General features: G+C 37.8%; 3 protein-coding genes across 3 annotated transcripts; all 3 read right to left on the bottom strand.

Annotated features, from left to right (window-relative positions):
• Positions 1-16107: 16107 nt before the first annotated feature.
• On the bottom strand, positions 16108-26491 carry lsm3 (LSM3 homolog, U6 small nuclear RNA and mRNA degradation associated). Its single transcript, XM_067398525.1, has 4 exons — positions 26448-26491; positions 26170-26280; positions 18649-18744; positions 16108-16623 (listed from the first exon to the last, which is right to left on the bottom strand). Exons 1-4 carry the CDS (start codon positions 26466-26468, stop codon positions 16543-16545), a joined length of 309 nt encoding a protein of 102 aa, XP_067254626.1. The 5' UTR covers positions 26469-26491; the 3' UTR covers positions 16108-16542.
• A 23298-nt stretch (positions 26492-49789) lies between these two features.
• Positions 49790-53106, bottom strand: LOC137029024 (uncharacterized). Its single transcript, XM_067398524.1, has 5 exons — positions 52456-53106; positions 52033-52365; positions 51749-51883; positions 51576-51655; positions 49790-51091 (listed from the first exon to the last, which is right to left on the bottom strand). The coding sequence occupies exons 1-5, from the start codon at positions 52478-52480 to the stop codon at positions 50996-50998; spliced, it is 669 nt and encodes a 222-aa protein (XP_067254625.1). The 5' UTR covers positions 52481-53106; the 3' UTR covers positions 49790-50995.
• A 630-nt stretch (positions 53107-53736) lies between these two features.
• wu:fu71h07 (uncharacterized protein LOC570464 homolog) lies at positions 53737-60201 on the bottom strand. Its single transcript, XM_067396849.1, has 4 exons — positions 60143-60201; positions 56270-56310; positions 55842-56162; positions 53737-55709 (listed from the first exon to the last, which is right to left on the bottom strand). The coding sequence occupies exons 1-4, from the start codon at positions 60199-60201 to the stop codon at positions 55597-55599; spliced, it is 534 nt and encodes a 177-aa protein (XP_067252950.1). The 3' UTR covers positions 53737-55596.
• Positions 60202-72089: the final 11888 nt, after the last annotated feature.

Below are 72089 nucleotides of genomic sequence, written 5' to 3'. Positions count from 1 at the left end.
AGTATTCTCGTCGCTTTATAACATTAAGGTTAAACCACTGTAGTCACATGAACTGATTTAATTATCTGTTTAGTAGCTTTCTGGGAATCTGAAAGTGTTAATTATCTTGCTGGAAATAAAGGTCTCACTGAGCCATCGGATTTTATCAAAAATATCTTAATTTGTGTTGCGAAGATGAATGAAGGTCTTACGGGTGAGTATAATTAATGACAGAATTTTCATTTTTGGGTGAACTAACCCTTTAAAGACACTTAATGTAAAGTGGGACCCAAGTTAATAATAAATGAGAGTTTATTTTCTTTAGTTTATCTAGTCTAAAGGACCAAAAGTGTGCAGTAAATAATAATAATATAATGAAAAAAAGATCAGTTCAAAATGTGTTATATTGAAGACAAATTCCCATTACAGTCTAGTTCACTGATTGGCTAACAGGACATCTCCCTGTCATTGGCCGGTTGTTATATAACTGTCGTTTGGTGAGGTATGCTCGAGCTAAATGATCACATAATCATTTGTTCCTGGCTATGCCGCAGAATTCATTTGACCCATTTTCCACAGACAGATCGCATAAAGCTAATCCTCTTGGTGAGAAAACATATGTGCCAACTTAAATGATAATCATTCTGTAAGCTTGGTTGGGGGCTGGGCACTTGAAGAGTTGAGGTAAGATGGGCTTTGACAGTTAAATATGGCACAACAGAGCTCTCCGTTTCAAATCCTAATGAGCTGCTAGGACACACTTGCAGGATTTTTTTATTTGTATTTTTATTTTGAACAGCTTTATTTACACTTTTCTGGTTTTTGATGCCTTGCACTTTAAAATAAACTTCTAAATGTTTGTTCAGTAGTAATTTAACTGTGGTGCTTAAAAAAATCAAGGGATGAAGAGCAATTGCAAAGATGTAACAAAATAGAAATACACGTCTCTGCACCAATAAAATGTGCAACAAAGTTTTATTATTTGCAATATCAAATAAATGTATCTTAAACAGTAAAGTTTTCCTCGAAATCTTGCATGGTAGTCATTCCTGAACATTATGAATGATGGGACTCAAATACGGCACTAGAAAGTGTGGATTTAGTGTGCATTAAGGGCACCGAGCCTCAGACTAGGACAGTCAGTGGCAGTACACTTACTAGGTGTCACATACACATGGCCAAGACCACACATATGGTTATCTGTGCAAACCAAGCACTCCAAACCAATCACTGAATTTCAGTTAGAATGCTGCCTTTTAGAAGGTATGTAGAAAGCAAGGCAGCTTGCTAAAAAAACAAAGCCAATCCAAGGTGCCTAGACTGAAGGTTTTAGTAAGGATAATACATTGAGGGTACTTCTCAGGGACAAATCAAGATGGAGAGCGCCAGACTCTGACAGCTTGCTATAAATACCTTCTTCAACACAAACATCAGTGAAAGCTATTTAAAGATCATAGTTATTTTTTAAAGGAGACTGTAATATCGCCTGGACGGATTTAAGTATATAAAAGATTTATTTTATAAGCAAAATAACCAAGCTGTTAATGAGTGTAACAAGAGGACAAAAATATCCAAGGAATGAGGTTTGCCTTGGGAACAAATTAATACTAAGCGGTACTTCAGCATACATAATACGAACAGAAAACTAATAACACTTTTACTAGTTTCTCCCGCCTGTATAATTCTCAGGTTTTGTGGTCTGATGGCTTTATTGTTGCACGAGCAATTGAGCTGTTGTTTTAATAGAGTTGTTGTTGATAGCAGGAATGACTGGAATGTTTGCGTTTTGGCATTTTTTTACCTCAGTACAAGGGCAAATGGTGGTTGTCCAAAGCAGTATATTATTTTACAAGATTTGGAATTACAATGTGCAGTAAGAAAACCAAACTAGACAGTGCTTACACATGCACAACTTGCCGCCACAATGCAAATGTAGTAGACAGGAGGTTGCTATGCGGTTGCTAAGGTTTTCGTGACGGTCCGTGAGGGAATTCATTTTGAGCAGGCTGATATGTAAATTTGTATCGATCCAAGCAATGAAAGATCATGCTCAAAAACCCAATTTTACCCAAATGGTGCATATCCTAAAGAAGTCTATATAAATAATGACACATTGTCTTCAAACAACAACACTTGTCATCAATAAGGTAGCCTAAATAAATGGGGAAAAATCCAAAAAAAAACAAAAAAAACAGATACCGCCACATACAATTATCAGCGTGTATATATGAATAGAGTGCCAATTCCATCTAACATCTACTCATCTACATCCTCCACTCCTTCATTAAAGGGATAGTTCACCCAAAAATGAAAATTTGATATTTATCTGCTTACCCCCAGCGCATCCAAGATGTAGGTGACTTTGTTTCTTCAGTAGAACACAAATGATGATTTTTAACTTCAACCGTTGCAGTCTGTCAGTCAAATAATGCGAGTTAATGGGAACTTGGATCAATAAGAGTCGAAAAACCTTGCACAGAAAAATCCAAATTAAACCCTGCGCCGAAATGATCGGTTTGTGCGAGAAACCGAACAGTATTTATATAATTTTTTACCTCTAAAACACCACTATGTCCAACTGCGTTCAGCACTCGCTTAGTGGGGTCTGATCACGCTCTGACAACAGAAGTGATGTTTCGCGCTTATACTTCAATGAGTGCCAGACATGAGTGCCATTGTCAGAGCGCGATCAGACCTCACTAAGCGAGTGCTGAAGGTAGTAGTGGTGTTTTACTGGTAAAAAATGCTATAAATACTGTTCGGTTTCTCGCACAAACCGATCGTTTCTTGTCTTAGGAAATCAGTGTGTCGTCACGAGCCGTAGGGTTTAATTTAGATTTGTCTATGCAAGGGTTTTCGACTGTTATTGATCCAAGTTCCCATTCACTCCCATTATTTGACTGAAAGACGGCAACGGTTGGAGTTAAAAATCATCATTTGTGTTCTACTGAAGAAGCAAAGTCACCTACATCTTGGATGCGCTGGGGGTAAGCAGATAAACATCAAATTTTCATTTTTGTGTGAACTATCCCTTTAACTTGTATTTTATCAATAAACAAAATTTATCAAATTTGAAAGTTTTACCTTTTGTCTAAAAGGATTAGTTCACTTTCAAATGAAAATTAGCCCAAGCTTTACTCACCCTCTGCCATCCTAGATGTATATGACTTTTTTCTTTCTGATGAACACAATTGGAGAAATATTAATAAATATCCTGACGCATCTGAGCTTTATAATGCAGTCAGCGATACCAACGAGTATGAACTACAGAATGTGGCTCTTGGGGGTTAATAAAGGCCTTCTGAAGTGAAGCGATGTGTTTGTGTAAAAAAAAAAAAAATATATATATATATATAAATATATATATATATATCATATTTAACAAGTTATGTTTCCACCAGACTGCCTTCCATATTCAACTTACGAAGAAAATGTAAAACTCTTGCAGTTCAAAACACTTATGCTACGCTACGTCCCACGCCTTTCCTATTCAACTTATGGAAAAAGTGTAATTGACGTGACGCCAGCTTACACTTTCTTCGTAAGATGAATATGGAAGGCGGTCTGGCGGAAGCTAGATATTTTACTTTATAACTGGTTAAATATGGATTTTTTTTTTTACACAAATTTATTAACTCTAAAGAAGAGCATTTTGATTAAATCTTAAATATATTCGTAAATCTTAAATATATCTAATATATTTAAATGCATTACATTTTGACTCTTAATTTTTTAAATGTATATTTGTTCAGATGATTGGGGAAGATAAGATGCTTTTGAATGAAGTCTGTTATTCTCACCAATAAAAGTACTAAAATCTCACCGCCCCACACCTTTGAGCATTAGTGCAGCCTACGTTTGAATAAATCTCCTCTAATTCTGCCAAAGAAAAGTATAAAAATGGTAAAAATACACACATAGGGTTAAGGAAATAAGCATGGATAAACAACACCTGATTGGGTAATTCAGATCAGCAGTCTAACAATACACAACAACAATACACTTTAACCAACAAAAGCTCATTGGAGATCATTTGTTATGTACAGGTGCAACAGTTTGTACACCAGTAATACGGTACAATGTTTACCCATTGTTCACAGACAATATGGGTCCACTGCCAGATGCAAAAAACATCCTACAAGGAACAATTAATATTATGTGAACAATTCACTAGAGTAACTGAGCACAAAAGGTGCTGTCCACCGCCATTCACATTCTAATGATTCACACAAAGGCACCAGAAATACATTCAGGGAATTAGTCCAGCGCTGCTCTCAACAAACTCAGAAAAAAAATGGTAGAAAAGCCTTCACTGGGGAGGTACCCTTTCAAAGAGGTATATCTTTGAACCTTATTTACCCCTAAGGGCTGCATATGAGTACCTTAAATGTACATATTAGTACCTTTCAAAACAGCATTTGTACCTTTTTTTCTGAAAGCAAGGTAGACCACGCAGTGTTATGATTTTCATCCCTAAATGTAACAGAAATGTAGTCGTGTCACGTTTCAGCATTTTGAATGGGATCTCTGACGCACGCCTCCATTCAAGGTCACCAAGGCCATTTATTTTTCCCTTGGCTGCAAGCGTGTAGCTTCTGCAGTCCGTCACTGTGACTTTTAAAGGGAAGCGCAGCTGTCCATTGAGTCAGGCGAGAATTCACAGGTGCCTGTATAAGCTCTCTGGACGTGGGCCTATTTCTTCCATTGTGTCGTCACTATAGACAATCGCTTTATAAACTGTCCTGACTGATCTGTGTATAGTGTCAAAGTATCTGATGTATTTATTATGAGCTTTGGAGCTCATTTCTACGTGCCACCTGCGACCGAAATAGGGAATTATATGACGTCCACATTATTTGTGGTCAGAGTTGATGCACCCCAGGCATCAAAACAACGTACAATGGAAAACAACATCAACAACAAAAAAGGCTTCTGTGGTCTAATCTTAATTGTGGTAATTTTATAAGCAGGCAGGACACTTCAAAGTCACCCATTTAAAGTTGTTGAAAACAAAAATTTACTGTAATATTCTCTGAGCAATGTAAATTGCTCTGTTTACGCCAAACATGGCTTCCAAACGACACTGTTGAACCTAAAAACTCCCAGTAGCATGTCTAGGAAAGTCATCAAATAAGAAATCCCTGGCAAACTTCTGCAGTCTCTCCAGACCCAACTGGCAGTTGTATGTAATAAAGTTGTGGAAAGGAGCTGTTTTCAAATTGTAAATTCCTTTCGGGTATTAGCTCAAATATGCCCATTTGAGGGTCAACAAAAATGCTGCTGGTGAATTTTTGAGAACAAAAGGGATGATTGGAATTTTATATAAACAATTTATTTTTTTCCACACAAAAATAAGAAATAATTTATTGTTGGCCCCTTTTTTTTTAAGACCTGAAAAACTAAAGCTGTTGATTTAATGTGTTCATTTAATTAATTAGCTATTGAAATATAATGCATTAAAATGATTAACACACCCGCCCCGCCCCAGACCTACGTAGTTCATTGGAGCCTATAGAATACAGTTATATGCTCCTAAAATTCAAGATATCAGGGCAAAAATGCCATTCCATTTGAAGTTCCAGTAGTGTCAGTTACTTTTCAAACATTTTATGGTCAGATAAAACAAAACAAAAAGAGATTTTTGGCAGCAAACACTCAAGATGGGTTTGGTGCACACAGGAATAAGAAAAGTACACCATGTATAAAATGAAATATACTGTTGGATCTTTAATGCTGTGTGCCGATTCTTTTGGACAACATGTTCAGATACATGGCATCATGGATTCTAGCAAATACCAAAAGATAAAAAAAAAAAAATCAAAACCTGACTGCTTCTGCTAGAATTCTTATAATGGGCCGTGGTTGGATCTCCAATCAGGACAATGATCCGAAACAAACATCAAAATCAAAACAAAAATGGGTCACTGAGCACAAAATGAAGCTTCTGCCATGGCCATCACTGTCCCCCTGACCTGAACCCTAAAGAAAATGAGAGGAGTGAACTGAAGAGAAGAACCAACATGGACCTGGGAATATAACTGCAAGCGTCTGGAGTGATTCTGTGTGAAGGAATGGTCTCTGATCTCTTGTCTTGTGTTCTCCAAACTCATCAGGCATTATAGGTGAAGACTCAGAGCTGTTATCTTGGGAAAAGGAGGTTGCAAAAACTATTGAATAAAAGGGTATGATTAATTATGGGCAATGTGTATTAGAGAAAAACATTTGTGACCAGTGCTGGCAAAATGAGTCGCAATGCGCACAGGCTGATTACGAGCTACAAGCAAAACAAGTAAAAAACGTGGGTCGATTTTGGCCGAATTTGAGGTTCTCACAAAATTGAGTTCATTAAGCCCTCGTCTAGAGATCCAAATGCATAGCAATTAAACATCTAAAAGTATCTTTATTTGTATGTTTTCTGAGAGGAGTACCTTTCCTTTGTCCATGAAAAATGCTGTTTTTCTCTGCTCGCTTCACCACTCGCACTTCCCCTCAGCAACCCTCAAGCTAGGTGTATATGACTTTCTTCTCTCAGGCGAATACAATCTGAGTTATATTAATAATCACCTGGATGCTCCCACCCAGCTTTATAATGGCAGTGGATGGAAACCACCTGTTTGAAGCTCAAAAAAGTGCATCATAATACTCCACATGGCTCCGGGGGATTAATAAAGGCCTACACCCTTGGGTGGCTTGAGGGTGAGTAAATCATTAGGTAATTTTCATTTTAAAGTGAACTAATCCTTTAAATCTACTGTAAGCAATTTCTTCACTATTAGGTTGTACAAAAATAGTGAAAAAAAGATTCATTTAATTTTTAATGTGACTGATGCTTTCTCATGACCTCGCCGCTGTGATGCTAGAGTGTTGTGGCTGGTTGCCAAGGTGTTCTATGTGATTTTTAGTGTGTTGCAACACTGTTAGTATATTCTAAAGCCTCGTTCACACTGTCAGTCCAAATCTACTTATGTGTGTATCCGATTGGAATCTGATCTAAAATTATTAACGTCCACACTGTATCGCAGCTGTTCAGATCCGATTTGTGTGTCCATGGTGCTTTTTTTTTTTTGTTTGTTTTGTTTTCTGGAATATCTGCATTGGTTTCTATGGCAATGACATTGCGTTGGTAGGTATAGGCCATCAACAACCGCAAAACGGAGGGGTTTGCAATGCAGATGTTGGTTTTTTTTACATCATGACAATGTGTAGCCACCGGCGCTGGACTACTGCGTTATGATGAGGCAACAGCAGAAACAGGAGGCAGGTATGAGTGGCTTTATGCCGTTCTGTCGTCTCCGCCGGTCACAAAACATGTCTCATTTATAGCCTATTGCTAATTTCTGCTTGTCTAGCACTTTGCTACAACACAGCCTTGATTCTGCAGCGACTTTCAGCATGTTTCTTATAACAACATCTGACGTTTTACGTTGCTTGAGAAAGTCACATAAGCCACACAAAATCCGATCAGAGCAGTCAGACTGAAACAGATTTCCAGACATGCGATTTGAATTGGATTCCAAACCACATATGATATGATATTTGTAAAAATTACATTTCATGTGATTTTTGGCTATTAAGACTAAGGCTAAATCTGATTGGATTTTAATCGGATATGCACAAAAATCTGATTTGTACTGACAGTCTGAACGAGGCTTAAGTGGCGTTATTAATATACTCATTTATTAATATTTCGATTTATATCGATTATATTTTTGGATTTCATCTTAATTCTGAAGTTTTAGCAATTTTGTTGTGCTACAAAGTATTAGCTTTTAATAAATGTTATTTCAGTTTTAGTAATTTTAGTGCTTAAAGCAGAACTAAGTAACTTTTTTTACCTTCATAAATAGTTTTCTAAGTCCTTACGATGGTTAATTGACTTGTAGTGGTGTGTTTGAGGGGTGCACTAGCCCCCTCTGGCACGTCTATGCCAGAAAACAGCACTTGCAAGTTGAGCTTCGCCGACCTGACCCGACGCAATCTCGCCTCATGTTCACGTTCACGCGAGAGTAACAAAATGCTTCACGGTAATTCAAAAACAATGTATATATTATGACTTTATAAGACAATTTCGAAAATTACCCACCTCCATCGAGATTTCTTGTACTGTATTCGCAAAACTACTGCGCTGGTGAGCGTTGTAGTCGATATTGTAGTCCAGAGCTGCGCTTGGAGTATTTACGACAGTGTGATTCACTGAAGGAACCTCTAGGGGGAGCTTCGCAAATCTTACCGAGTTCCGCTTTAAACGAAACTTAATCTAAAATGAGAAATGTTGTCTTGGCAAAAACCTCATTTAAAATAGGTTTAAGGTTTTTATATTTTTAATTTTATTTCAGTTTTTTGGTTACTATGGTGATCTGGATGGTTGCTAGGGTGTTGCTTAGTGCAATCTTATAAAAGTTGGGATGTGCATATGTTTTCTTTAGGCTTTAAATCACATGTCATGTATTTATAAAGTGCTTTAGTGAGTGAAATATGAGAAGCGTGGCTCTCCAGCAACAGTTCTGTTTCTTGTTTGTAATACCACCATATCTCACTCAACTCAAAGCTGTTTTTCATCAGGATCTTGTCTGAACACTAGCCAAGATGATAAATCTGATTGTAGGCCTGTGTGTTTGTCTATTCTAGCCAAATTAAATCTAAGTTTAAAGATACAGAGCAGCAAAAGAATCATTAAAACAACGGCATGCCATTGTTTATCAGTTTGCCAGACAACTGTTTTCAATAATAGCACAACTCTGATTTTATGTCCACTATTTAAGAAGAAATTAAAGCAAGGAAACGCAAAATGACTATATTTCGAGGAATCTATTTCAATTTGTTTTTATGGCTTTTTTTTGGTGAGTAAAAAACAAGAAGACCACAGAAGCTACTGTTGTTTGACACTGCAGAGATTTAAATCTCTGACTTTATGAGAAAATAATTTGTTTACTACATTTCTTTGGAAGCAATACTGATATAAACACTGTCTGGATACTTTAACGGTTCCACACTGATATTTTATGGACATATTCATACAAATGAGTAACACATGGAAGAAGCAGAACAATCAGAAATGTGTGATAAACTACATGTTTGATGCATATGCACATTAACAAACAATCAAGTGCAACTTTAAAGAAAATATATCTATAAAAACTGCCTTTCAACAAAATCATACTGAACAAAGAGGCTGAAGAAACATAAAGCAAAGATTAGGCTGTGCACTTAGATTATATGGGATAAAAGTATAGGTTCAACTGTTCAATCAGCTTAATATAATCTTAAAAGCTGAAATCAATATTACTACTTTTAGAAGGATTTACTACATCACATTACTATATCAGAAAGACTTAAACACAAAAGAAGATATTTTGAAGAATGTTGGGGTCCAAACAAAATTGTATCCCACTGACCCCAAAACTTTTTTCAAAATAGCTTCTTAGAAGAATGGCGTACAAGTTTGAAATAACAAGAAGGTGAGCAAATGAGGATAGAATTTATATCTGTGGCTGTTATCAAAACTAACCATATAAGGTAACACTATTAAAGAATGTAAGTGAAACCTGTTTCTGAAATATTTTTAAAGAGGGAAATAACAGGGCTAAATCGGAATAGGTGGACAAACACACATAAGAAAGCAGCTAGAAAAGTTATTTTGCTTACACACTTAGCATTAATAATATCTGGAATTATTAAAGTTATGTCAATAAGGCGGCACACTAGAACACAAATGAACAACCACCAATATCCATTTACCAGTAATAAAAACACTTCATTTCCCTTTGTCAGATGATGTACATTGACACACCTGTGCAAATATGTTTCTGAGATCATTATATTAGCCTAAGACAGAAATGGACTTTGCACTGACTCGCCAACATCTTTATTTGCACATTAGTATAACATCTTACAGTCCAAGCGTCTATGTTTAGCACTGCTATTTCCATCTTAGGAGGATTGCTGGACACTCCAGCCAATCTAAGATTAGAGCCGCAGGTCTTTGATGTCATGTCCCTCACGTCCGTAAGCCATTCTCAACAGCCCAAGACTTTTCACATTAGTTAGTAGGAAAAACTGATCCTGAAGGGTGTGGATTCAAAGCCTAGCAGTTCTCAGCCAAAGAGAAAGCTGTGTATTAAAGGAATATTCCAGGTTGTTGAGTACAACAAATCATTCATTTTGACTTGTCACTCCTTTTCTTTCTTTGGGTTACAATGAGGCACTTACAATGGGGCCATTTTGTAAACATTAACCCTTAAATGCATACCTTTGGGTCTTTAGTGACCCGGGACGTCATTCACTACCCTCCTCCTTGTTCATTTTTTAAAGTTAGACATTAACCTTCTTGGTATTCCTCAATCAATTCATTATAAAGAATATAACAAGAAAAAAAAAATCATAAAATTATAAATGAATGCCTATTTTTGTATTCATTTTTTGTAAAAATTGTATAGGGTCGCTAATGACCCGAGGTGTGTATGAGTGTACGTATATTTTTTCTTCACAACAATAATTGAATCTTAGATGACAGAAAAAGTGCAATCCACCTTTATTCCACAAGGTGGCAATGTCTGATACACAATGCTGAAGTGACGACTCATTCAGACAGAAAACAAAATAATAAGAGAAACATGAAATGGCTCAGTGATTTACTGCAGAGCAAGTACTGAACGCAATCAAATATGACTGTAACTGTCACTGGATGGATCTGGTGAAGATGTTAGCGATCGAAATATTGATTTTGAAGATGTTGAAAATTATATAGTTCTGAGAATATGTTTGAGATCGCGAATGGGCTTATATTCGTGACCTCAAACATAAAACTAGCCCATTATTTGCTGAATTTATTGGGAAATTAGCTCTGATGAGGACAGTGATGATGCATAAATCATCTGCTCAAACTGAGCCCTTTCAAGCTCCAAAAGGTAACAAAATAAGCTTTATTTTATTCTTCTGTAATTGTTACTCTAATATCAGAGGAGTTTTATATTGTCGTGACAGGTAGAGATCCTTCCATTTTAGATATAGATCCGGGTCGATAAAGACCCGAATATGAAAGAATGATTGGCGAAACAGTCATGCATTTAAGGGTTAAAATACTCATGCTGCATCTGATATTGAATACTGTAAGCCAGTAGAGTAGTATATTATGCCTTCAATGTGCTTGTAGAACTTGTAACTACAATGTGTCAACTTGTATTTTTCTGAAAGATATGACTTGTACCATGTGCTGCTGTACCACCTGACCACTGCAGATTAAAGGTGTGTTCGACTTGAAGCAACGCTGTGCAAACCGATCGTGTAGTACAGGTTTGGTCAATCTCGTTCCTGGAGGGCCACTGCCCTGCATAGTTTAGCTCCAACCCTGATAAAACTCACCTGCCTGTAATTTTCTAGTAATCCTGAAGACATTGATTAGCTGGTTCAGGTGTGCTTGATTAGGGTTGGAGCTAAACTCTGCAGGGCAGTGGCCCTCCAGGACCGAGTTTGCCCACCCCTGGTGTAGTATGACATCAAAGTACCATGAAAGCGATTCAAAAGCATATGAAGCATTATTTACGGTACTTACAATATGGTGTGAACGCAGCGCAAGTCTGAATTTATAGGCTGCATCTGAAATCGTGTATTTCCCTACTATATAATAGGTGAAAAATGGTATGTGACAAAAGAAGTATGTCTGAATTCACAGTACTCAAGTGTAGGCAAAAAGTCCCTGGTTGATTTACAACTTCTGGTGAGATTCTGAAGTGTGCATTCAATGGACACTTTACTATCCCATGATGATGCAGGAGAGGATTTTTGCATGGCAGTGAACTACACTACACATGGACTACTTTGATGATGTTTTTATTACCTTTCTGGACATGGACAGTATACCGTACAAACATTTTCAATGGAGGGACAGAAAGCTCTCAGACTAAATCTAAAATATCTTAAACTGTGTTCCGAAGATCAACGGAGGTCTTACGGGTTTGGAACGACATGAGGGTGAGTCATTAATGACATAATTTTCATTTTTGGGTGAACTAACCCTTTAAAGGGGCTCCATACAAACGAGCATGATGAGTCGAAATTATTGCTTGTAATACTGCAAAATAGTGTCGACTGAGCTTAGCATCTGCAGCACTAACTTTCACATAGAGAGTATATGGTCAATAATATACACAGCTTTTGTCATTTTTATATGGAATGTATTTTGCCAATTATAAGCATTCATCTGGAGGCCATTCTTTATGAATTATTTCAGGTTCAGCATAACTGAATGAGCAGGGAATAATCACATGGACATGCTCCAGTGTTTCTGTTATGTAATCAGTGCAAAGCCCAGGAACATGTTTGCAGTGTAAAATAACACACAAGAGGCAGAAAACATTCATGCAAACTGTCAGACTTTCTTTCTCACAGTAATCTGAGTTACAGGATAAAATTAGTTACTGATAGGTGGCCAAAGTGAGTGAATTACAGTATGTATAAAATACTCCCTAGGTGCAAAAATACACCACAAATTCCATTTTAAAAATGTATCCTCAAAAATGATCCTGTGTTTCCAGTGCATATTCCAGCACAATAAATTTAAGTCACATTTGGTAGAAGTTAGAAAAAATATTTAAACCATCTAGAGGCCATAGTTATATTTTTATCCAAATATTTGGAGAAAGTTTTTTTTATCCGGTATTTGGTGGAGCAACACAATGTTCCTCAGTTCCCCCACAGCATATCTCAAATGAGCTCATTGATTAGCCTGTGTCATATTTTGTGTCCATTACAACATAAAACATACAAATAACTTTGTATTTGTAATATATAGCATTTCACTGTTCAAAGATTTCTCCTTTTCATCATCTAATATTTATTACTACCCATTCGTTTTTTTGCGTATGACCTCCAGCATGATGTTACAATAACACTATTTTGAGTTACAAGCAGTTTTTCTTACATTTGTCAGCTGTTCAGAACTGTGTTCCTTCTGGTCCAGTCCCAAAACTAGCTATATTTGGTTATCACCCAGCTCCATGGGACTATTTTAGGCTGTGGGAAAAGTTAGGCCATCTTCATTGAGAACGCTGCGTCACTGTCTCGCTAATGGGAAAGACCCATATCATGGGAACGTGTTATTTTGGTGTTCTTCTCCAAACAACTGCTCTATTTATAAGTAACTGAAGAACAGCGTTCCTAGTTTTGACCCAAGAGACCGCTTAACATGTAAATGAATGTGAATTTGATGTTAACTGATGTTAAAAGTTAAAAGTACGCTCAACATAATTGAAGATCGATCACTTCCATGATAACAGGCATCAGGCGAGCTGAACCGCTGCTGTGAGAGAGAACAACAGCGACTCCCACTGGAACAAAAGAGTTTTGGGTTGAATGCAACGTTGGCTCCCTCTGCTGGTCATATCCGAGTATAGCACAATTCAAAAACAAATTTTAAAAAGAAAACTTGTTAAATTCTAAGTATTATAATACTATTTATATAATTAAATATTACGAAAAATTACTTTACATTAAGGTTGACTTTCACATGTTACTAATATTTATAACTCATGAATAAATGGTTCACCCTTCATTAGGGTTCACATGTAACTAATAATGTAATCAAACTTTTTATTATTAATATCTCAAGTTATGGTTGGCTAGAGGTGGAATGGCTAGAGGTGTCGTCTCCCGACATTTTTTGTTACCTGATGGAGTCTCCAGATAAGAGACGGCTAAGATTATAAATTATCTGACTGTAATATCAGTATTCCATGGTCATGACTCATATGATGACTGTTATGTCATGTTCATTAAAGCTATGATATACAATATTAGCATGTCTTAGCATGTTAAGCGAACCCTGATAGCACAAGTACATCTCAGAGATGGTTATTTTATGTACATATTTTCAACAGTAGCAGTGACATTACTCAGTGCTATTGGACTATATTCAATGAAGTGCTAGATCAAACAGGAATCTACTTGCAGAACAACATGAAGAATTACAGGTCCCTGGAGGTTGTGTATGTAGCACCCCTGAAAGGGAGTATGTTTATCAGTAAATTCTCAAAATGCGATGCTTCACAACATACACACCATATGTATATCCAAACGGGATATATCGCCCTCCAAAGGGCACTTTGGAATGAAAACAATCATGGCTTAGCTTGATGACGCCAAGTTTGAGAGCGGAATCTTGGGACATGTGGTCTCCACCTCAAGGGATAGTGCAAAAAAAAGAATAGGGATTGGACTCGGGAAGAAATCATGTTTATGGATATGATTATTAACGTATCTTTAGTATGAAGCAGAGCAGGACTGAGTGTTGTGGGAGCTGAATGAGCCTACTGGAGCGATTGCACAACACGCCGCGAGCAGCGTACGTTTTTCTGGTCATGAGTATGAGGTAAAGCAGCTCTGTTTATTATATTAGATACATTTGAGAGTGTTGAAAATGATGTTATAACATTACTATGTGGGTTCGCTCAGTGACTGCTGTGAGACACTGTTGCACACTAAAGAAAGATAGATCGATTTTAGAATATCATATTAAATGCTGGATGGCTTGTGTTGATAAATGACATACAATTCATTTTAAAACGTATTGTATGATGGAGAAAATTCTGTATTAATGTTACTAAAAATAAAGCTTTATTTTTAGTAACAGTAATACAGAATTTTCTCCATCATACAATACGTTTTAAAATGAATTGTATGTCATGCTATGTTAGCTACTTGACAAAATAGTGTTTTTCTCTGAGGCATGGTGAAGCATGGTACTCACAAAAAAAAATCAAGAAAATTAGATTTAAACAATAAGACTAAACGTGTTGAGCTATATAACAACAATTAGTTTTCTGTCTATAAATATATCAAAACAGCTGTTCCCTTGTCCATTAAAACATGTAATATATTAAAGCATTTTTTTGTGTTTCCATGGTTTCTACAAAGTAAAACCGGAAACCGAGGCAGACCGAGGGTTAACGCGGGTATGACGCAATTGACTCCTCACACATCCCGGAGCCTTGGTTAAAATTGCAATTTTCTTGCAAAATAGTTGCAAACGTTTGGGATATTGTAAGCACTCAAGTGAACAAAATATATAACAACGGCCTAGTGGTTTTTGGATATTTTACCGCAAAAATATTACATATTGCACCTTTAATCGTCTCGTTAAGATGACGCAGAAGAAGGTTACAACAAAAGAGGGTGTTTTTGACCCCTACACCCTTCATCCCTTCGAAGTTCTCACTCTGGAGGGTAATTAGGGTATAGGAATGAGCTGTAAAGAAATTGGAGGAAGCACCTTTACTCTTCTGCACAGTATTAAACTTGGGACCAGAGTCTGAGCAGTAGTAAGCGAGAAGTGGAGGTGCGGTATCAAGGCTTTTAATAACACCTTTACCTTTTAACCAAACAGAATAAATGTAATCATTCACATTTCATCACCTCACATACACACATGTTCTCCTTGCCAGCTCTGTCTGTTTATTTGGCAGTATATAAAACTGCAAAAATCAATAGTAAAAATCAAGCGACTAAAAAAGGTCTACGTGCTTTAACTCAAACAGTTTGATATATGATGTTTCCGTGGGTGTTATCAGTAATGCCGACCAAGACTGTGGCTATAGCGTAATACCATACAGGTATAAATTCCTTTTTAATTTATTAAATTGTTTAATTAAGGTTTATACATAGATTCCATGACAGAGTTCAATATAACTGGAGCTGCCAGTTTGCTAAATTTTAAATAATTGTTAAATAGGGAGCACAAACTATGCAAAACTATGGCAGCCCTTCCAGTAACGTAGGAAGAAAAATTATACATTTCAGTGATTTTGCAAAGGCACTTTCTCAGAAGAATGTAGTATTTTTGCAAGAGAATGCAAATGTTTTTTGAGCGAAACCAATGTTTCTTGGGGGAACGTATCGCAAATCCATTGATATATAATTTTTCCTCCCATTTCATTTTTTCCCCCACAACATGTCTTGTTAGGGGACTCTGTATATTCTAAATTAAATATAATAAATAGAAAATGTAATTATTTTGCTCATAACAGAGCTCCTCCACCTTATGACCAAATAATTACTTTGACTTTTCCAGCATTTTATGATTATAAGATAAAAACACTCACTAATTCTTAACTGATGATATATACATGTATACTTTTAAATAATTTACTCTCATCAAAATATCCTATTATAACTCCCATCATAATGTTGTTTATACAAAACTTTGTTCTAATGCCCCAATGTTGAGTTACTGATGTACTTTTTGTGTATAATATTAGCCCAACACAGCAGATTTTTGGTAGAAAGGTTTCTGCATGACAAATAATAACAAGAATTTTATTACAATAGTGAAAACAGCAGTCATTTGAAAAAGATCGAACTTCAAGAATTTTAATGACAATCAAAAAACATGCCGCAAATTAACTACCAATACGGGTTTCCAAAATGTAAAACAAAGGTTCAGTTGCAAAATAAACAGATTTACAACTCTGTGGGTCCAAAAGAAAACATAATCCACTTAAAAGTCCACCCACTTGAAGAATTTGGAGTCCAAAGCATAATTCTGTAGGTAAGTCATGTACAGGAAGTTAGTTATCCGACCCTCAGCGGCGGAGCTACTAACACAACTCCATCTCCTCGGACAAACAGCATGGGAATGTTTCGCTTCGTTGACTGCAAAACAAACAAGTTATGTATGTCAACGCAATGAATGATTGTTTAAATTAAATAATATAGAAAGGAAAGTAAAGGGATAGTTCACCCTAAAATGAAAATTCGGTCATCATTTACTCATCCTCAAGTTGTTACAACAGAAATTTGTATAAATTTCTTTGTTCTGCTGAACACAAAGGAAGATATTTTGAAGAATGTGGGAAACTGAACAGTTTTGGGGCACCACTGACTTCCATAGTATTTTTTTTTCCTACTATGGACGTCAACGGTGCCCCAAAGCTGCCTGATTACAAACATTCTTCAAAATATCTTCCTTTGTGTTCAGCAGAACAAAGAAATTTATACAAATTTCTGTTGTAACAACTTGAGGATGAGTAAATGATGACAGAATTTTCATTTTTGGGTGAATTATACCTTTAAGTGTCACTATTTTAGGGGGAAAAACAGGCAGCATTTTTAAGATTTCGGACACAACCAGGATGATGAAGAGAGGATTTTATTTGTAAATATTGTTAAATATTAAAAGGTTAAAAGTGTCCCAATCCTACATCAAGACTGTTATTTTTTGTTAGGGCTGCATGATTAATTGTAATTGAATCGAAATCATGATTCGGCTTAGTGCGATTATGACACTGCAAAGGCTGCGATTTTTGATTATATAAATATGTACACAGCGTGTTAGTGAAGAGGTGCTCTGTGATCAGTAGTAAATGACGCTCCATCTGAGAGCACCGCATTAGAAAAAGCAACACACGTCAAATATACAAACTTTCCAAACATGAGAAGCCTTTATGAACTTCTTTTCTAATAAAAGACAACATTTAATGTGCTTTTACTCCAAACTCAGTTCATAACGTCAGTTGAGTGTTTGAAATAGCATTTTGATTAGCATTGGATTATAAATATACTTTATTATTATTACGGAAATACCCGAGAAGGCTTGAAGAAAACAACATATAAGCCATGTATTGTTGTGGACGTCTGTTTATTTTATTCATGTTTAATCAAAGCGTTTCTATTTTCTTTATATTCAGTCACAGCGATAGCATGATGCCCATTGGGGATTTCCTGGAACAGCGCGTGTTATATTGTGTATATTTGGATTATTTGGAGTATCTGCTCAAGGGCGCCCTCCGGCATCCAGTATGAAACAGACATGTTTAACGCCAAGTAAAGCTCACTCAATCCTATTCAGGGTAAAAAATAGGGAAAATAATTCCTCTCTTTGAGGGGAACATATAATCCATATGTTTTTCTACAGCGTACATAAGTGTACAGGTTTTTTTTTTTTTCCCAAAGTGGATGCATAAGAGGCACGTAGTTCATATTAAATATATGGACTCCATTTTTGATTTTGCATACCTCCTGACAAAAAGTAAAGAAATTATTGAGAGATTATCATAATAATATAATATTTGATAATAAATCCTTAGACCTTTCTAATGATTTATAGAAATACTGCTTGCATGTTAACGGGTAGCCCCACATTTTGTCACATGTTTTAAATCTTATTTTCTAATTATTATAGTTATTTATAATTAAATACTAATGCTAAATACTTTACTAATGAAAGTTATTACAACAGTAATATTTCTTATTTGGTTTAATATTTTTATTTAGCAATAATGATGATAATAATAATAAAAAAATATTAGTCAAATTAATATATTAGCACACAATTTTGGGCCAAACTGTGCAGCCTTACAAACAAGCAAAACAAGCCTGGTATTGTTTATAAACAATTTTTCATGTTTTATAAAATCACATTTTTAACCAGAAAAATCGCAATTAGATTTTTTCTCCAAATCGTGCAGCCCTATTTTTTGTTCATTTTTTTACTCAGTTGCTGCGGTTACATAGATTGATATTTGTTGTTCTTTCTATTTATCACCAATATAAGGTTTATTATAATTATTTTTGCATTCTGATGCAACAGACTGATGCAAAACCCTTTAGAATTCTTCACTGAAATTCAATTTTATAACTTCACAGAACATAAACATGGAGGAATGCAATAGCAGTTACCTTATAAATCTCCTCATACGTCTCCTCGTCAATTTCCACAGTCGTCACGGTCTCTTCAACATCTCCAAGGATCATGTTTAAATGCTGGTCATAGGCCTAATGTAAAATAATATAAATACACACATATACAATATAAATGTGTGTGTACAGTGGGTACGGAAAGTATTCAGACCCCCTTAAATTTTTCACTCTTTCTTATATTGCATTACACAGAATTATTGACATTTTCGCAGATTTATTAAAAAAGAAAAACTGAAATATCACATGGTCCTAAGTATTCTCCATCGCGGTGCCTGTATTTCAACGTAAATCAAACCGACTACTGTGCAGTGGTGTGGATTTTAACAACTTGTCAGTGCTCAAACGTGTGGAGATCGTTCCGTCATTCGTAAAGCCTCCGAGTCTTGTGAAATTGGCTCTTTTTAATGCCCGCTCCGTGAACAATAAGGCAGTGATTTTATCTGATATGATCACTGAAAAAAAACTGGATTTGGTCTGTTTAACAGAAACATGGCACAAACAGGGCGATGGACTTCTGTTTAATGAACTTACTCCCTCTGGCTATGGTTTGTTTGATGCCCCGCGACCCTCCGGCCGGGGTGGGGGCATCGTTGTGCTATATAATCAAAGATTTACAATAAGTCCAGTAGTCATCCCCCTTTTTAATTCTTTTGAATGTCTTGTTTTGAGTGTCTCTGCACCCATCACTACCGTTATATGTACAGTCTACAGGCCTCCTAAGACAACTGAACACTTTTTATCTGAATTTGCAGAACTGCTGTCTATGTTATGTCTCAAGTTTGAGAGAACTCTTATCCTGGGGGATTTTAACATCCACATTGACAAAAAAGACTCTGCTATGTCTAAGGACTTTCTGTCTTTATTGGAATGTTTTGATCTGAAGCAGCTTGTGGACTGTTCTACACATATCAAGGGTCACACCCTTGATCTCGTCATTGCAAATGGATCATTCTTGTCACAGTTCTCCTCCGCTGACTTAGGATTGTCTGATCACTTTGCTATCTTTTTTAATATGGAACTGTCACATCCTAATGCTGTCTCATCCCGTACTGTAAATTATCGCAAATGGAAATCCATCGATCCACCTGACTTCTCTGCCTGTATTGAGTCGTCATTAAGTGTTTTCTCTCCTTCTGACCCTCTGGACGACAAAATCTCACTGTTAAATACTGTTCTTATGTCTGGTCTGGACTCATTTGCACCTATGAAATCCCGGTCTGTGGCCTTTGTGCGTTCTGCTCCCTGGTATAATGATGAGCTGCGCTCTATGAAGGCAAGCTTGTCGTAAGATGGAGCGAAGGTGGCGTCTTTCTGGCCTGAATGTGCATCACCAAGCTTGGAAAGACCATATACTTGAATATAAGGCAGAGATTGTTTCAGTCAGGTCTCAATATTTCTCTCAGATAATTGACAATAACCAAAATAACTCCAGACGACTGTTTCATACCATTAACAAACTTCTCAAAGGAAACAGCTCCTCTAGTGTACCTACCTCAGTTCATCTTTGTAATAGGTTTCTTGATCATTTCAGTTCAAAGATTGCCAATGCTCGCAAATGCATTATTACTCCTGTTTCGTCTGATTCGGCTTTTAGGATCACACATTTTTCTGGCACCTATTTCTCAAATTTTGCTTCACATGATTCTGTTTCCCTTGGAAAGGAGGTTTCCAAAATTGAAATCTACCACTTCCATAGTTGATCCCATACCTTGTGAATTGTTCAAATCATGTTTTGCCTCTTTATGCCCTGTTGTCCTGAGCATAGTAAATGACTCACTGCGCATGGGTGTTGTGCCTGCTGCACTTAAAATTGCTGCTGTAACACCTATACCAAAAAAGACCAACGCAGACTGGGACAACCTTAATAATTTTCGTCCCATCTCAAATCTACCCTTTCTCGCTAAATTGCTTGAGCGAACTGTGGCTTCTCAATTATACGCTCACCTCTCTGTCAATAATCTTTTTGAGCCCCTCCAATCTGGTTTCCGCAAATTACATAGCACTGAAACAGCATTAGTTAAGGTCACAAATGACTTGTTAATCGCTGCGGACTCTGGCTGTCTTTCAATTCTTATTCTTCTCGATCTCAGTGCAGCTTTTGACACAGTGGATCATTTTGTTTTACTCAATTGTTTGGAAACTGTTTTTGGTGTTACTGACACAGTATTAAAATGGTTCAAGTCTTTCCTCTCCGATCGAAGGCAGTTTGTGTCCCTGGGGGGATGCAGATCCAAAGTTGGGGCAGTGCAATTTGGAGTTCCCCAGGGATCTGTTTTGAGTCCCTTGCTTTTTAGTATGTACATTTTCCCCCTGGGTCAACTTCTCAGATCCTTGGGTCTTAAGTTCCATTTTTATGCAGACGACACCCAGATTTATATTCATTCAAAACCTGGCGATAATACGGCTGTTGGCTTTCTAGAACACTGCATCTCTGAGATAAAAATTTGGATGTCTCATAATTTTCTCTGTCTTAACAGCGATAAGACTGAGGTTATGCTCATCGGTTCACCCCAACAAATTCGTAAAGCTGATGCTGTAACCTTAATGGTGGATGGCTCTGCTTTGGAGTTTCAAACTAAATTAAAAAATTTGGGGGTGATATTTGATGCAAATTTAACATTTGATCCTCATGTCCAAAATATGGTCAAAACTTCATTTTTTCATCTTAGAAATATTGCACGATTGCGCCCCATGTTATCTTTCTCGGCGGCTGAAAAACTGATCAATTCATTTATCTTTTCTCGTATCGATTATTGTAATGCTCTGCTTGCTGGGGTTTCCAAATCTACCATAAACAGATTACAGTATGTCCAAAACTCAGCAGCCAGAATCCTGACAAGATCCAGGACAAGTGAGCACATCACTCCCATCTTGGAGTCTTTGCACTGGCTACCGGTCAGGTTTCGCATCGATTTTAAAATTCTCATGCTCACCTACAAGGCCTTGAATGGTTTAGCGCCACAATATCTGTCCGAACTTTTAACTGCATACACCCCAAGACGCAATCTTCGTTCTTCTGATTCTGGCTTTTTAATTGTACCTTCTACACGTTTACGCTCTATGGGTGACCGGGCTTTTTCTTCTTTTGCTCCCAAACTCTGGAATGCTCTTCCCAATGAGATCAGACATGCTGACTCTTTTAGTGTTTTTAAATCTTCACTTAAAACTTACTTTTTTAGGCTTGCATACAAGTGATTTTTTTTTTTTTTTCCTCTTAATTCTGCTCAAATGTATGTTTATTGTATTTATATGTTTCTGTGAAGCGCTTTGAGATATAACTTTAAAGGCGCTATATAAAATAAAGTTTATTATTATTTATTATTATTCAGACCCTTTGCTGTGACACTCATATATTTAACTCAGGTGCTGTCCATTTCTTCTGATCATCCTTGAGATGGTTCTACACCTTCATTTGAGTCCAGCTGTGTTTGATTATACTGATTCGGACTTGATTAGGAAAGCCACACACTTGTCTATATAAGACCTTACAGCTCACAGTGCATGTCAGAGCAAATGAGAATCATGAGGTCAAAGGAACTGCCTGAAGAGCTCAGAGACAGAATTGTGGCAAGGCACAGATCTTGCCAAGGTTACACAAACATTTCTGCTGCACTTAAGGTTCCTAAGAGCACAGTGGCCTCCATAATCCTTAAATGGAAGACGTTTGGGACGAACAGAACCCTTCCTAGAGCTGGCCGTCCAGCCAAACTGAGCTATCGGGGGAGAAGAGCCTTGGTGAGAGAGGTAAAGAAGAACCCAAAGATCACTGTGGCTGAGCTCCAGAGATGCAGTCGGGAGATGGGAGAAAGTTGTAGAAAGTCAACCATCACCAGTCGGGGCTTTATGGCAGAGTGGCCCGACGGAAGCCTCTCCTCAGTGCAAGACACATGATAGCCTGCATGGAGTTTGCTAAACAACACCTGAAGGACTCCAAGATGGTGTCTTGTCCTTCGTGTGTATTGCACTGAGGAGTGGGTTCTTCTTTACCTCTCTCACCAAGGCTCTTCTCCCCCGATAGCTCTGTTTGGCTGGACGGCCAGCTCTAGGAAGGGTTCTGGTCGTCCCAAACGTTTTCCATTTAAGGATTATGTAGGCCACTGTGCTCTTAGGAACCTTAAGTGCAGCAGAAATGTTTGTGTAACCTTGGCAAGATCTGTGCCTTGCCACAATTCTGTCTCTGAGCTCTTCAGGCAGTTCCTTTGACCTCATGATTCTCATTTGCTCTGACATGCACTGTGAGCTGTAAGGTCTTATATAGACAAGTGTGTGGCTTTCCTAATCAAGTCCGAATCAGTATAATCAAACACAGCTGGACTCAAATGAAGGTGTAGAACCATCTCAAGGATGATCAGAAGAAATGGACAGCACCTGAGTTAAATATATGAGTGTCACAGCAAAGGGTCTGAATACTTAGGACCATGTGATATTTCAGTTTTTCTTTTTTAATAAATCTGCAAAAATGTCAACAATTCTGTGTTTTTCTGTCAATATGGGGTGCTGTGTGTACATTAATGAGGGAAAAAATGAACTTAAATGATTTTAGCAAACGGCTGCAATATAAGAAAGAGTGAAAAATTTAAGGGGGTCTGAATACTTTCCGTACCCACTGTATATCAGGGGCGTTTCCTCTGAGTAGGCAAGGGAGGCAGTGCCTCCTCAAAAAAAAAAAATAGGATGATAAAATAATCCATATTACATATAAAACAACACAAATATTACAAATTATGACATTAAAAAGAGCGCAAGTCACGCGTATTAAGGAACACTGCCCAACAGCGACACCCACAGGTAAACTTACAGCAGGAGTCATGCTTTACAGTCTATGGAGTCATGCCTCCCTTTTCTCTCATAGAAAACCATTTAAAATCATTAGACCCCTGGCGTGCGGTGGGTTTTGTGGGGGGTAATTGAGAATGAATGGGGGAAAGTCACGTAAGAGGAGGCAATGTCTCCATCGCGCTATGACTGGATGTAATTGGTTATGATTGGTTTGTGCGATAAATCCCGCCTCTCGTTGATGAAAATGTCCTGGTTTTCAGTGTTTTTCATTGGGCCATTAAATTTACCGGTATTACCAGATTTTCGGTTTCCGAAGGCGGAGCATACATAAATATTAATGAGATAATATTCATATATTAATAATGCACATGCAACTGAGAATATTAGTTCAGATTTTATCTCAAGACATTAGTGGATTATTTCATAAAGGTAACTATATTCTCAGCGTCGTGGCTGACTTGTGCCTAAACTACAGTTGTTTACTTCTAGGTAACAGTTTATATGTTTTCATTAGTATGCACGATTTGTGCAGTCGTCTGTAACTGAATAACAGATACTTCATGTAACAGCAGAGCAACCTTCAGCTATCAATGAGTTCAGCTCGTTGTGCTCTTCCTTTGTACTTTGCGATGTAACAGCTGATAGGCCTATATAAATTTCTTTATAACTTTCATGCTTATTTGTTAAGTAACAACAAACTGCTGGGAAACATCAGCTCTACAGCAAAATATAGATGGGCAAACGAGGATGAGGAAGAAAAACAGGATTAAGAGGAAAACGAGGATGAAGAAGAAAACTATATTGAAGATATAGATATTTTTTGTTAGTTTTTGTAAGTTTGTGAGAGCTATTTTCTGTTAAATTTGGATTGCTAACAGGGGCGGCGCCAGCCGATTTTGCCGGGGCTTCAGCCCCGAATGTTTTGAGTCAAGCCCCGAATGTAATGACTGTCACTGAGAAAATATGAAACTGGACAATAGCCTATGTAAACCCCCGAAATCATAAGTTGCTTTATTTCATTGCGCTTTGGCTTTGCATATACTGCATACAGCCTGTAAAAATAGACCTTAAAAATAATCTAGCCTATAGAATACATTTCTTTGCTGTCGGTAGCCTATGGGCTACTCCGTTTCTTCCTCTCTGTTGAATATGCAGCAGGTAGGGGAGGAGCTAGCACAGTCAACCGCAAGAGTGCGAGACAGTCAGCAAGCAGGAATTTCAGGTTAGAGGTTTCTTAACAGTGCTCTCAAAATATAATTTTTCTTAACACATCTCTCTATTAAAATACGTTAAGCAGTTCAATACCGCTTTTCTACAGTATCCGACCATACACCGGCCGCGCTTTCTCTCTCTCGCACATTTGCGCACACGATCAGCTGGTGATGATCAAAATAAAAGCTCAAGGATTTATCTTTTAAAAAGAAATGAGTACAAAAGTATTGTAAAAAAAGATGTTTGAACCCTTTTTAATGTCCAGGTACAAGTCAATGCTGTTTCTTTGTTCAATTTGCACACTGTACATGTGTTGAAGCTCTTAATTTTGAGTTTCCAGAGTGCACCAGATTGATGCATTTAACCTTAAAATGTACAAAATTTTCTGAACAAGAATACGACAACAAAAGCTCCTTTCATGTCAGTAAAGCTGTTAATAGAAAATTAAAATGTCTTTGGACAAACATAGATTTGGGCTAAGCCCCGAATGTTTACAATGTCTGGCTCCGCCCCTGATTGCTAATATAGCAGAGGTATTTTTTTTAGTTATTTATTATTTTTCTAATACAGAAGAGACATTATTTATATCATTATTTCATTCATTATTTTTGAAACTTGTCATAATAAAACATGTTGAGTAACCTCTGAGAAGCCTATCTGAATTTGTGTCTTTGGTTATAGATAGTATTTTGTAATATAACACTTTTCTATCCATACAGAGGCGGCATAGGCCTACTTTAAATGTTTTGAAATAATAAGGCATCTTTGAGTAAATTTCGAGTATCATTTGAATATCTCATTGCCGGGCCGAGTGTCCTGGTTTTCGGTAATCAAAATATGGTCACCCTACTTTGTCACGTCAAAATCAAACTTGAAATGGACTGAAAGCACGATGACTGCGTTTTTTTTAGTGCAATCAGCTCGGTGAAAAAAAAAAAAAAACATCTTTGTGTCTGTGACAGACGGTGTTTATGGAGCATGACTGATCCAAAATATCCTACGTTGACAATTAAAAAGAAAAAACGCAATACACAAATAAAATATATTGTTTAAATTATTATTGCCTTTAGTTATTATTTTGGATTGAATGTAGAAATGCTTAAAACACTAACTTGATGAGATTGACTTGGTTTAGATAAATACAACATTTATTACAATACATTGTTAACGTAAAATTACAAAATAGAATTGTATTTGGTTTCTTTTTCTTCTTTTTTGATGTAAAGTAATGTTCATTTAAGAAGGAAGATGTCTGAACCGTAAGAGTAATGAATTAATTTACATTGATTCATAAAAATTCTCATTTCAGAACGTCACCACTGCAAACCACTGGTGTATATAAAACATACATTTACTATCATAACATGTGTAGTTTGTTGTTTCGTTTAACATTGTGGTGTACTAAACTGTGGTATTACACCGGTAAAAAAAAAAAAAAAAAAAAAAAAAAAAGGACGGAAAACGGCACAAGAGTATGAATGAATGCAGTGGAGGTGTGTTTGATCTCACGTGCAATCTGCCGCGCAGCTCTCTGTCATTTCTCATCTTCACATAGATCCTCTCATCCAGACTCAACCGGATGAGATCCAGAGGCTCTTCTACAGTGTTGGTGGTTTGTTGCTGCAAATTAAAGTTTCAGTCATATATATTATTGAATAACCACATGAGCAACTGTCTGTTGAATATAAACTTACTCGTGTGGGCAGCGAGACATAAATGAAAACACCAAATATGTTTACGCTATGCAGTTATCAAACAATTAAGACATACACAACAAAATAGCATACCTGCTCAGCGTCGTCCGCCATCTTTCAAAATGACCCAAAATGCTTTTCGTTTGTCTCTCAAAATCGTAGTTTCCTGTTAGTACAAAGTGTTCCTCTAGAGGGCGCTTGAAGGCCCAGAAAACTGAGTCCGCCTTTGAGAAGCATTTGTCTTACAGGACAAATCTGTACACTTAAGGCTTAATATTTTACGTCTGTATATTCTCAGGACGATGACATAAATGGAAACCTGATTTATCAGTTTTTCTGAAAACATATTCTTAAACATTTTGTACATCCTTTTCCAGTATCAAAATGTCTTTGATTGGTCCATTCTGGCCAGCGGTGAGAAAAGTAACAGTGGTAACGCCTTTGACGTTCTCTTCAGTAATGATTCTGGTTCTTAAATTTCTAAATATATTATAAGAACTTTTTCGCATCTAATGGTAAAGACCTAATAATGTAGGACACTGCTAAATCTTCTTTTTCCTTAATGCACAACATTTTTAATTTTAGGATAATTAAAACTAACACCTACCACTGTTCCTGTTGAGATTAAGAAAATCGCCAGAATATGATGATTAACCTAAAATATAAAAATTAATGGTTCGTTTGCACTTTCTCACAAAAGTGAGACTTTGTGGTTCATTGCTTGTAACAAGCCAGACCAGTGGAATATTTTACACCTATACACCATTTAACACCTATAGCCTATCTCATTTGAGGTAAACTACTTATAGAGGTGTTAACCACGTGTGCAAAGCTGTGCAGCTTCACTAGAGAACAAATTGTGAGAAACTAATTAGCTAGCTATGTTGTTTAAAGGTTGTAACTTAAGTAAGTTTTCAGTCCAAACACCTGTGATGGCTTCCCCTGATATAAATGGAATTTATATTAAATGATCATATTTTGAGGTCAGAAACAGGTTTTCTACCATTTCAAATACAATAACGTATACATAACTATCAAATATATCATGTAAATTACATTTTTAAAAAAATGCCAAATAAGTATTATAAAATATATAATGAATGTAGTGGTCCCCTGGTGTTGTGTCACTGGTGTTACCTTTAACAAAAATCTCTTATTTTGAAATAAATAATCACACTTATGACATCACTTGACTTCCTTCTTCCTATTTCCTGAAGATCCATGAAGAAAGGCCAATGGAAAGCCCACTATCTCTTTTCAGTTATCAGAAATTTTAATTAGAAAATCATAATTTCATATGAAGCTTTTAGTTGATGTCACTGGTGTGACCTACTTTATTGCTAGATAATTAAAAAAAAAACAACTAGAATACAAATGGATTAAACTACTTGATTTAGTGAATATACATGATTGACAACATGTGGGCTGCGTCCGAAAACCTAGGTAGCTGTCTTGCTGCCTCGCTATCTTATAAGGAGAATGACTTGTATGGTAGCGTTTGTGCATGAAGGCACCTCACGAAATTGATTTCGGACAGACTTCTGAGGCAGTGTAACAGTTTAATGATCTACAGCAATATAGCGCGAGCTTTGGTGAGAACTAAACAAATATTTAATTACTACAGTAGTAATTTCGCGATAGAAATGATATCAGAATTGGAATATGTTGATCAAATTCGTACATTTATACACAAAATGAGCAGTAAACGCAACTTTCGGACGCCATCTTTATTTTTCTAGCTCAACTGTCACAGAATGGAAAGCACAGGATTGTGGGATATCAAAGGCAGCTAAGGATACATCTATGCTTCCTTCAAAAATCGATCTGAGGAAGGTTTCTCATGAGAGAGGAAGTGAAGCTAACATTGGATTCAGATGCGCAACTTGAAATGTGTCCTCCGAAGGCAGCATTTTTCAGTTTTCGGACGCAGCCGTGGATTGATACCTTGCAGCAGCCATTTTGTAAAATACACTTTTCATTAAAAATGTCACTGGTGTTACTGTCACTGGTGTTACCTTTTTATGAAAATGTCACTGGTGTTACCGTCACTGATGTTACCTATTCATAGATAAACTTTATTTAATGCTATTCATTTAGTTCTTTTGCATAAAATAGCACTAAGATTACATGATTATAACTTTTCTTTCTCATTGTTAATCCTCCTTTGGTTAGAAATGGCTAAATTAAGGATATATGGCTAAATTTAGTGCAGCGCCTTTACGGACAGCATATTTTACAGACAGTTTTAAAATGTTTTTTTTTATTTTTATGATCTTTTACTGACTGCTTTCACTAAGTGTCAATGATAGTCTTTTATTGTACACCAAATGTAAAAATTTAGTCCAATCTACTTAATTATAGTTGAAAAATTAAGGATCTTTGGTCCTATGTATATGTCACTGGTGATTCATTGTGTCACTGGTGTTACTGTTTTTTGTCTGTAACATTAAATAAAATGTGTCATATGTTACATAATAATTTTACATCCAATGAATTCTGCTACTGTAACGCATGCAGACTCATGGTAAGATCCATTTGCAAGCTTTATTAAATGTGAGCGTGGTCGTACAGGCAGGGTTAAACAGGAATAAACAGGAATAGCAAGGGACAGGCAGAATCGTAGTCATGATACAAGCAAGAGGTCGAGGCAGGCAGCAGACAGGGATAAACAGGGTAACAGTCCAAACGGTAACAGGCAGGGAAACGCTCAGAAATGCTACAATAGTAAACAAGACCGGTGAGGTGGTGTGAGTGAAAGTCCTTTATAGTCCTGTTAATGTACTGCAGCTGGGTGTGGTGATTAGTGATAGTGATTGGTGGAGTGAGTGCAGGTAATTGGCAGAGTATTTTGGGTAATGTAGTCCGGGAACTGACAGGAACAGACAGTGATCATAACAGCTACACTCAAGAATTAAGATTTAAAGGCTTGCATCATTACTTTTTTTATAACTGTTTTTCAAATATTTTCATTGTTATAGCAAACAAATGGTTGCGCAATTGAATTATCATCATTCAATCACACTTAACTAACCTGATTAAAACTAACACAATCTCCTTATTTTTTTGCATTATTATTCTGTAACTCTGACAACATGTTCTGAAAAAATTGAAAAATAATATTTCATAAAAATATGTGAAAATGCCAGAGAAGTAAGGTAACACCAGTGACAAAAAAAAGGGGACATGCAGTCTTTAAATAAATGTACAAAAAAAAATAAAAAATCGTTAAGCTGTCATTTATGTGTATTAATAAAGTCTAAGTGTAATATAATGTTGTCTAAGTTTAAATGTTAAAAAAAGAAATACATTAAGACATTTTGTCATACCAAAAGTGGACGTTTCTGTAGAATGACCCTTTTATAGACTATTTTTTTATGGTAGGCGACGGCCTACATTTTTGGAGCTATATAAATACCCATTCACTTTCCTTGATTGGGAAGGAGCTTCGCTATTCTGCCAAACATCTCATTTGGCACTGGCTTTATTTAATGGCTTTAATGCAGGGGTCTCAAACTCAAATTGGCTGGGGGCCGTTGCTGTGATTGACACCTCATAGGAGGGCCATTTTAACATTCAAGCACAAAAAAGCGCAACATTTCTGAAAATTTACTTTTCTTTGCATTATTTCTCATTTACTTCAAATTTCATTAATACAATATGTGACCCGCTCTGGCGAAATGAGTCGGAAGTCGCAACGTTCTATTTTAAGATATGGGCCGATAATGTGGAAAAACAATGAAAAAATTGATTTTTTTTTTAAAGGTAATGTCAAGTCAAGTCAAATTTATTTATATAGCGCTTTTACAATTGGTAATTGTTTCAAAGCAGCTTTACATATTAGAAGCACAGAAAAAAGGGAAATGGTTAAAAATAAGCTGTACAAGCAAGCGTGGTAATATGTAACATATACAAGATGGTGCTACATTAAGCCAATGTCGGCTGACTCCCAGGGGTGGAGAAAAACCCAGCGTGCTAGCACTGGGAAAAAAGTCCTAGAAGGGAAAAAACCCCTTGGAAGATATATATAATATATGTAAATGGATATGGAGATCAAAATCTGAATTATACATTTTTATTATAGAGATTAAAAATAGATTATATATAAATATATGTAAGCGGATACGGAGATTAAAAATCTGAATTATAGATGCAGCCAGAACTGGATCAGAACTAGGCCCATTGTCTCCTGGGCTACGTTGTAGTCAGGTCCAGACACAGTTTCTCCATCTGATCTGGTACGGCCTGGATCCAGCACCCGGCAAACCTCAGGATAAGCAGAGAGACAGATATTAGCGTAGATGCCATTCTTATTCTGATGTACAGGTATATCTAGTGTTATAGGAAATGTTCTCGGTTCCCGAACAATGCTAGGAAGATTGTTCCAGAGTTTAGGTGCTAAATAGGAAAAGGATCTGCCGCCTTCAGTTGATTTTGATATTCTGGGTATTATCAACTGGCCTGAATTCTGAGATCGCAATAAACGTGGAGGACTATAATGCATTAAGAGCTCACTTAGGTACTGGGGAGCTAAACCATTTAGAGCTTTATAAGTAATTAGCAAGATTTTAAAATCTATACGATGTTTAATAGGGAGCCAATGTAATGTTGACAGAACTGGGCTAATATGGTCATACTTTCTGGTTCTAGTAAGAACTCTAGCTGCCGCATTTTGTACCAACTGTAGTCTGTTTAAAAGCCGAGCAGAACAACCACCCAGTAGAGCGTTACAATAATCTAGTCTTGAGGTCATGAATGCATGAACCAACTGTTCCGCATTTGTCATTGAGAGCATATGCCGTAATTTAGATATATTTTTTAGATGGAAGAAGGCGGTTTTACAGATACTGGAAACATGACTTTCAAATGAAAGATTGGTATCAAAGAGCACACCCAGGTTCCTAACTGAGGACGAAGATTTAATGGAGCACCCGTCAAGTGTTAGAGAGTATTTAAGGTTTTTTCGTGAAGAAGTTTTTGGTCCAAAGATTAGGATATCAGTTTTTTCTGAATTTAATAATAAGAAATTTCTTGTCATCCAGTTTTTAATGTCAGCTATGCATTCTGTTAGTTTTGTGAATTTGTAGGTTTCGCCAGGGCGCGAAATATAGAGCTGAGTATCGTCAGCGTAGCAGTGAAAACTAACACCATGCTTCCTAATTAGCTCTCCTAAGGGCAGCATGTACAGAGTGAAAAGCAACGGTCCTAGTACTGAGCCTTGTGGTACTCCATATTGAACCTGTGATCGATACGACATCTCTTCATTAACTACTACAGACTGATAACGGTCAGATAAGTACGATTTGAACCATGCCAAAGCAATTCCACTAATGCCAATATAGTTTTCAAGTCTTTTTAAAAGAATGGTATGATCGATAGTGTCAAAAGCAGCACTGAGATCTAGTAACACTAATAGAGAAACGATCGGATGATAGGAGTAGATCGTTTGTAACTCTAACGAGAGCAGTCTCAGTACTATGGTATGGTCTAAATCCTGACTGGAAATCCTCACAGATTCCATTTCTTTCTAAAAAGGAGCACAGTTGTGTTGAAACTGCCTTTTCTAGTATCTTTGACAGAAAAGGTAGATTCGATATTGGCCTGTAATTTACTAAATCTCTCGGATCTAGTTGAGGTTTTTTAATAAGAGGTTTAATAATAGCCTGCTTAAAGGTTTTTGGCACTATCCTAGTGTTAAGGATTAATTAATTATATCAAGAAGTGGACCTACGACCTCTGGAAGCATTTTTTTCAGTAGTTTAGTCGGCATTGGGTCTAGCATACATGTCGTTGATTTTGATGATTTGATAAGTTTAGATAATTCTTCCTCTCCTATAGCGGTGAATGATTCTAGTTTTACATCAGGGACACTACAGTGCACTGTCTGAAGGGAAACTGTAGACGGTTGCATGTTTTTAATTTTCTCTCTAATATTATCAATCTTGCAAGTAAAGAAGTTCATAAAGTCATTACTGCTGTGCTCTATGGAAACGTCAGCAGTTGAATCTCTGTTTCTAGTTAATTTAGCCACTGTGTCAAATAAATACCTAGGATTATGTTTGTTTTCTATTAAGAGATTTGAAAAATAAGTAGATCTAGCATTTCTTATAGCCGTTCTGTACTCAATCATTTTTTCTTTCCACGAAAGGCGAAAAACTTCTAGTTTTGTTTTCTACATTCAGCATTTCTAACAGCTCATTTTAGAGCCCGAGTGTGCTCATCATACCACGCCGTTGGATTAGTTTCCTTAATCTTCTTTAGATGTAAAGGAGCGACTGCATCTAATGTGCTGGAAAAGAGAGAGCCAATAGTTTCTGTTGCAGCATCGAGTTCTTCTAAGTTGTCAGGTATACTAAGGCGATGAAACTGCTCGGGGAGATTATTAATAAAGCAATTTTTAGTGGTAGATGTGATAGTTCTACAATATTTATGGCTGGGTGGTGGTTTTGTAGCCTTAAATAATGATCTGATATATCATCGCTCTGCTGTAGAATTTCAACAGCATCAATATCAATTCCATGCGACAGTATTAGACCTAGGGTATGATTACGACAATGAGTGGGTCCTGACACGTGTTGTCTAACTCCAATAGAGTTTAAAATGTCTGCAAATGCCAATCCAAATGCGTCTTTATTATTATCTACATGGATATTAAAATCACCAACAACAAGGACTTTATCCGCAGCCAGTACTAACTCTGATAGAAAATCAGCAAATTCTTTGATAAAGTCAGTATGGTGCCCTGGTGGCCTGTATACAGTAGCCAGCACAAATGTCAACTTACATAATGTTACATAAAGCACCATCACTTCAAAGGAATTATAATTAAAATTCTTTTGAATTGTTCTGAATATATTACTATAAATTACAGCAACACCTCCCCCTTTGCCTTTCTGTCGAGGATTGTGTCGATAATCATGACCTTGAGGACTAGATTCATTTAAAGTAATGTAATCGTCTGGTTTTAGCCAGGTTTCTGTCAAACACAGCAAGTCTAGTTTATTGTCTGTGATAATTTCATTTGCAATAAGTGCTTTTGAAGAAATAGATCTAATATTCAGTAACCCAAGCTTTATTATTTGTTTATCTGATTTATCTGTGATTTTCATTTTTTATCAATTAAATTTTTACCCTTAAAAGGTTTCGGAAGTTTTTTTGTATTTACTAGTTCGAGGTACAGACACAGTCTCTATGTGATAATATCTAGGTGAAAGAGTTTCTATGTGCTGTGAATTATTTGAGTTCTGTGACGTGAGGCGGCTAGCAGACGGTCGGTTTAGCCAGTTTGTCTGCGTCCTGATCTGGGCCCTGGTTTGTCATGTTTCAGCTCTAAGACTATTTGCCAAATTTCTAGATAGAAGAGCAGCACCATCCCGGGAGGGATGAATACCATCTCTTTTCAACAGATCAGGTCTGCCCCAATAGCTTTTCCAATTGTCTATGAAACCTATATTATTCTGTGGACACTACTTAGACAGCCAGCCATTGAGTGATGATAACCTGCTAACTATGTCATCACTCCGAACAGGAAGAGGGCCAGAACAAATTACTTCTGCTGACATTGAATTTGCGAGTTCACACACCTCTTTAATGTTAATTTTAGTGATCTCCGACTGGCGAAGTCGAACATCATTTGTGCCGACGTGGATAATGATTTTAGAATATTTACGTTTAGCATTAGCCAGCACTTTTAAATTTGCTTTGATGTCAGGTGCTCTGGCCCCCGGCAAACATGTGACTATGGTGGCTGGTGTCTCTATTTTCACGTTCCGTGTAATAGAATCGCCAATAACTAGGGCACTTTCAACAGGATTCTCAGTGGGTGCGTCACTGAGTGGGGAGAACCTGTTTGATGTTCTAATCGGAACGGAAGAGTGGTGTTTGTTCTTGCCACTATGCCGCCTCACAGTCACCCAGTTAGCCTGCTGCGTGGCTTCTACAACCGGAACCGAATGTGCAGTGTTTACTAGGCTAGTCGCATCCAAAGCAGTATCTAAGGCCCTTTCATTCTCACTATCCTCAATTAAAGTTTGGATGCGTGTCTCTAATTCTGAGATTCTCTCTCAGCCTGACAATATCCCTGCATTTATCACATGTGTAAGTCTCACTGCTGACAGAAAGAGCTAAGCTGTACATGTTGCATTTAATACACATGATAATCGTCGGACATGACTGACCATGTGTTTGATGAACGCCAAAGAACAGACTTTCAAAAAAAATCTCCCAAAGTTTCGTAGTCCAGATAATTGAGTAAAGGTATTTAAATGGCTATTAATAAATTTGACATGGTTTTACTAAATTTGCTGGAAATTAACTTCTCAACTCCTCTCTTATGAGCATTTCCCGGTATCCCCTGAAACGTCACTATCTCTGCTCTCCAAATATGGTGTTACACGTTGTATAGAACCAATCAAAAAGCTTAGAAATGTAAACACACTGACATAAACGCTGATTTTTATCAATGGGAAGCGATCGATCCAGCCATCCTCCTGTCAGACTAGCGCACGCTCTGTGTAAACAAGCTAGTAGATCTCCTCAGAAAGATTCAAGTTCAGTACTGTATAGTGTATAGTGTAGTGTAGTATACTGTGTGTAAGTTAGTTCTGTTTATTAATAATATTTGAGAAATGTCGCTGTCAAAAGAGAAAAATGTGGCCAAAGCTTTAAAGGTGCCCTGGAACTTTTTAAAAAAATATGTAATATAAGTCTAAGGTGTCCCCTGAATGTGTCTGTGAAGTTTCAGCTCAAAATACCCCATAGATTTTTTTTAATAAATGTTTTTAACTGCCTATTTTGGGGCATAATTAGAAATGAGCCGATTCAGGGTGTGTGGCCCTTTAAATCTGGTGTTCCACGCCCCAAGAGCTTGTGCTTGCCTTAAACAACATAAAAAAAGTTCAAACAGCTAATATAACCCTCAAAATGGATCTTTACAAAGTGTTCATCATGCAGCATGTCTAATCGCATAAGCACAGTGTTTATTTTGATGTTTACATTGATTCTGAATGACTTTGAGGCTGTGCTCCGTGGCTAACGGCTATTGCTACACTGTTGGAGAGATTTATAAAGAATGAAGTTGTGTTTATGAATTATACAGACTGCAAGTGTTTAAAAACACAGATCCAGATGTTAATACTGGCTGCCCTTGTGTAATGCCTTTCATAATGTTGGGAACATGGGCTGGCATATGCAAATATTGGGGCATACACCCCGACTGTTACGTAACAGTCGGTGTTGTGTTGAGATTCGCCTGTTCTTCGGAGGTCTTTTAAACAAATTAGATTTATATATATATAAGGAGGAAACAATGGCGTTTGAGACTCACTGTATGTCATTTCCATGTACTGAACTCTTGTTATTCAACTATGCCGAGGTAAATTCAATTTTTGAATCTAGGGCACCTTTAAACTCACTGGAGGCTGCTAACCTAAGCTCTGCTTTTCTCACTTTCTCTCTCTCTCTCTCTCTCTCTCTCACGCATTCACACACACACCCCTCTCCCTCAAGCAAAAATGTAGCACCTCTGTTCAATCTTTCTGATTTTTACATCTTTGTAAAAGTGCCTTATAAAATATTAATTCAAATAAATACTTTAAAATAATTTGAGCTTCAGCCTGGTTTAATAGCATTTTTATATATATATATATATATATATATATATATATAAAATGTCTTTGGTCAAATTAAGCTGTAAAATAAATAGTTTATCCCTTTAAATGCAATGGATTTTGAAAGATATCAACAAAAAAAACGGGCAAAAAACTTGCGAGCAAAAAAAAAAAAGCGATTTTCTCAGGATTTCAATTGGAAAAAGAGGGCAGACGACCATAATTCAAATGGGTATATCTTTAAAACCATTCAAGGTATGACTTTGACTAGGATATCATTTTAAAGCTTATTGTCTCATCTTTCTATTGATACAAAATCCTAATTTTGAAATTTGGGTCACTGTGACTCATTTTGCTGGATCATGTCACATATATTTGCCATACTTAAAAAAATATAAACGGCAATGTCATTGTTACATACAGTATTAGTTTTTAACAGTTAGTGCAAATATTTTCCCTTACTTTATTTTAGCTTAAATATCATCAAAATCGTTTACTGAACAACACTGTACTGAACAAATGCAATCTCTGAATACATTTGTACACTATTATATTTCTTGCCAGACACCTGGCAGTATAGCCTACTTCTGCTCACACAGCTGCGCCACATTTGTCTACTGTATACATCTGCGGTGCGTTACGGCTCCAGCTAGGTTTTGTTCCGTCCTCTGCGCAGTGTCAACTAACACGCATTTCAGAAGCGAAGCGGCTGGATTCACGAGATTTTTTTGTGTTTTGAATGGCTAAATGGTTATATTTTTTGTATGGTTTCATCGTGTTTATTGCTATTTATTTTGCTGTAGCCTACAGACAAAGTTAATACACTTAAAAGTCCAGTTATGGACGACAAAAACAAAGAAATTTCAAGTTTTTCAACTTCGAATCTCTTGTCATCAGTTTCTGGCCTCCTAGTGAAGTGAAATATGAGCGATTGAGTTTACAGGGTGATTATTTTGACTTTATTGAATTGAAATTAATTTATTTAAAGAGAGACACAGCAGACAGACATGAAACTATCACAGCTATGTAGGAAATAAATTTTTTTGTAGGAGCAATAGTCAGTTTACAAACAAATCTGACCAATGCCCTTCAAGAAAACTAGGGTCTTCTGAAATAAACATAGGCCTATTTAGTAGGCTATAGATAGCTAATATATGTTTTGGGGTTTTGCTGTTTGGATTCCAGATTAAAACGCATCTAAAAACCCAACATTTTTTTAATCAAACAGAAGTAAGATAATTTGATATTTTCCACCCCATTTACTTTCATACTGAAAAACTCTGACAAAGCAAACTCCAGGATGTGTTACAGCACTACATAACCTGTACATTGATCATTATTGTGACCCATGAAATGAGAAACACAACTTGTAAGAAGAAAAAAAGTACCGCTTCAGAAATGTATTTACCATAGTTGAAAACTGCTTTCCGAACCTAACCACGGGAAACAATGACGAAATCACATGATATTTGGCAGCTCCGTCAAGGGTTGCATGCTGAACGTGCTGTCATAACTTGGAATGCAAATGTAGTCGGGGCTCTGAGAAAATCACTTTGTTACTTTCGTCCCGGGTTCTCAATTGTTACCTCCATCTCAGAACATGCTTTATTCTTTTTAACGTCCCTCTTTGACCAACAGTTTAATATAGTCAGGGGGTTTGTATACAGTATCTCACAGAAGGGAGTACACCCCTCACATTTTGGTAATGTAAACAATGTAAATTAATGAGTGTACACCTTGTATAACAGTGTAAATTTGCTGTCCCCTCAAAATAACTCAACACGTCTAAACCCTGGCCACAAAAGTGAGTACACCCCTGAGTGAAATTGTCCAAATTGGGCCCAATTAGCCATTTTCTCTCCCCGGTGTCATGTGACTCGTTAGTGTTACAAGGTCTCAGGTGTGAATGGGGAGCAGGTGTGTTAAATTTGGTTTTATCGCTCTCACTCTCTCATACTGGTCACTGGAAGTTCAACATGGCACCTCATGGCAAAAAAACCTCTCTGAGGATCTGAAAAAAATAATTGTTGCTCTACATAAAGATGGCGTAGACTATAAGAAGATTGCCAAGACCCTGAAACTGAGCTGCAGCACGGTGGCCAAGACCATACAGCGGTTTAACAGGAAAGGTTCCAATCAGAACAGGCCTCGCCATGGTCGACCAAAGAAGTTGTGTTTTGTGGCCAGCGGTTTAGACATTAATGGCTGTGTGTTGAGTTATTTTGAGGGGACAGCAAATTTACTCTGTTATACAAACTGTACATTCACTATTTTACATTGTAGCAAAGTGTCATTTGAAAAGATATAATAAAATATTTACAAAAATGTGAGGGGTGTACTCACTTCTGTGAGATACTGTATGTATTCAATGCACAATAATAGCAGCAGTTATTTTTGGCATGTAATTGTTCATTCTGCAAGCTCAAAAAATCTATATGTATACATTGCCTGATAAATTACATTTTATCAAATACAATGAGAAATTAAACTAAATGGGGTCAACTGTGATTTCTTCAGCTTGATTTTAGCAGCTGTACAAGTGTATAGGTGTTGGTGACTTGGCTGAACTGAAAACTTCAACAGGTAAAACAAGTAAAACCATGATTAATGTAACAACATGCTATTTCAAACCTGTATGTGTCTCTTTCTTCTGCAGTTCACAAAAGAGGATATTTTGAAGAATGCTGTTTTTATGCATACAATAAAAGACAATGCATGGGGTCCAAAAACAACATTGGACCCCATTAACTTTCACGAGCAATAAATAAATAAATCTTTCATATTCCACAGAAATGTCTCTGAGAGTAGAATTGTATTTCATAAAATCAGTCCATATAACGTACTCGGTTACTAACGTAACCTCGGTTCCCTGAGATACGGAACGAGTACTGCGTATGGGGAAAAGTCTCCCTTTTTCCCCGTTACTGAAGCCTTTTTCAATAACGCAGTGTAACTGCATCGTCAGTGGTTCACTCATAGACAAGTCGTTGAACCAATGACGGTGCGGCATAGCTGCGTGACCTATGGCGAGAGAACGCGCGAACTTTCCCACCGAAATGGGCGGGGTAAAGGGCTATATAAGCAGGCGTTTCGCCATAGGATTTCAGGCCAATCGACTGAAGCGAAGACACTGAAGCCGCAGCCTCGTGGCACGGCAAGTAACGCAGTACTCGTTCCGTATCTCAGGGAACCAAGGTTACGTTAGTAACCGAGTACGTTCCCTTTCGATACTTCACTCGTACTGCGTATGGGGAACGAATTCAACCGCACCGTGCCACAGCAGGGAACGACATAACTTGTTTTGGACACCGAGAGGGGACCAAGAGAGCAAGTAAGAAGGCAAAGCCGTCGTAAACCCTTGTTACACTACAAGAGGAGATAACTCCTGATCGGCGAGAGGCGGAACTCGAAGAGGCCGCCTGGTTACACCGAGAGGATCCGGGCTTGAAAGGCCGGAACGTCCAGATGATAAAATCTGACAAAAGTGGACGGCGAGGACCAGCCGGCCGCCTCACAGATGTCTTTAATGGAAACTCCATTAGACCAGGCCCAGGAGGAAGCCATTCCTCTAGTGGAATGGGCCCTAACTCCTAAGGGGCATTCAGTGTCCAGGGAGGAGTAACAGAGATTAATCGCGTCGACTATCCAACGCGAGAGATGTTGCTTTGAGACCGAAGACCCTTTGGTGCGGCCACCAAAACAGACAAAAAGAGCTGATCTGACTGCCTGAAAGGCTGTGATCGCTCTACATAGGTCCTCAATGCCCTGACAGGGCAGAGTAACTCCAGCTCCTGTTCATCCGCGGAGGGAGGAAGAGCAGAGAACGAAATGACCTGAGCTCTAAACGGAGTAGAGAGCACCTTGGGGACGTAGCCATGCCTATAGGTTTCAGAACGACCTTAGAGTCATTAGGCCCAAATTCGAGGCACGCAGGGCTCACAGAGAGGTCAGCTGAACTCAGCGGCTCGATGGGGTTTCCTTTGAGAGCCCTAAGAACCAAAGAAAGGTCCCAAGTGGGAACAGTAAGGGGACGAGGAGGATTTAATCGCCTAGAACCCCTTAAGAAACAAACCACAAGGTTGTTTCGACCCACTGACTGGCCAGCGATAGGAGCATGAAAAGCTGAGATGGCTGCTACGTATACTTTGAGCGTTGAAGGGGCGTGCCCCAGATCCAAACGCTCCTGGAGGAAGGACAGTATCGGAGATACATCACACTCCACGGGGTCTATGTTGCGTGTGGAACACCAATCAACAAAGGCCGACCATTTCTGGGCGTAGAGGCGTCTCGTGGATGGGGCTCTCGCCTGAGATATGGTCTCTAGTACGTCCCTGGGAAGGTCAGTCGGCTCCCATCGAGGGACCAGAGGTTTAGAGCCCAGAGCTCTGGCTGGGGGTGCCAGATTGTTCTGTTCGCCTGAGAGAGGAGGTCCCGCCTCAGGGGAATGGGCCATGGGGCTCTCGTGGAGAGCCTGAACAGCTCTGAGTACCAAGTCTGGCTCCTCCAGAGCGGGGCCACTAGAAGGACTCTGTGTCTGTCTTCCCTGACTCGCCTGATGACCTGCGGGATCAGTGCGATCGGGGGAAATGCGTAAAGGAATGTGCTGGGCGAGGTGTGGGCCAGCGCATCGACTTCCTTTGAGAAATATGTTGGGCAATGAGAGTTGTCTTCTGAGGCGAACAGGTCTATCTCTGCTCTCCCGAAGAGCTCCCAAATCCTGAGAACCGTCTGGGGATGGAGCATCCACTCGTCTGAGGGGACGTTGCTCCATGATAGCATATCTGCACCCAGGTTGGTTTTGCCAGGTATATGAGTCGCCCTGAGCGACCGAAGCCTTGGTATTGCCCACTCCATAAGACGTTTCGCCAGAGCGCATAGACGGCTGGACGAAAGACCGCCCTGGTGATTTATGTATGACACCACAGTCATGCTGTCCGATTGGACTAAGACGTGGCGTCCCATCAAGTGAACCTGAAACGCTTGCAGGGCTTTCATCACTGCCAACATTTCGAGGCAGTTGATATGGAAATGGCTTTCTTCGTGGGACCATGAGCCGAAGGCCGGTCTGCCCTCGCACAGAGCCCCCCAACCTGAGTTGGATGCGTCCGTCAAGAGCACCGTCTTTCGTGACACCGCCTGTAGGGGTACCCCAAGACTGAACCAAGCAGGGTTCATCCAAGGTTTCAGGGCTAAAAGACAGGCCCGATTGACCTTGAGACATAAGCGGCCGTGCCGCCAGGCATGTGGGGGGACCCGGGATTCCAGCCAGAACTGTAGCGGCCACATCCGAAGAAGGCCGAGCTGCAGAACTGGGGAGGCGGAAGCCATCAGCCCTAAGAGCCTCTGGAAGAGCTTCAGAGGAAGATAGGCTTTGTTCTTGACGGAAGCCACAAGCTGCTGTATCGCCAGGGCGCGCTCTGGCGAGACTACTGCCGTCATGCGGACGAAAACTGCCCCCAGAAATGAAATGTGTTGGCTGGGGAGCAGTGAGCTCTTGGCTAGGTTGACCCTGAGACCCAGGCATTGGAGATGGCTGAGGAGCACGGATCTGTGGTGTTCCAGCTCGACTCGCGAATGGGCCAAAATGAGCCAATCGTCGAGGTAATTCAGAACCCGGATTTCCATCTGTCTCAGAGGGGAAAGCGCTGCGTTCATGCACTTGGTAAAAGTGCGAGGAGCCAGAGACAGCCCGAAGGGCAGGACCGTATATTGGTATGCCACTCCCTCGAACGCGAATCTCAAGAATCGCCTGTGAAGGGGGGCTATCTGGATGTGAAAATATGCATCTTTCAGATCCAGCGAGCAGAACCAGTCCTCATGGCAAATCTGTGCGAGGATCTGCTTCAGCGTCAGCATTTTGAACTTCCGTCTCATGAGGGACCGATTCAAAAGTCTGAGATCTAGGATGGGCCTGAGGCCGCCATCCTTTTTGGGGACCAGAAAGTAACGGCTGTAAAAGCCTGACTCGCTCTCTGAAGGGGGAACTATTTCTATAGCCCCTTTCTTCAGTAAGGTCATGACCTCGGCCCGGAGGACGGGAGCGTCGTCCGGGTTCACCAAGGTTTGAAGCACCCCTCCGAAGCGAGGGGGCCGTCGTGCAAACTGGAGCGAGTAGCCCTGCTTTATGATCCCAAGGATCCAGCTTGACACATCGGGGATGGCCTGCCAGGCCTCTGCCCAAATGACAAGGGGTTGAATGATGTCAGATGACAGGCCGCCGGGTAGGGGGCTGTACACCGAAGGAGGTGGAAGAGGAAATTTGCTCTCTTTTTGAGGAAGTAAAATAGTGTTCGCCGTGAAAACGGCGTTTTGTTTGGGCGCAACATGTGTGGGCTCAGCTACAACACAGAGCATTTCTCCCACGCCCGGAATTAAACGAGGCGGAGGGGAGACTGCACAAGGGAGCTTTTGGGGTGGTCCGGTCGCAACGGGACATTCCCCAACCCTCTTCCTTCCTGCTGGATCAGGACGTCTTCGGAGTCACCGGGTCCAGCACAATCTTGGGCCGGGGTCCCTGATGTCTCGGGAAGGAGGATTGGCGCTTAGCAGGGCGAGGGCGCTGACGATGCTCCTTAGGCGGCGCTGCTTGAGAGGTGGATGGGGCAGGTTTGGTCTGCTGAGCCGGCGCAGTCCTGGGGCGGCTAGGAGCAGACGCAGAGCTGGAGTGCTTGGGCAGAAAGTGTCTCATGGCCTGAGACGACTTCTGCGCCGCTGTGAAGCGCTCGGTGAAACCATCCACCGCTGGCCCAAAAAGACCGGAAGGGGAGACCGGGGCGTCCAGAAAGGCCGTCTTATCCAGGTCCTTGATTTCCATGAGGTTGAGCCAAAGATGGCGTTCAAGCACAACCAGGCTGGCCATGGAACGACCGATGGCCTGGGCAGTGGCCTTCATGGCCCGCAGGGCTAGATCGGTGGCGCTTCGGTGATCCTTGAAGGCAGGTGCATCAATGCCGGACTCGTCCAATGAGCGGAGGAGTTTGGCCTGGAACACCTGGAAGATCGCCACGGTGTGAAGCGCCGAAGCAGCACTTCCAGCACTTCTGGCTCTTCCAGCCAGAGTAGAGGTGGTTCTGCAGGGCTTGGAAGGCAGGGCTCTTTTGGTCTTCCATCCCACAGCCGCGGGAGGACAGAGGTGAGCTGCCACCGCTTCATCCAGGGGCTGCAAATGCTCATAGCCCTTCTCTTCTGCCCGACAGCAGTGAGGGCAGAACGGTGTGTTGTGTGTAGGCGGGCGGAGTACGGAGCGCGCCACGACTTCGTAAGCTCGTCGTGCACCTCAGGAAAAAATGGAGCGGAATGCTGGCGAGGGGCTTGGCCTGGCAGGAACCACTCATCCAGGCGGCTACGCGATGGCTCCTCCGGAGGGGCCCAGTCGAGGTCTAGCTCTTCCACTGCTCTGCATAGGATGCGGAAGAGCTCGACATCCATACCCTGGCCATGATCAATGGGCTCCAGAGGAGGCGGGGGAGCAGGTTCGTCCGGCTCGCCAGCCCATCCTTCCGCTTCAGAAGCCGCAAGAGACATGGAGTCATCCGGCTCTTCGTCAGATCCTCCAAATGAGACGAGGTCGCTTGCATCTGCAGAGGGACGCTGCTCTGGTCGGGAGAACATGACGGGAGAAAGTTCTCTCGGGGGAGAAGGCGAGGCATGCAGGGGCTGGGCCGACGTGAGCTCGCACAACTCTGGGCGCTGAGTCGCTCTACCACGCTGTCTCTTCCTGGCCTCTTCCTCTCGAGGACGGCGCTCGGGGCGGCGGACGGCGCTCGGGGCGGCAGTCAGCGAGGGCGCCGGCGCTGTCTCCGACCGGCGAGTTCAGCTGGGTCCGCTGCGGGGCCTCTTCAGATGGCAGCGGGAGCTTCTCGAAGGCGGCGAGCTTCCTCAGGCTTCAGGCGGAGATCAGCGAGGAGATGCGTTGTCGTCGCTGAAGGAGAAAGGACTGAAATCCTATGGCGAAACGCCTGCTTATATAGCCCTTTACCCCGCCCATTTCGGCGGGAAAGTTCGCGTGCTCTCTCGCCATAGGTCGCGCAGCTATGCCGCGCCTTCATTGGTTCAACGACTTGTCTATGAGTGAACCAATGACGATGCAGTTACACTGCGTTATTGAAAAAGACTTCAGTAACGGGGAAAAAGGGAGACTTTTCCCCATACGCAGTACGAGTGAAGTATCGAAAGGGAACTTTGCATTCTGTTTACATGATATTGGTTTCCTGTTGCTTTACACTGCAGTGGATTTTCTTTCAGTTCAGCCAAGTCAACAACACCTATACACTTGTACAGCTGCTAAAATCAAGCTGAAGAAATCACAGTTGACCCCATTTAGTTTAATTTTTTTTGTATTTGATAAAATGTAATTTATCAGGCAATGTATACATATAGATTTTTTGAGCTTGCAGAATGAACAATTACATGCCAAAAATAACTGCTGCTATTATTGTGCATTGAATACATACAGTATCTCACAGAAGTGAGTACACCCCTCACATTTTTGTAAATATTTTATTATATCTTTTCATGTGACAACACTAAAGAAATGACACTTTGCTACAATGTAAAGTAGTGAGTGTACAGCTTGTATAACAGAGTAAATTTGCTGTACCCTCAAATTAACTCAACACACAGCCATTAATGTCTAAAACGCTGGCCACAAAACACAACTTCTTTGGTCGACCATGGCGAGGCCTGTTCTGATTGGAACCTGTCCTGTTAAACCGCTGTATGGTCTTGGCCACCGTGCTGCAGCTCAGTTTCAGGGTCTTGGCAATCTTCTTATAGCCTACGCCATCTTTATGTAGAGGCTTGAGTCTTTAGGTTGTTCAAGATCCATAACATGAAGTTGCTGTTGGTTTGTATTTTGAAATAGTTTGTTTCTGGTTTTCTTCCTTTCAATAACACTTTTGTTTTTTTATTTTATATATTATTATTATTATTATTTTACAGAAGAGAAACAAATGCAATTCTATCAAGGAACCCACCTACGATCACAATGATCAGAGCACCATTCAACAGACCAACTATGAGGGTAAGAGTCTGCCACTGCGTCCGATTTTGATTTTGGATCTCTGGAGTCGGTTCTATATGATATGTTCAGTGCTGCAAAAGCATTGCAGGGTTTTACATTTTTGCATTATATATACAAGTATTTAAAAAAAAAGAAAGTGTAATAACATGATTACTGAACCCACCAATGATGATGTTTGGTACCATTGCTGTATTTTGGAGGTGTGTCTGTGGACACAATAATAAAGCCCTAAATCATCAACAGTGACATTATATGATATGAACAGGTGATGTTTACTTTGCACTGAATATTTGTGTCTAAATCTATTATTGTAGCAACGAGAAGATGCAGATGAAAAAGTGTGTAATATCATAACTGGAGAATCTGGTAGTTTCAGTAATAACCAAGTTAATCTTTTGTCCATCAAAATTATAGTCCCATTTTGCCCCAAATCTGTTGATCTATTAAAGTCTCCGCAGCTTCACACCATATGAGCAGATCAGTGACATAAACACCACACACACGGAATATGGATTATTATTATGTCATAAAACATCATAAATCAATTTATTAATTTCCAAAGCACACAATCTTCAGGAAGGATCTTTGAGAGGAAGTTAAAGTCAGGCTTGTATTAAAATATATATAATTTTTTGACTTTTTGAAAAAATTATTGTCATATTTCATACCTGTAACAGACAACAATATGACTCAACACTCATTTTCTTAAACTGTAGCCTACATGCCATTATATAAACAAACGTTGATGACATTTTTTGCAGTCAGTAAATTGCTGCACAAAACACACTGTGGTCGACACAGTTCTTTTACTTTGTGTATTTTTGCTTGTTTTTTTCTCTTTGGAGTCAGATGGTGTAGTTACAACATTTACCAGCAATAGGCCATGCTAACCAGTTTCTTGTTTCCCTCTGAAATATTTGTGTGGTTTGAGGAGCTTTTTAAAATAGAACACAACAGAATAGAAACTACTAAACTCAAGTGGGCCTACATTTCAAGTACATTTCTTTAAAGTGTTTCCTGTCATGTTAACTAGGTTAAGGTTTAAACCACTTGATGCATGCAGGTTTTTATGATGTGCAGTGTCAATATAGACATTTTTTTTAAAAGGAAATGAAAACCAGGCTGCGAGGAGTGTAGTTTAACTGGACCCTTTTCACATTTCCGGGTTTTTTAAAAGCGGAAGTTGTCATATAGGGTAATCTTCTATAGTGACTACAATGTGAGAGACTATATATACACCGATCAGACATAACATTATGACCACTGACAGGTGAAGTAAATAACACTTATTATTTCTTCATCATAGCAGTGGGTGGGATATATTAGGCAGCAAGTGAACATTTTGTCCTCAAAGTTGATGTGTTAGAAGCAGGGGAAAAAATGGGCAAGTGTAAGGATTTGAGCGAGTTTGACAAGGGCCAAATTGAGATGGCTAGATGACTTTGTCAGAGCTCAAAAGCTGCAGCTCTTCTGGGGTGTTCCTGGTCTGCAGTGGTCAATATCTATCAAAAGTGGTTTAATGGAGAACCGGTGACAGGGTTATGGGCAGCCAAAGCTCAATGATGCACGTGGGGAGTGAAGACTGGCCCGTGTGGTCCAAACCAACACTGTAAAAAAAATCCCGTTGTTTCTACGGAAAAATACCGGCAGCTGTGGTTACCAGAACAATACTGTAAAAATGACATCAAACCGTAAACATACTTACGGAGTTACATGTGAATTTTACATTTTAAATATGTATATTTAACATTGGATTTCAGTACATTGTAAAAAAAATCCCAGTAAAATTTACGGTAAAATAACATATTTCATTAACTGATATAATGTTAATTTATCAACCTAATGAAGTACTAATATCTGTTTTGTATCTTTATAATACACTGACAGTCACCAAACACAGTGGTGATAACAGTCACATGATGAATCAAAGTTCATCACAAGCAGCTTTTCCACAAGCTGAGGAGGACAATACTAATATATAGAAGGAGCACACAGTGTCATTCACACACACACTAAACACCATCATGGTAACATGCATGAAATTTTAAAAATGCAATAAACATTAATTTAACAACATTAGATGTAACATAAAACCCTAATGTACATAACTGATTAGAAAAAAATGAGAAAAACTAAGAAGAAAAAGAGTTATTTCAACGAAAATATATCAAATGTGAAGTGTCACACAGGGAATTGTGGGAATGTCAATTTACAGTTTTTCACTGTAAATTTTACAATGAATTGTTATTTTTCACTTTCAAAAACTGTGAATTTAACGGTATTTCACCGTAAAATTACATTAAATGTATCTTTAGATCTATTACAGTTATTCACCGTATATAGTATGGAAACTTTCTGTAAACCAATTAACAGTTTTTCACCGCACCATTTTTACAGTCTTTTACTGTTAAAATCACAGTAATTTTTTACAGTGAACAGATGAGCTACTGTAGCTCAAATTGCTCAAGATGTTATTGCTGGTTCTGATAGAAAGGTGTCAGAATACACAGTGCATCACAGTTTGTTATGTATGGGGCTGCATAGCCGCAGAACAGTCAGGGTGCCCATGTTGACCACTGTCCACCACCAAAAGCGCCAACAGTGGGCACGTGAGCATCAGAAATAGACCACGGAGCAATGGAAGAAGGTGGCCTTGTCTGATGAATCATGTTTTCTTTTACATCAAGTGGATGGCTTGGTGTGTGTGTGTGTCGCTTACCTGGGGAACACGTGGCACCAGGATATACTATGGGAAGAAGGCAAGCCGGCGGAGGCAGTGTGATGTTTTGGGCAATGTTCTGCTGGGAAACCTTGGGTGCTACCATCCATGTGGATGTTACTTTGACACGTACCACCTACCTGAGCATTGTTGGAGACCATGTACATCCTTTCATGGAAATGGTATTCCCTGGTGGCAGTGGCCTCTTTCAGCAGGATAATGCGCCCTGTTACAAAGCAAAAATGGTTCAGGAATGGTTTGAGGAGCACAACGAGTTTGAGGTGTTGACTTAGCCTCCAAATTACTCAGATCTCAATCCAATCGAGCATCTGTGAGATGTGCTGAACAAACAAGTCCGATCCATGGAGGCCCCATCATGCAACTTACAGGACTAAAAGGATCTGCTGCTGACATCTTGGTGCTGGATACCACAGCACACCTTTAGGGGTCTAGTGGAGTCCATGCCTCGACGGGTCAGGGCTGTTTTGGCAGCAAAATGGGGACCAACACAATATTAGGAAGGTGGTCATAATATATATATATACCGATCAGGCATAACATTATGACCACCTTCCTAATATTGTGTTGGTCCCCATTTTGCTGCCAAAACACACATATATATATATATATATATATATATATATATATATATATATATATATATATGTATGTATGTATGTATGTATGTATGTATGTATGTATGTATGTATGTATGTATGTGTGTATGTGTGTGTGTGTGTGTTTACAACTATCCAAATGTGGAAAAAATACTACAAAGAGATTGATAATGTATGTCAGAAAAGAGAAAGAGATGTAAATTGTATCATCACTCCCAGAGCCGCTGTGGCAGCATTTAACTACTTTTTTGTAATTTGATGCAAAGGTAATACAAGTATAGTGTTATAAATGTACATATAATCCCTTTGGGAGAATGCAATAATAAATTTATTTGTCAACTTTCTCAGTCTCGATTACTCCATTACTCCATGAGGAAAAATTATTTGGGGCATAACAAATAACATTCTGTGGAGGAAAGCTTGATTATTACCATACTAATATTGCATACCTAATAAATTGAGAGAAATACATTTTAAAATTCTGCATAAAATCTACCCATGCAATGCATTTTTATCCAAATACTGTGATGCACCTGATATATTCACCTTCTGTAAAAATGAAAGTAAAGGCATTGGTCTTTTTTTTTTTCTTTTTTTTTTTCTTGTAGTGTTTCATCACTTTTCTGGAATGATTTGAGTTTCTATTGTTTTTATTAATTGTAGTTAATATTATATATATATATATATATATATATATATATATATATATATATATATATATATATATATATATATATATTTTTTTTTTTTTTTTTTTTTTTTTTTTTTGTTATTACATAATGCAATAATATTAATTGTACTCAATGCATTAAGGATATAGACCCTTAAGATCAAACCAAAGCAAGTCATTAGAATCTACTGTTAACTTTCTTATTCTTGTGGCAAAATTATTTCACAAAGGTTTCTTAAAAAAACAACAACTACTTTTATAGTTCTTATGTGAAGTAGAACATTTAATCAAATCAAGAATAAAAAAATGAACTTCTTTATTTGAAGAGATATGAGATCTCTCATGTACTGTAAATGTTACCCTTTTTATCCCCTTCTCTCCTTTGATTTTGTTTAATTTTTTTCCTACTTTTGTCTGATATGTGATTGTTATATTGTACTAGAATAATTGTAATTGTAATAAATGTTTGATATGTGTGTATGCTTGAAAATGTTCAAGATCCTCAAAAAAAAAAAAGTACTGTTTCCACTATTATATTTTCTACCAGGTAGGCTCCGCCCACAAAACACATCATCACTGTTTCCAAATACCCAAATGGTCTATTGTTCAGCAGACAAAACATTTTTTCAAAACATTTGGAAAAAAAATAAATAAATCAGACAAAAACTCCATAAAACAGTTGAAAGTTCTGAAAACATTATTTGATCAAGGAAATTTTCAGCGTATTCCATTATAAAGATTTTATGTTTCTCACAGCCTCATTTTCATATGCATATAATTAGAGTTGGCATTTACCCTGGTGTATGACTCATATATAAATAAAACAAAAATGAACTCAAAGGAATGACAGACTTGTGACTACAGCTGACTATCAAGTGACCAAACAGACCAAACATTTGCAGGAAACCACACTGTGATAACCATGTGATAAACAATAGGAAGAGCTGAGCAGAAGTAGGCTTTTTAATAGGTTCAAAAATATTAAAAAACTAGTAATATGCAAGCCAAAAAAAATAAAAAATAAGTGTGCCAGCTGCATGTAAAATTTTTATGAAACATAAAAGTAGCAGGAAATTTCATGAAATCAATTAAATTGAGAAAAATAATGCAAGGAGGAAATGTTATGTGTGTTAAGGTTTAAGATTAAGGATTATTTGTTATTATGGATTATTTGTTTCATGCAACTTGGCTTAAAAGCTGTTTCAGCCCCAAGAAACCTCATTACACTGTGGTTTACATGCAACTTCCACTGTCTAAACAAGTCAAAGCTGTAAAAGCAAGATCTCCATTCAAAACAGCAACTTTTATTACCAGACAAGAGCATTATATTATCTACCACACTCTGTGTACAGCATCCACCAAACTGCTTAAACTTGTAACAATTCATTAAGCAGCAAACAAGGTAACACAAAAAACATGCATGCATGCAAAATACTCTTGTTCTGAGAGCACAGATGAACCTCGTGGTTAAAACCACCAGTAAAGGAAACACACGTTGGACTCAAAACTTTACAGGTACAGCATTTGTGACAATTTCCTCTTGTGGCAAATAGCCTCAGTGTCCACTACTTTCAGCACTTTATTTTCAAAAAATAAGAATTTAATTTTTTTTTCATATTTAACTTTAAAACATAATGTGACAAATCATCTCAGAACTGATCATTACAAACAGTCTGCATTCATGCAAGTACAAGTAGATTCTACTGTACTGAGTATTTGTGTATGAACATTATATGTGTATATTCAAATTATGTACATTATAAATTATTATGGCTCGGTTTCACAGACAGGGCTTAGCCTAAGCCAGGATTAGGCCTTAGTTCAATCAGGATATTTAAGTAGCTTTTTTAAACGTTCACCAGAAAAAAATGTGTGCATTTGAGACAAAATAATGGCTCTGACATATTTTAAGATCTGTCAGCACAAGTTACTTTCAGTTGAAACAGCTCAAACATGCAGTTTAGTCTGAGACTAGCTTAAGCCTGCTCTGTGAAACCGGGGGTAAATATTATACAGTTTTTATTGGCTGTAGAAGAGAGTATGTGGTCTGTTCCTGGCAAGGACTGCTTCTACTGGGAGGCGTGGATAAATCAATTTCAGCATACTGAAAAATTAAGATATTAGCAATGAATGTCTGTATAAGGAATAATGTACAGTCAGCTGGTCATTATCAGAAAAAAAGGTGATCAGGACTCCAACATGCAGTATATGCATCTGAAGAGGTTTACTTTGCGATAATCATCAGCTGACAGTATATTATGCCACTTATTACACAGCTTTTGCAGATAAATCTATAAACTGGTGCATTATGAAACTAGTGCAATGTACAACAGTTAAATATTTTAGTGGTCGTAATACTGTAGTTATTTAATATCCCATAAGATTTAATTTCACAACTAACCAATCAGTATTGTAGAGTTGCATAATAAGACAACATACTATGTGCTAATGTTATTTTAGTGCATTTTTTCTAAAACAATTAAGATCATTCAAATAATGGATCTTGAATATTATTTGAAAATACTCAGCTAATTACTGTAAGCCAACTTTTAAAATTAAGCTAATATTCATTACACAATTATTCTTACCTGAGCTGCAGCTGTACTTTGAGGGTCCACTGAAGTATTTTTAGATCTTCTAGTTGCATGAAGGCAGCTCTTCACCAAACCTGAAAACATTTGTGTAAATCTAGAGTTTGTCTCCCTGTATATTAAGTTCAAAGAGACCTTCACCTGGACATAGATTAAAAAAATGTACGCACCTATCACTGCAATGGTCAAAAGCACATTCATCAGGACAGATGTGATGGTCAGAGTTTTCCACGGTATCTGGTGTTGTGAAGCATCATCCGTCTGATTCCTGTGGACTGAGTCTGTAATATTCTTTTGGACAAAGTCTGTAAAAGGTTTGTAGTTCAATCTTTATTCAGTTTCAGTCTTTAACAGAACAATGAAACTTTTAAAATTTGAGTTCTTCATACAGTATATTCAATATGTAATCCACTGTGTGGTTTACAAAGACCTATGAAATGATAAAATATCTTACCATTGATGTAGATTTTGGTGCCGTTACTGAATTTTTGTGGTTCACTAGTTTTCACACAATAATAAACTCCTAATTCATCAATGGTGATATTTTTGATGAACAGACGACTGTTAGTTTTCACTGAGTATTTGTGTTCAGAGATGCTGTTTTCATATCTACCTCCTTCATATGTGCTATCATAAGTGCGTAAGATCAACACTGGAGGATCCGGTAATTTCAGTTTGTACCAGTAAATCTCCTTTATATCAAGATCACAGGTTATTATAACATCAGCTCCTAAAGTTACTGGTATGTTTGTTAGACTCTCTGTAGCTTTATAACAAATTAACAGATCTATGAGAGAAAGAAAACACATTTATTAAGACATAAAATCAAAAGAAAACTCATTCAATGATTCAATCAAATGTGGTGTGGGAAACTCACAGATCTGAAGCGGTATGATCTTCATTGTCTGATCCAGATGAATATCTGCTATACTGTGAGCATTCAAACATCACTTACTGTGAGCGGAAACATCTACAGAGCTTTAGTTGAAACCTCAACCACACAGGCAGAGGGGAAGTCAGAGATGAACTTGCTCACACAGCACTTATTAATTCCTTTTTTCAATTAATTTGACATCATATAAGGCAAGCTGGATTATATCAAAATCCCCTTTGTATGAATATAAAACACAAAAAAAAAAACAACAAAAAACAAACAAAAAAAACATTCAAACTAAAAACAGCCACACAAAAATGACAACCAGAAAAACAGCTTTTTGTTTGGAATATATTATGATTGGTAAAACACCACCTACTGGAATGGAAAGATGTTGGAGTGGTTAAAAAGAATTTGCACTAAAGTATTTAGCCAAAATCACAATATAATTGACCACAAATTCAACTCTGTGGTTGAAAAATCTGTGCATTTGCAGCTTTGGGATTCCACCAGGAGGTGCTATTGAAGTACTAAATATCCTAAAGGTGTAATTGCAATAGAGTTTAGGATTTGTCCACTTTCAAATAAAATTTTCCTGATAATTTACTCACCCCCATGTCATCCAAGATGTTCATGTCTTTCTTTCTTCAGTCGAAAAGAAATAAGGTTTTTGATTAAAACATTCCAGGATTATTATAGTGGACTTCAATAGCCTCCAAACGGTTGAAGGTCAAAATTAGTTTCAGTGCAGCTTTAAAGAGCTTTAAATGATACCAGACGAGGAATAAGGGTCTTATCTAGAGAAACGATATATATATAACAAATGTATATACTTTATAAACACAATCGCCTTGCAAGTGCTTCCACCATTCCGCCTTCCGAATTCTTCAAAAAGCTTACGCTGTATGTCCTACACCTTCCCTATTCAACTTACGGAACGAACACACCGTCAGTTCTGTTTTTCCCATAAGTAGAATTGGAAAGACATAGGACATACACAGTGTAAGCATTTTGAAGAATACGGAAGGCGGAATGGCAGAAGCACTTACAAGTCGATCATTTGTGTTTATAAAGCATATACATTTGTATTTTTTTAAGAAAATGACCGATTGTTATGCTAGATAAGACCCTTATTCCTCGTCTGGTATCATTTAAAGCCCTTTGAAGCTGCACTGAAACTGTAATTTTGACCTTCAACTGTTTGAAGTCCATTAAAGTCCACTATAAGGAGAATAATCCTGGAATGTTTTCATCAAAAACCTTCATTTCTTTTCGACTGAAGAAAGAAGGACATGGACATCTTGAATGACATGGGGGTGAGTAAATTATCAGGAATTTTTTTATTTGAAAGGGGACTAATCCTTTAAAACAATGTGCCTTGGTACTACTACTAACTAACATACAATGAGATGTTTTTACAGTTTAACAGATCTGGAAAGTTTTTGCAAAGAAGAGTGGGAAAATATTCCCAAGCCAAGCTGATAGACTCCTATTCAAATAGACTAAGTGCTGTAAGAATATCAAATTCTGTTCCAACTAAGTATTAGTTCAGGAGTGCACACACTTATGCAGTTAGTTATTCCAAGTTTTTTCTCCGAAATAATTCACTTTGGTTTTTAGTGTCATTGTATAGGTTGTAATTTTTACGTGCAAAAGTTCTGTGATATATGTCTCATTTTTTTACATCATGAAAACCAGCTGTTTTAACACAGGTGTGTAAACTTTATATAGTGATATGTGGTGGATATTATTTTTAATTTTATGTTTTATTGCTTTGTTATTAAAAAATAAGAACAAAGATGCAAACAATATGATGAATACAAAATAAGTAAATAATACAAATAATAACAGTAATTTAAGTTAATAGAATTCAGGTAAATGTGTCAGATAGCATGAGAACAGCCAGAGGATGTTTCTTATTTTATCCATCTTTGTGACAAATTGCAAGTCGTATGGTAAATGTGAAAAAAAGAGCACTTATTTAAACAAGCAAACCAAACAATGTAAGAATAAACATAATATAAAACATAGCTCCAAGTAGTGGTTACAGGGCCAAGCATAATAACAGAAAAAGTGTTGATAAAAAGTTCTGTTGAATTGTCTTGGTAATGACGGAACTTGCGACCATAGTTGGATGTGCATTTCCCGAAGCCTAGATTGGTCAAAAAGCAACTGGCTCAAGTAGTTTACACAATAAACCTAAAAGGAAGGCAGACTGTAAGGTCATAGCATGCGTGGTATTGTTGTTCTCAGCATGTCTCACGAACGTGAGTAGATGTCTTCTGTGAAATGTGTCAACATCATCAAAAGCATTGGTAGACAGTCAAGGCTGTGGTATCTAACATGAAAAAGTGGTACTGAGCCATGCCCAGTTAATGTACAGACTGTGTACTGTGTGCGCAAAATTATTAACTTTCCGGTCCCACTTTATATTAAGTGGCCTTAACTACTATGTACTTACATTAAAAAATAAGTACAATGTACTTATTGGGTTCATATTGAATTGCAAAAAACTTTTGCTGCTATTGAGGTGGATACGGGTAAGGTTAGGGAAAGCTTTGGTGGTATGGGTAGGTTTAAGGGTAGGGGTAAGGGGTAAGGGATGGGTCAACAGTGTAATTATAAAAGTAATTACAGAAATTAATTACAGATTTAATTACATGCAGGTGTTTTTAAAATATAAGTACAATGTAAAAACAGGTTTGTACACAATAAGTGCATTGAATCAAATTATTAATTTAAATCTAAGTACATATTAGTTAAGGCCACTTAATATAAAGTGGGACCAACTTTCCTATGAACGGTTGTATGTGCCACCATAGACTCAAGTGCAGAAGAAAAATAAGAACACTAACGAATACACAATTGTGGTGCTTGACCCCTAATGATACAGACTCAACATATCAACGGAACCCCAGTCAATGGCATAGTCCAGAGTGATAGCATATGAACAACGTGAGCGATCCACTGGTCCAAACATAACGAGTATGAAGATATAATGTCCAAACAAGCAATACCTTCTGCAGTGGTAAAAAGAACCAATGACCCTCAGATTTACGGCAGATTGAGAATAATGTCAACATCAAACATATCTGGTCACTGTCACTAAATGCTATCAGATGTAACAGACCCTTGGAGCAAAACTCAGATGAGGTGCAGAGAAAGTCCCAATAAAGCAATTAGGAAAGTCATAATCTTCTGTGATTGTGCATTCATGGACGAGTTTCCTGGCTTTTGAATGTTTTTCTCAGGCTTTTCTGTAAGAAAAACAATATAATGTTGAGAGAAGCAGTACTGTAAATTCATCAGTGTTGTAGAGATAAAATGCTGATATTATTGCAATGTGCAATTTAAAATTCTGTCATTTGCCAAACAAGGATTCCACGTACCTTTGACAAAAAGCTGTAGCTTCTTTTCCTCATTAGATTTTTGAATAAAACAAGTGTAGTTTCCTGCATGAATTAACTTGACATTTTTCAGCATAATTGAGTAGTTTCCCTTTGGATACTCTGAAGAGAAACTTTCCGTTCGATTCTGGAATATCATGTCCTGATTTTCTAGTGAGAGTTTGTCATTAATAATACTTAATACTTTCCTGCTTACATTGTGTCGCCAAAATACATCACTTTGTTTATTCTCATATAAGCATGGCAAGGTGACAGAGTCTCCAACAAAACTCTCAAATTTGTTTGCAGAGTCCTGCAGAGACACTGGGGAAAAGAGAAGTTTATGTTAGGAAGCAAACAACAACAAAAACGGCACCAAACATAAAATACATCAATAACAAATATCTTAACTGAGATCTGTGAATACTAACCTTTGCCTGTCAGTTGTAGAAGTAATACAATGATGCAGCACCTGCACAATGATTGAAAGCAAAGTTAATATTGGTCTTGGTTGCAACAACTATGATTCCTGTCCATATCCATCAACCAAGAATATTACAGTACTACTCATGACAAGATTTCTGTTTCAGACAAACATTTCATTAAAGGGTTAGAAATGAAATTTCTGTCAATGGGTACTCACCCTCATGTCGTCCCAAACCTGCAAGACCTTCGTTCATCTTCAGAACACAAATTAAGATATTTTTAAAGAAATGTAATGCTTTTAAAGAAGCATTTCTGAACCACATAAAGCCAGCAATATCATTGTACCTATTGAGGTCCAGAAAGGTACTAAAGACATTGTTAAAACCATCAACGCGACTAAAGTGGTTCAACCTTAATGTTATGAAGCAACAAGAATACTTTTTGTGCACAAAAACAAAGCAAAAATAATTATTTTATTCAACAATTTCGTATCTCCCCTGTTGTTTTTGCACAGAAATTATTTGCATCACTACAAAAAATGTCTTTAATACCTTTCTGGACATCAAAAGGTGCAATGACATTGCTGCCTATGTGTGGATCAGATACCCTCGGATTTCATCAAAAATATCTTAATTTGTGTTCAGATTATGTACAAAGGTCTTACGGGTTTGGGGCGACACGAGGGTGACAGAAATGTTCTTTTTGGGTTAACTAGAAAATATAAAAAGTTGCATATTTAACTTGTGTGCTAAATTGAAATAATCACTTAAAAACATTTGCGAATATGGCACCATTTCCATTCCATGTGTTCAAGAAAACAAAATCCTCACTTTTTGGTAAATTGGCACAAAATATCTGGGCCCGTACATATAAAACTTCTCAGAAATGCACTTTAGTCTTAAGTTTTGACTTAAGTGTCAAAAAAAATTTTGTAAAAAGTAAGACTTTACTAAGAGTAGGAGACTTTTATAAAGAAGCTAAAAGCAACTTTTAGTAAGTCTAAGACTGATTCTTAAGTGTTGTGAACTAAGGGCTACAATGATGTCAACTTAAAATGACCACCCTCAACGTCTGAATCAGCCAATAGAGTCTGCAGGGAAGACAACTCCAGAGAAGCCCCCTGTCAACAAAGTTTTTCTGCATGGTTTGATGGTCAGTTGGAAAGTCAATTAACTGCCACAGAGTAGTGGCCAAATGTGATGTCCAGCCTAGGAAAATTGACATCTTCAACCATAGTTCAAATATTAAAAAAAAAAAAAATTGTTAAAGGATATAAGCATTTTACGTAGCTGTGCTTGGAGTTGTTGGAATTGTTTCATGTGTGATAATGAATTTTCAAATAATTTTTGGCCAGGCTATCATACAAAGACATTATGAATACATGTAAAAACAAGTGGACCAATGAAATATTAAAAACTGATTATGTTGTAGTCAGTATGTGCTTTTTTCTGAGCTTTTTTGTTTTTCTGAAACCTGTAGCTGTAGTTTTCCTTCTTTTTTTTTTGCCCAAAAATGTCAGATAAATACCTTTGCTTAGTTTAGTGTTTTATTCTTCTTTCTTTTAATATTTAAGAACATTTAAATAGTTTAAACATAAATAAAACATACAAATAAAAATAATTTACTCATATTTTGATGGTTTAAGAAAAAAAATTGCAGGGCTGCTTACTGTAGACTTGGCTTTTAAATAGTTCTATTGCTAAACTTATCACACCAAACATAATGGCCAAAATTGATGTGCAGTGTGCAGTGATGCACTGCTGCATTTTTCCAGTTACCAAAAAAGGTAATTACTATTTCATTTCTACAGTCAGAGCATTGATTTGTAGAGTGGGAGAAGTTGTTACATTTAAAGATATAAAAGGTTTATTCAAAGTGTATTAAAAATGTATTAAAATGCATTAAACGTATTAATTATAATTTAAATGTAATCAACAATTTAATTATTTTTACTTATTTAAAGTTATTTCTTATTAGGTCAGTTACAAAAAGAATTGTCAGTCAAGTTTAGATCGTTTTATCAACTCCATGACATCATATAACTCCAATAGGCTCAATATCTTGTTACTCCTAACTAGGTTAGGAGACCTCTACAGCTCTCCTAAATCATTTATGAGCTGAGACCTAGTCTTGACACTTAGACTTAAGAATAAGTATGACTGATAAAGGTTCCTAAGAATTAGATTAAAATTACATAATTCTTAGAATATTGACACACACGGCCCCAGTACTAAAAGTGGAAGTTGCTGCAAACAGGGAAGAAACTGTGGATCTTTTTTTGTACATCTTAAATTAAAGACAAAACGTAATAAACACTGTCATGTTATCTTGTGTTTGGAAGCAGATGCCCAGAACGCAATCAGGTGAAAGGGAGGGAGGTCATTATACCCAACCATTTTGATGACAGACTTTAGCTGAGGCATTCCTGAATGACCAAACCAACATTTGAGATGCTGTGCAAATGAAATTGGTCCACTGCTCAGTCAAGTTATCCAATCATATCCACTGTTGAGGATATATATATATATTTATTTTTTTTTTAGGTTTTTTTGTCAATACATTTTTTGTAGCATTTATTCAGTAAATTTGTTTTTATTGCAGTTTGTCTTTTTTTTTTATTCTTATCCGAAAATAAGATAAGATAAAGATAAAAGATAAGAAATAAGATAAAAGATAAGAAATAAGATAAGATAAGATAAAAAAAAAAAATTCCACCTCAGTTGAACCATGCATACTTAACATACATCTTGGTGTTTCCATTTAGTGTTTATGAAATATCTATAAAAAATGGGTAAATGGAAACACACCTAATGACAAACATGTCCAGAGGAGTGCATGATTTCAAAGCCGTATATCATCCTTCAGGTGAATATTACACACACACACACACACACACGTTTGTTTTGCTATATTGTGAGGACCTCCAAAGATTAAATGGTTTTTATACTGTACAAACTGTATATTATATCCCCTTACACTAACCCTACCCATCACAGAAAACTTTCTGCATTTTTACATTTTCAAAAGAAACACATTTTACTATGTTTATTAATCAAGTTTCCTTGTAAGGACCATCAAAAAGTCCTCACAAATTAGGGAATCTCAAAGACATCTGGGCCCATTTTCAGCCAGGGGGTTTACTGCGCAAGACCATCCCCATCGTGTTTCAACAATAATATACAGAAATATAACAAATGACATACTAAACTGATTAAGCAAACATTCTGCAATCAAACTTCTGTATCTGTACTGGACAATAAAGGCCTATGCGGATTCACTCTTTTTCTCTGGGTGAGTGAGTGAGTGAGAGCGGGAGAGCATAAACGCCTCTGCCAAATGACATGGAAATGGCACTTTGTACTTCATAATCACAAGTAAATGATGCACTGCTTTAAAAAACAAAGTAGTATTGAGTGAGTGTACAGCTTGTATAAAAGTGTAAATTTGCTGTCCCCTCAAAATAACTCAACACACAACCATTCATGTCTAAACCGCTGGCTACAAACGTGAGTACACCCCTAAGTGAAAATGTCCAAATTGGGCCCAAAGTGTCAATATTTTGTGTGGCCACCATTATTTTCCAGCACTGCCTAAACCCTCTTGGGCATGGAGTTCACCAGAGCTTCACAGGTTGCCACTGGAGTCCTCTTCCACTCCACATGACAACATCACAGAGCTGGTGAATGGATGCCCCACAGATGCTCAATAGGGTTTTGGTCTGTAGACATGCTTGGCCAGTCCATCACTTTTACCCTCAGCTTCTTTAGCAAAGTATCTTGGAGGTGTGTTTGGGGTTGTTATCATGTTGGAATACTTCCCTGCGGCCCAGTCTCTGAAGGGAGGGGATCATGCTCTGCTTCAGTATGTCATCATAGTACCTGTTGGCATTCACGGTTCCCTCAATGAACTGTAGCTCCCCAGTGCCAGCAACACTCATTCAGCCCCAGACCATGACACTCCCACCACCATGCTTGACTGTAGGCAAGACACACTTATCTTTGTACTCCTTACCTGGTTGCCGCCACACACGCTTGACACCATCTGAACCAAATACGTTTATCTTGGTCTCATCAGACCACAGGACATGGTTCCAGTAATCCATGTCCTTAGTCTGCTTGTCTTCAGCAAACTGTTTGTGGGCTTTCTTGTGCACCATCTAGAAGAGGCTTACTTCTGAGACAACAGCCATGCAGACCAATTTGATGCAGTGTGCATCAACCTCTGCAGCAATGCTGGCAGCACTCATACGTCTATTTCCCAAACACAACCTCTGGATATGACGCTGAGCACGTGCACTCAACTTCTTTGGTCGACCATGGCGAGGCCTGTTCTGAGTTGGACCTGTCCTGTTAAACTGTATGGTCTTGGCCACCGTGCTGCAGCTCAGTTTTAGGGTCTTGACAATCTTCTTATAGTCTACGCCATCTTTATGTAGAGCAACAATTCTTTTTTTCAGATCCTCAGAGAGGTCTTTGCCATGAGGTGACATGTTGAACTTCCAGTGACCAGTATGAGAGAGTGAGAGCAATAACACCAAATTTAACACACCTGCTCCCCATTCACACCTGAGGTCTGGTAACACTAATGAGTCACATGACACCGAGGATAGAAAATGGCTAATTTGGCCCAATTTGGACATTTTCACTTAGGGGTGTGCTCACTTTTGTGGCCAGCGGTTTAGACATTAATGGCTGTGTGTTGAGTTATTTTGATTAGTGATTTTGATATAGCTTATTTATGATACATACTATATACAGGCGAGCAGATGAGCCCAGAATATGAACGCCACACACTAACTGGGCAAGCAGATGAGCCTAGAACATAAATGCAATGCTTAACAACAAACTGTGCGTTGCATTTATGTTCTAGTCCCATCTGCTTGCCTGCCTGTATATATAGTATGCATCATCAATAAGATGTATATTGAAGTTGTTCCTATAAAAACTAGCAATGAAGGTAAGCATACACTATTTACGTATTTTCTTGAAAAAAATAAAGTCTATTCATGAATCTATTAAATTTAATACAGTTAAAGTAACAATAAAAAAAGTAAGTAACACTTTCAGAAGGTTTTCATTTGTGGAATTCACTTCAGATCAGTGTAGCTGATGCATGGATTCATTAGAGAAGGTAAGCACTGTGTGAAAGTGTTGATACAAAAATCTCTCTTTTTTTGAGGGGCAGTATCAACACCATACAACCACCCTGCTCTCCTCACCAAAAAGAAGTAAGAATTTATCTAAAAAGATTTTTATTTATTTATTTTTTTTACTGCGAACTATAACTTTGTTGTCATTGTCTATAACAGCAAATAGTAGTATTATTAACAATATGATTCTGCATAATATGTTCAGCACCTGAGCCATCACGGACATGGAAAAGTCTTGACACCTTGCCAAGAGCTGGATTTTTTGGCAAGCATAAATAGATACAAATGTTAGTTAATAATAACATGGCTGTTCATTGTTTTTTTTTTTTTTTGTTTTTTTATTATTTGTTCACAGTGTGGTATATTATTAAACATTAGATAACATTGCATGCACCTGGTGATGTGACAAATGATGTGAACCTTAGCATCAGTAAAGCGTGCTTGATAGCATTTGTTGGTTGTTTGCCTCGTTAAGACAACAGTTCTGAACTGCCTCTGCGGTTTATTTTTTATGTATTCAACTAATATATACAGCTATGGAAAAAATTAAGAGACCACTTAACATTGATTTCTGAACTTGGAGTGGTCTCTTAATTTTTTCCATAGCTGTATATATATATACACAAACCCAATTCCAAAAAAGTTGAGACACTGTACAAATTGTGAATAAAAACAGAATGCAATGATGTGGAAGTTTCAAATTTCAACATTTTATTCAGAATATGACAGATGACATATCAAATGTTTAAACTGAGAACATGTATAATTTTAAGGGAAAATAAGTTGATTTTAAATTTCATGGCATCAACACATCTCAAAAAAAGTTGTGACAAGGCCATGTTTACCACTGTGTGGCATCCCCTCTTTTTATAACAGTCTGCAAACGTCTGGGGACTGAGGAGACAAGTTGCTCAAGTTTAGGAATAGGAATGTTGTCCCATTGTCCCAACTGGCTTAGGTCTTCTTTGTCGCATCTTTATCGCATCTTTATGATGTGCCAAATGTTTTCTATGGGTGGACTGCAGGCTGGCCATTTCAGTACCCAGATCCTTCTTCTATGCAGCCATGATGTTGTAATTGATGCAGTATGTGGTTTGGCATTGTCATGTTGGAAAATGCAAGGTCTTCCCTGAAAGAGACGACGTCTGGATGGGAGCATATGTTGTTCTAGAACTTGGATATACCTTTCAGCATTGATGGTGCCTTTCCAGATGTGTAAGCTGCCCATGCCACACGCACTCATGCAACCCCATACCATCAGAGGTATGAGAAACTCCTTTCTGATATTGCTCCACTATTTTTCACCGCAGCATTGGGGTAACTGGTGATCCTCTGCCCATCTTGACTTCTGAGAGACACTGCCACTCTGAGAGGCTCTTTTTATACCCAATCATGTTGCCAACTGACCTAATAAGTTGCAAATTGGTCCTCCAGCTGTTCCTTATATGTACATTTAACTTTTCCAGCCTCTTATTGCTACCTGTCCCAACTTTTTTGAAATGTGTAGCTCTCATGAAATTCAAAATGAGCCAATATTTGGCATGACATTTCAAAATGTCACTTTCAACATTTGATATGTTATCTATATTCTATTGTGAATAAAATATAAGTTTATGAGATTTGTAAATTATTGCATCCCTTTTTTATTCACAATTTGTACAGTGTCCCAACTTTTTTGAAATCAGGTTTGTATATATTTGAAGGATACCCTTTGAAGGATATCATATTCAGTTTTAATAAAGTTGAATTATGTAACCTTGTATGTCATTTTGACTCTTCAAAGTGTACATTTGCAGGTTATCATTATAATTTATTAATTTAGTGCCCATAAATACAATAAGTATAAACAATATATAAAAAGTACTATATAGTGATCTAATGTCGAGTGATTAAAAATTAACCACAAAATATAACACACAGAATAGGAAATATTTATAACCTACCATAAAAAAGAAAGAAGTCAGAACGTTGTGTTGCAGTTGCTCAATGTTGCACTACAACGTCGCTACAGCCTTGTGGCGTCTTACAATTCTACATTGTTTCAATGTTGTGGGCACGTAGACAGTGACGTTGCTATCGTAGAAATGCAACGTGCCACAGATATTGGCACAACGTAAATGTGTTTGCTGGGTATTACACACGCACATACTATTAAACTGTTTAAATTCATGCAAGACATAACTGTGTTTATGTGAATACTCACTAAGACAGACATTTTTTACAATTTTGTGTGTATTTGACTGTTTAGGGAAAAGCTAGAGGTCGACAGATTCATCGTTTTTGCCGATTAATCGGCCCCGATAGTTGGAACAATCAGTTATCACCAAAAAAGACTATATTAGGAACTTTGGTACAAAGTGCTTATAAAATGTTTAATGGCAAATTCATGTTTCCTTGTTTACCCATTAATAAAATATGTGGGCCTATATAGTTTTTAAAGGTTCATATTTTATATTATAGGCCTAAATAAGTGTCAACGGGTATTAAAAATCCAATTATTTATTTATCAAACCCCCGCACTGTGTTATAATCTGCGTGTAAGAGTGAAAATACATTCACTCGTACAAAAAAACACACTGTATAGCCATATAGCTGCATAACTATAATATATTATATATATATATATATATATATATATATATATATATATATATATATATATATATATATATATATATATATATATATAAATCACATGCATCTGTAAATTTGTGCAATATAACGTGAGGAATTGAAAAATACCAAGCACAGAAGTGAACATTCATTGCTTAAATTGAGCACATACATAATAGATTGACATATTTGTTTTAGTTAAAAAAAAAAAAAATGCATACACAATAAATGCAAATGTGTAAATTCATCATTGCAAGGTTTTTATTGTACGCACAAAAAATATGGCTAGGGCATGTGGGCTTTTAGTAGCCTATTATTGTCTTATTTGTCACCCCGTGGTGTTGCTTTAAAATGTAAAATCAAACACACTTTCAGGTTTATCCAATGTGTATTTCAGTACATTATCCAATATAATTATAATCATTTGTGTAAAAAATCCAGAGTATGTGTTTATCCACCGGTCCATATAAATATGAAGAACCTAAATGATGCAAAAATACAGAGCCCTGCATGACATGCAAAAAATATAGTCTAGATCAGGGATGGGCAACTGGCGACCTGCCACATATTTAAATACGGCACGCTGAACCACTTGGGTGATCTATTTTAGAACATTTAAAAAATAAAGAAATGGATTACTTACAGCGTAGGATGTGAATATGTGTTAATGTTAGTTTACTAAAATTAGCAAAAATTTGCTTGGGCCGAGCAGTTCTAAGAATGGTAAGGAATGGTTCCAGTTGTATTTCTACTTGAGCCTGGTAACGTTACAACACGACACGATTACAAACCGTTTTCGCACAGAATTAGCCAACTGTGCCGAACAGCACTGCTAGAATGCAAGTGATGTTGCCACTCGGGATCGGTCACCTTTGCCTCGCTGCCGGTTTCTCCGTAGCTTGCTAAACATGATATTTGAGTAACGTGAACACAAATTAATCATACAATTAAAAGTCTAAAGTCTCAATTTATTTATAAAGCACAATTAAATAATTAAATTTAACTGATAATCCTCCATAACGCGGTCAATATTTACATCGCATTTCGTGTCAAACCATATCCATACCGGCCGGCTCGGAACGGAATGGAACGGTAAAGCAAAGAGAACGGTTTGACCCCACGGTGGAAAAGCGGCTAATGAGAAGTATGAAAGATACACATACACGTGACGTCAGAGCTGCAGGTTTCTTAGATTTTAAAAGTAAAATGCACAGTCAACAAAACCTCTTTTTGCCAAATGAATGACAGGAATGTATGCACTTAATTATGTTCTTATACATTTTTTAAAATAGTACTTTCATGGTAATATGTGGATGTGGATTATGGTAATGCCATATGGAACAACCATTTTAAAATAAGAACTTTTTAACGAGGCTGAGTTGAAAATGTTCTCTAGGTTTGTAATAAAAAATAGACTGTACATTTGTTTGTTGCAAATTTACAGAAAATGCCATCGAGATGTTAATATTGTTAAGAAAGAAATTAAAGGGATTAGGGATAGTTCACCCAAAACAAAAAAATTCTGTCATCATTTACTCACCCTCAGGTTCCAAACCTGTATAAATTTCTTTGTTCTGTTGAACACAAAGGAAGATATTTTGAAGAATGTGGGAAACCGAACAGTTCTGAGTATAGTCCCCGAAGCAACCTTGTTACAAACATTCTTCAAAATATCTTCCTTTGGGTTCAACAGAACAAAGACATTTATACAGATTTGGAACAACCTGAGGGTGAGTAAACAGAATTTTCATTTTTGGGTGAACTATCTCTTTAATATTGCTTGTCAACTGAAAACAAAGTTTCCCCATTTGTATTATAGTTCATAAAATCTTTAAAAACAAATGACATTAATTATACTTTAATTTCCCTTAATAAAAAGTAAATTGAGTAAGACGGTGTTAAGGTGCGAGTGTGGATTAGTAATCTGGCCCCCTGGTATCAAGGATAAAAAATGTTGGCCCTCGTCACTATCGAAGTTGCCCATCCCTAGATAATATATTGTCCTATAAAAAAAATATCTCTCCTTTGCAATACCATAATTTTATGCAGTCCTAAAAGTGGCATTGACTCCTACTGGATGAAATAATAATACAATATAGCTTAATCTCAAACAGCGTATCATCAGAAACATATCGTGATATCGCCCAGCCCTAAAACTAGGGCTGCACGATTAATCGCATGCTATTCTCACGCGCATTTCATCAGTAAAGCCGGTTCCCTGATTACCGCTAAATCGCCATCACCTGTTTTTAAACGGAGCGCCTTTTAATAGACAGAGCCGTAGTTCACAGACAAGCCACGCAATATCGCGTTCATTATCGCAGGCGATTCATCTGCGATATGAACGCGATATTGCGTGGCTTTTCAGTGATCTACGGCTCTGTCTATTAAATGCCACTTCATTTGAAAGCAGGTGATGGTGATTTAGCAGTAATCAGGGAACCGGCTTTACTGACGAAATGCGCGTGAGAATAGCATGCGATTAATCGTGCAGCCCTACCTAAAACTAGGGCTGGGTATCGTTCAAAAATTTTCGATACCGAGACGATACCGATACCTTGACTTCGATACCGATACCTAAACGATACCTTTTTCGATACCAATTTTATAAAATCTGTTTAAACAAGATTACATAACCTCAAAAAAAAAAAAAATTTGGTTTTATATTTTAATTTTGTTGACTTTTTTCAGACTCAAAGACTCATCTCCTGAGCCACTGCGGGGAATAAAAAAAGCACAAATTAACTAAATTTACCCAACACAATAAATCAGTGCAAATAGTTTTAATAAAGTTTAGTTTTCAATGCAAAAATTCAGTATGTGAGGCTCTTTTTAAATCACTCAGCAATTGTTCTTCTTCAAAAAATTAATTATTATTAACAAGATCAAAGCGGAAGTAAGAGTGACGCAAGTTCGTTGAAATAAGAGTTCTGTGTCTTTATTAAAATCAACACATTAATGATTCATCTCTCATCCACCCGCAATTAATTTGAATGTTATTTTTTTATTACGACCCGCAGATTATCCGCAGTATCAGGAGGACGCTGATACCTCTTTTTCAGCAGAATTGTTCGCGTTCTGGAGCCAGAGGCAGAGCCTGTGCTCGTGCAGGCGAACGAGCCTGTCACGAACCGGTCGCGTGTTTCCATAGACTTGAGGGACGAACGCTGATGTAAAGCTGCTGTGTGTTGTACCTGTCCATAACTAGTCTAAAAAACATTGCGCGTTCCGCTGTTTCTGCAGGCGGTGCGACACTTTTGTTTTCTGTTAACAGTATTATCTGTAGTGAACCGGCTGCTCACATAAACAGCCGTTTCTCACCCGTCCATTCGGAGATAAACTGAAAACGAAACCGTTGATTCACTCGCCCTCTCGCACATAGGGTCTCTCTCGCGCGTATAGTTTTATATATTTAGATATAAATAATAATGTAGCGCAACGTTACTTGCTCCTCAACGAGACAGCGAAAGCATTTCTCCGCCCCTCTACTCGGCTCCATTCTGAGGTACCGAAATTTGGTACCGAATGACAAGACACTTTTCGATACTCGATAGTATCGAGGCAGTTCGATCGGTACCTAAAAAGTATCGAGTTCGGTACCCAGCCCTACCTAAAACTGCTCAGTATTAAAGCTTATTGACTAGGGCTGGGTAAAAAAAAATATAAATTTCTCGTTTTTAATTGATTCTCATTTTTACGAAACGATATCGATTCCAACAATCGATTAGTCTAGTCTGTTTTCAGTTGATGAATTTGCAGAATATGCAGTGCGCCTCCCATCCAATAAAATCACATTTACCTCAGAAAAACATACTCAGTGACCATAAACTCAGTCAGCTAGAAAACCAGCTAGAACCATCTCAAGGATGATCAGAAGAAATGGACAGCACCTCAGTTAAATATATGAGTGTCACAGCAAAGGGTCTGAATACTTAGGACCATGTGATATTTCAGTTTTTCTTTTTTAATAAATCTGCAAAAATGTCAACAATTCTGTGTTTTTCTGTCAATACGGGGTGCTGTGTGTACATTAATGAGGGAAAATGACAGAACAGTGTTCAACAGAACAATGAACTTAAATGATTTTAGCAAATGGCTGGGGGTCTGAATACTTTCCGTACCCACTGTATATACCATACACATTCAACAGACGCAGACATCACGTTCTGTGAGACGAGTGCATGTAACGGTGTTATATTAAAAAATCTGGCCGCGCCATATTAACATGGGCGCCGGAAAAAATATGCTCTGCTGACGTGTGCGGTGTGAAACCGGCCTTAAAGTGAAAGTACACCTTTGAAGGACAAAAAAATAAGATTTCACACAAAAAGTGCTCAAAATGCACAGAATAAGCATATCAAGTGTATTTTAACAAGAACTGGAGTATGTCAGGAAAGATAAATATTTTTTAATATTAATTTTAGAAGATTTACTCATTTAAACTTGTTTTTAATTATTCAATTTGGGTTAAAGTATGGTGTATTATTAAAAAAACTAAAGTAAACTATAGCCAGAAAGTATAATATATATAAACATTATTTTAGTTATTAGAGTCTGGGAAAGTGACGTCAGCAACACAATGCATTCTGGGACTTTAGGTTACTTACAGTAGAGACTGGGAAATAGTGGAGGTAGATGTTAAAATTTATAGTTAAAAACATATTAGAATGGTGAACGCTGGCTGTGTTATGAACGATCTGCATATACTAACCAGCGTGGAAAACAGCGTGTCCCACGTATAAAGAAAACGCTTAATGTCATTTAATGTAGCCTATAAGTGATATTAAAAGATCAAATTCTGCACACACACCAATTTTTCTGCATAGTATTAGTATAGTGTTTACTAAGTTTGGTCTTTAAATGTCACTGTCCATTAAGCATTTTCTTTATGGGAGGAAAATGCTTATGTGTAATTAAATGTGTTGCGTTAATATTCTGGGCTCATCTGCACTTCTGTACATACTATGCTTTATTAGTTTGGTGTTTACTAAGTTTCGTTTGTTAATAAGACTGTCTTAGTAAATTAAGCCACGTCCGCTTGAATATGTAAGTGCTCACGCCATGAATAATGTACAAAAACACATTTAGAAATGTTATTTGTGATATAGCTCGTTGCGATCACTCTCCGTGTTCACAAAGCAGCACACCTTTGATTCATTGTTCAGCTTGTCTCAGTAAGAAATCATGTATTTATTCCATTTAGGTCCAGCAAAACTTACTTGGTGTAGCGACTCCACAATATAATTCATTTCAGAGCTACATTACAGAGGGTCATCATGCTATTATGTTATCCCTTAATGCTTTCACAATCAGGGCGATATGATATGCTGGCTGAGATCAATCTATATTGTTTTTATTATTTTATCTGGCAGATATATCGGTGCCATTTAACGTTAGTTATTAAAAAACGCAATAGAGAAATCACTCCTGTGTGTGTACGATGGAAGGCAGCAGTATGATTTCTATTCATGTGTATGTGTCGTGTTCTGGCCACATGACTGAGCGATCGAATGAACACAAGAGATTCAAATATTAGTTCATTTATTCTAAGTGCAAGCAGTTCTTTAAAAAAAAAGAATGTAAATACAGTCTTTTTTTTCATCTCGCGATTTCTATTTGTTTTCATTGTACACTCCTGAGTGTGACCTAAAACATGGCGGCGACTACCCAGAATGCAACACGCAGTGACGTAGTTTACCAAGCTCTATCCGCTTGTAAAGTCGTGATGTTAGGAACGCCGTTACTGGGTCCAAGCCTCAACTTGTTTTACTTGAGAATGCTATCTCCACAGACGTTTATGAGCGCTATTTATTCATAATTAGGGCCCAAGCGAATTAAGCGCGCAGGGCCCTCTTGTTCTTCTAAGGATTATTAGGGCCCAAGCGAAAATTCGCGCAGGGCCCTCTTGTTCTTCTAAGGATTATTATTAGGGCCCAAGCGAAAATTCGCGCAGGGCCCTCTTGTTCTTCTAAGGATTATTATTAGGGCCCAAGCGAAAATTCGCGCAGGGCCCTCTTGTTCTTCTAAGGATTATTATTATTATTTTTTTTTTTTTTTTTTTTTTTTCCGTCTTCCGGGGCTTTTTGGGGGCCTTAACATGCTCAAAAACTCTTGAAAATTGGCACACACATTGGAATCCGCGGCCATTAGGACGCCGGAGAGGCTGGTACCCGGGCGTGGCAGGGGGGCTCGACAGCGCCCCCTTGAAAAAAGTCTGAAAATTTGGTCCATATATTAAACATGCTTGCACGTATTAGTATGAAACTCGGTACACATATAGACCTCATCGGGCCGAACAACTTTCGCGCTCTAAGTTAATCGCCATGCCAACAGGAAGTCAGCTATTAAGGGTTGTTTGAAAAACGCATGCTCTGGAATTTGATATACTCCTCCTAGACGATTAATCCGATCGCCACCAAACTCGGTCAGCATGAAGTCAAGACACTGATGATTAAAAATTGCCAGGGGATTTTTGATATCTCGAACGGTTTGGCCGTGGCGAGGCAACGAATTTATGGCGAGAAAAAGGAAACAGGAAATGTGTTATAACGTCTTAATACATATATTGATCTTTATGAAACTTCACGAGTGTGTTCGTTATAGGAGTCTGATCACATGGATGTGACTATTGTGAGTCAAAGTTATAGCGCCACCAACTGGCAGCAGGAAGTGTATCACTTTTTGAAATGTTTTGAGATCACCCTCTTATTTTTACCTGATTTGCTTCAAACTTCATCAGTGTAATGTCAATACACAGCAGATGTAGACCTATGACAGGATTTTTGATATTTGAAATATTGTTGCCATGGCAACAGGTCAAACTGTAATAATATTCTTGAGTGTTTTTGAGGCTCTTAACATGCTTCAAATTGCATGAAACTCGACACACACATCAATATTGTCAACCAGTAGACATGGACAAAGCCATAGAAATGGGCGTGGTGGAGGGGCTCAGTAGCGCCACCTTTTGACAAAAGTGGGGGTTAGTTTTTCCTACAGTCACCAAACTCGGTACACATATTATTCTCATCAAGCCGGACAATTTTCTAATTTACATTCATTAGCTCCGACCAACAGGAAGTCAGCTATTTTGGTTTGAATGTTAATTTTTTGAAAAAACAGGCTATGAATTTTATACTACTACTCCTACAGGGTTTATCCAATTTACACCAAGCTTTTTTTAACTTGTTGCGAACACATTGAAGTTGTTTAATTGCAAACGGATTTTGGATATCTCAAACGGTTTGGCCGTGGCGAGGCAACGAATTTATGGCGAGAAAAGGGAAACAGGAAATGTGTTATAACGTCTGCATACATTGATTGATGTTTATGAAACTTCAGGAGTGTGTTGGTTGTAGTAGTCTGATCACATGGATGTAACTATTGTGAGTCAAAGTTATAGCGCCACCAAATGGCAGCAAGAAGTGTATCACTTTTAAAATGCTTTGAGATCACCCTCTTATTTTTACCTGATTTGCTTCAAACTTCATCAGTGTAATGTCAATACACAGCAGATGTAGACCTATGACAGGATTTTTGATATTTGAAATATCGTTGCCATGGCAACAGGTCAAACTGTAATAATATTCTTGAGTGTTTTTGAGGCTCTTAACATGCTTCAAATTGCATGAAACTCGACACACACATCAATATTGTCAACCAGTAGACATGGACAAAGCCATAGAAATGGGCGTGGTGGAGGGGCTCAGTAGCGCCACCTTTTGACAAAAGTGGGGGTTAGTTTTTCCTACAGTCACCAAACTCGGTACATATATTATTCTCATCAAGCCGGACAATTTTCTAATTTACATTCATTAGCTCCGACCAACAGGAAGTCAGCTATTTTGGTTTGAATGTTAATTTTTTGAAAAAACAGGCTATGAATTTTATACTACTACTCCTACAGGGTTTATCCAATTTACACCAAGCTTATTTTAAATTGTTGCTAACACATTGAAGTTGTTTAATTGCAAACGGATTTTGGATATCTCAAACGGTTTGGCCGTGGCGAGGCAACGAATTTATGGCAAGAAAAGGGAAACAAAGTGTTATAACTTCTGCAT

This window comes from Chanodichthys erythropterus, chromosome 10 (assembly GCF_024489055.1).
Source record: "Chanodichthys erythropterus isolate Z2021 chromosome 10, ASM2448905v1, whole genome shotgun sequence".
Classification (NCBI taxonomy): Eukaryota; Metazoa; Chordata; class Actinopteri; order Cypriniformes; family Xenocyprididae; genus Chanodichthys; species Chanodichthys erythropterus.
The sequence above is the reverse complement of the archived record's forward strand: the minus strand, read 5'-3'. Positions and strand labels throughout refer to the sequence as shown.

Coding starts and splice junctions, on each gene's coding strand:
- LOC137029024 (XM_067398524.1), bottom strand. CDS start 52,480: ATGAAGATCATACCGCTTCAGATCT. Junction 51,884..52,032: donor CACCAAAATCTACATCAATG/GTAAGATATTTT, acceptor AACCTTTTACAG/ACTTTGTCCAAAAGAATATT. Junction 51,656..51,748: donor TTTGACCATTGCAGTGATAG/GTGCGTACATTT, acceptor AAATGTTTTCAG/GTTTGGTGAAGAGCTGCCTT.
- wu:fu71h07 (XM_067396849.1), bottom strand. CDS start 60,201: ATGAGTGTTGCTGGCACTGGGGAGCTACAGTTCATTGAGGGAACCGTG. Junction 56,163..56,269: donor TCTACAACTGACAGGCAAAG/GTTAGTATTCAC, acceptor TCTTTTCCCCAG/TGTCTCTGCAGGACTCTGCA. Junction 55,710..55,841: donor GCTACAGCTTTTTGTCAAAG/GTACGTGGAATC, acceptor TTTTTCTTACAG/AAAAGCCTGAGAAAAACATT.
- lsm3 (XM_067398525.1), bottom strand. CDS start 26,468: ATGGCGGACGACGCTGAGCAG. Junction 18,745..26,169: donor AGCTGCGCGGCAGATTGCAC/GTGAGATCAAAC, acceptor ATTTTACATTAG/GCCTATGACCAGCATTTAAA. Junction 16,624..18,648: donor CGTATGAGGAGATTTATAAG/GTAACTGCTATT, acceptor TTTGTTTTGCAG/TCAACGAAGCGAAACATTCC.